This window comes from Cupressus sempervirens, chromosome 5 (assembly GCF_028749045.1).
Source record: "Cupressus sempervirens isolate cs-2001-9-10 chromosome 5, ASM2874904v1, whole genome shotgun sequence".
Lineage (NCBI taxonomy): Eukaryota > Viridiplantae > Streptophyta > Pinopsida > Cupressales > Cupressaceae > Cupressus > Cupressus sempervirens.
In genome coordinates, this window is record NC_143122.1 from 322,173,441 (window position 1) to 322,245,529 (window position 72,089).

Consider the following 72,089-nt stretch of genomic DNA (forward strand, 5'->3'; position numbering starts at 1 on the left):
CTATCACCTTCATAGCCAAGATCCGTCAAGTTTTCTTGGTCTTCTTCTAAGCCTTGAGTTGCTCGTCTATCTTTTTTGAGCTATCATTAGACTTTTTTAGCTTCTCATTTCTTTCATTAGTACTCCTTAGTTCCTCACTCAGCTTTTAAATCCACTCATCCTTTTGTCCCATATTCCCTTCATCCATTTTTTCTTCTTCTAGTGCTTCCCTCAGTGTATTTTTATCTTTCTCTAATGCATGTGCATTATTTCCTTTCTTGTTCTATGCTTGACTTAGTTTTTCTAATGTATCTTCTAATTCTTTCTTCATTTGTAAGATAATTTTCCTCAACTTCTCGTTGTTAGTCATGAGGTCAAAGATTGTTTCTTTAGATTTGTATGTATGACTATGCTCTTCCATTTTCTCAATGAAGTCATGACTCTCACTAAGTTTCTTCATGATTTTCTTTCTTTTTGACAATGACTCTTAACTTTTTTGTCAAATCTTCAATAGTGTCAAGGGATTCCTTAAGTTTCTTCTTGTACTTCATGGATGCCACCTAATCTTCCCTCAAGCTATCAAGATTTTTTTTGCAAGGTTCTAGACTTTGATACCAATTTTTGGTCCCAACCAATATTGAGAGAGGGAGTGAATTAGTAAAGACTCTAAAAATGGTTACTCTCTTAACTGTTCTAAACAAATTGAACAATAACCACTTAATAGTTAAAGCAATGATAAAACAATAAAGTATAAGCATATAAAATTGCATAAAAAAGTATTCATAAAATGACACATATTTGTATGTCAAAACCCTCAATGAAAGAATCAAGACCACAGTAGGGATAATACACTAACTAGCATTTTACTGCAGATAAAATTTTTCCAAGTTAAAAGCTACAACTTGTTCCTTCTGAGAACACATCTGGATAAGAATGTCTGCAACCTATTAGGATTACAATCAACTTATTAAGGCTATCTTGTTAAAGTGTTTTTGCACTCCTTTTGAGAGGCACCTTGTTAGAGGATTTAAAATATGCTTTCTATTGAAGCATGTCTAGTTAAGAGCTTACAAAAAGATTACAATGGTTATAAAGAAATCAAATATGATCTAGACTATATGGTGCACCTTGCCTGATAGATCACAAGTGTATATCCAGAAGATATCATGATCTACTCTTCTCACTTAGGTAATCTCAAAGATAGCTTATGTATTACTACATTCTTTCTCTGCTTGGCCCTGTTTGTAGTGCACCAATAAAAACTGTGTTGGCTTAATATTCCTTTTCATTCTTTCTCTATTTAACAACACTTTCTATGTTTGATATGCTCTTCTCATCTTCTCCTAACTTTTTTTTTTGTTCATACACTATTCTTCACCCACATTTTGATTATATGTATCCTTGCATTTCTAGGTGTCAAACCCCTAAAACATCTCACCCAAAAATAATAAATTCAAATTTTGAATTGCATATCTAAGTAGTTCATAAAAAACCCATGATACCTATGTCATAGGGCCTAGACTAGTAGCACTTCCAATCTATGCTAGGTATAACCTTAACCTCTTTATCCTTTCTTCTTTTTGTCATTTTGTCAGAACACTAATACCATTGCAACACATAATATGTCTTCTCTTGTTGTGTTACATTGATGACTCATCATGCTGACTGTAACTATCTTGAATTATCTTCATCTCCATGTAGACCAATGTGGATGTGTACTGGTGATCATGAGATGGTATAATTCATACTCAATCGGTTGCCAATCAATAGCAACAATTTGGTTCATAAGATATTACCAACACCAACTACCCTTCATAATAACAATTAGACTTGTAGGGTCAAGAGAAGGTTCCTTTCACAACAATTGAAGAAGAATCACCTTCATCGAAGAGAAGATGTATGCAATCAATACTATCATCTAGATTTGAAATAAGGGATCCCACAAACAAAAAATGATATGCCTAATAGAAATTGATCCCAATGAACTAAATTCAGAAAACACAAATGATCATGCTACAAAGAACCGTTGGAATCTTTCAATGAAGAAACTTTAATCTTTGACGAAATAACATTAGCACTAGGGTTAGTAATAAACTGCCCATCTAATAAGGGTGTGTCCACACAAGGTAAGACAACACAAATCTTACTATCACCCATAGAGCCTAGTTATCTAAGGAATCATCACTTTCAAATGAAGAATCAATGTCTCCATATGATTGTTGAATGATGGTCCAAGTAATGAAAGGGCACTCTATGTGCTCTATATGATATAAGATATCCTTAGAAATATTAATGCATATTAATCCATAGACAATGTTTTTATTATTCAACCACACAATTTCTTATTCAAAATTTGCTCTGCTCATAAATGTGTCAAAGGAGATAGGACAATAGGTCCTACTCAAGGTAGTGATTCTCTACCCCTTTTTTCCTAGAAAAATAATTTTCTAAGGTTAGCTTGACAACAAAAGGATGAAAATAAATACTCGACATCATTAATCTCTCAAAAAATGGAACTTTATCTTAGTTCATCATTACAAAATTAAATATATTAACAACTTCCAATCTAATAAAGCAAATTTCTAAAATAGCTCTAGTTTGCAATAGCTACAAACAAAATTATTATTTATTCTTCCAGCTTCCTAAGCTCCGATACCATGTATAATTTTGTAGTTAAATCTGTAAATTAAATTAGATCTCCTTGAAAGAAAAAAGATAAAAATATAGATAAAAATAGAGAAAACATAACTATAGAATAAATTATCTATTAATCATTGACTCTGCATTTACAATGTGTATAGTATGACATTCTTTATACAAAACAAAACTCATGTTTGAAAGAGTAAATTATGGTTAAGGTAGTCCAATTATCTCTAACGTAGGCATTGGACTAGCCTTAGACTCATGTTCATCGAAGGAAGAAACACAACCTCCATAAATTATAGAAAACATGTAGTTAGAAACATCTAATTGAAATTAATGCATGTGAGTTGGAAATAATCACCAACAATAGGTCATTATCCAAGTTCATGAGATATCTCTAAAATAAACCCTTCTTTCGATTCCTTATTATAAGAAATAGAACAATTGAGGAAGAAAAAGAAAAGGAGAATAACAACTACAAAAGAAAATATGATCAAAGATCAAAAAATCTTAGCAAAACTAAAGCCAAATGGATTTAATGTTTTAATTTAAACATTTTGAAAAGGGCTAATTGTAGGTGGAAAATAAATGCTTGCAAGTGAACACAAGCAAGCAACCTAATCACTAAAGATTGCCGCAAACAAAAAATGCAAATATTTATTTATAAAATGCATTACACTTGTTAGTAGATATGATTTCCAATGTGATGGTCAAACTAGATGAGGTATGAGAGAGTCCATCCTAAAAATGATGGAAATGGAGTGGCTGCAAAATGACTAAGGAAAAATGATCAAATCTCAATCATTGGAGACCTGTTAACGCCAATGAGACACACAAGAAAAAATTCATTTTGTGAATTGTAATTTGGAAAAACTAGTCTTGTGACAACAAATATCCAAGTGTATGCCCATATCCAACCAATTTTCCCTTACTACACTCAATATTATGTAGTTGGAGACAAGGAATGATTGCAAACTCAAATTGTAGGCAAAGCTAATTTCAACCCTAACGTTATTCTTTGTATGTATTTTTTCATCAAGGAAAAATAAATAAATAAAAGTAGAATTTGGTATTAAAATAATGGTATTTGAAAAATTAAGACCCCAATATGATGTTCCACACATAATTCTGCCTAGGACGGATTTTCTATTTGCACACTTATATAGCCAGTTGGCCCACACAAAAGAATGAAGCTTCCTTACATGCAAACATTATGAAATCATTATTACGATGCCACAATTGATTCATAATTATTGGTATTTTATTTATTCTTATGATATTTCTCTGCAATTAATGGGTTATGTTCGACAGATTTGGTACAGAAAATCGTGGACCATATATTGAGTGAACTTTAGTGGAATAAAGATAATGAAAAGGAGTTGTCCATCCATGATTGGAAAATCAAGTAGTCTGGATGTGAGACATAAAACTACTATATGAGATAATTTTTGAGTGTGAGATAATAAATGAGATTTATGATCGTGAGTTCACTAAGGAGGGAAAGCCTATCGACTTAATTATAGGAAGCCTCAACCAAAACTTGCCTCCTTTATTTAATGACTACTCTTAGACTATAATATCTTCCAAAACTACGATTTCCTCTCTAAGGACATATCTCAATACACAACAATCTTCTTTTAGGTTTGGTTGTAAATTTAGAGATTTCCTTTCTTATATGATAATTTTATCTCTCTATAAAAAAATGATTTTCTTATGTAGGTACTTCACAAAAATCACAGACTTCAATGAATTCATAGTTTCTTGGATCTATACCTTCAAAGATTCAACAAACCCCTAGCTAACAATGATCTAAATTATTTAAATCTTCATGTTAGATATTGTTCTGCAATACATCATCAAACTATTTTATCTCTCATGATATATATGCTCTGATACCAAACCTTAAGATCTACAATAAACAACTTACAAAACCCTATTATCTTTCCATGTCTTGCATTCTTCCATGCTTCCCATATATTCAAATCCTAATATCACCAAAACCATTACTCTAATACCACTTGTAAGGAAATTCACACCTGTCCCTATGCAATTTTCACATAATCCATATGATAAATCAACAAAATGAGTACTTGAAATCTACATGCAAGAGAATAAAAACCATACAGACAAAAACATGACACAATATATACCTTGGAAAAACTATCACAAGGGAAAATGCCAAAATCCAAAAGCATTCATTGTCCGTGTATAATTCAATAATGCAACATTATAATATGCCCATAAAAGCCTTCAAAACCCCACTCATTAAAAGGTACTCCATGTGAAAAACCATATAACCATGCATCCCATGTCATGCTGCAACCTTCAAAAATACTGAATTGACTTACTCCAACAACTAACCACACGATTACTTTTATAGAAATAACCTCCCACAAAACTACCAAGTGATATTACATAAACTATGTTCTACCTAACTCCTTGAACCCATATTGAATAGCATGTGATTTATTAATTTAATTTTTCTAATATAAAATAATTACAACAAAATGATATTATAATGTTATAATTCAACATCAAGTAGCCTCAATAGCACTCTAAAATAAATTTTACATGTTGCACCACCATCTAGGTACTCCTAGGTGCAACATACTTAATAAATAAAATATTACATCAATAAACTTTACTATGAAAGGTGTACAACACCTATTTTCCCTAGAATGGGTCAATATTTTGAGAATCTCATATCATTATAAGATTTATATTTCCCTGATGCCTGATCCTTGAAAGGGATAAAACACTAAAAATGGGGGTCAAGAATTCAAGAATCCCATATCATTATGAGATCCTTGACTCCTCAATGATTGATCCTCCAAAGGGATGAGACAAAGCCAGATAAAAGGATAAAATTTGGGTGTTAGGGAAGGGAAGTATCCAAACTAGATAGGTGATGTAAAACGTACGAAGCATAATTCCCAAAAGAAAGAGAAAAAAAACAAAGAAAGAAAAAGACAACATTCTGAAGTGATCAAGAAAAACCAAAACAAGAAAAAAGGAAAATCTAGACTAAAGGAAAAAGAAGAAGAAAATAAAAGAAGGGGGAAGGGGGTTCCCATCCACCCTAGAAGGAAAATTGGGCATGAGTTGTGAGGTACAACAACACCTCAATCCTAACATGTGTGTGTGCGTCTCCATTTCTTGTCTTGTCTAGTCTCTAGTTAAGATTTTGTAAGTTAACTATTATTAATTAAGTGATCAATGTCAAAGGTTTGATTTATAGTAATTGCATATTTTCATTATATTATCGAGTAATATTAACAAAAAAAATCTATCATTTAGACTCTTTTAGTATGCACCTCAAGAAGTTATCTCTAAGCACCCCACAACAATTTTTTTATTTGAGGGAAAACTTATACACCTACAAATCAACCTCAAATAAGTGTATGTAGCCTTACACTTCTCATTTATACAAGTTTGATTTCTCATTATGTTCTCTTTAATTTATTGATGCATGCTACATACTTTAATAATGTATTTTCCTACATTAAAATCCCACATAGTAGTTGTTATTTGACTCATTTCTTACACTTACCCCATGGGTTAGACCACCTTCACTTTTTCTTTCTTTTAATTTATCTTCAAATACATTACACAACCCAATGTCCTATTTATATTGTATATCCACTAAGAGAACCCTGCTAACTTTTCCCCATTTAGATGTCACAACTTCTCATTATATTCTATTTAATTTATTGATCAATTCTTCTTAGTTTATTACCATATTGCCCTATACTTATCTTGTAATTTAGTTGTTATTTAGCTCATTTAGTTGCATTTACCCCATGGATTAAATATTCTTCAATTTAGTTTCCTTTTAACCTATCTTCAAATACGTTGTACAACCCAATGTCCTACTTAGGTTGTCATTATTGTTTATCCACTAGGAGAGGACTTATACCTTTTCATCATTTAGATATCACCATTTTTAGAGACCTTGATCATAATTTATACATTTGTTTTTAACATGATATGAAATTTTGTCTTTTATTGTTTGGGTCCTTTATACCCCTCTAGATAAGTCATTTATTTTTTAGTGATTTTTTTCACTAGGTCATAACTTTCCTTAAAAGTAATATCTTCCTACTTCCATATTATGATTTACTTGATACATTTTCATGATTTTGATTTTCTTGCTTGAATTACTGTTTAACTATACTCACACCTTTATAAGTTCAATCTTCTACCCAAATGCAATAAATTTCTTGCCTCTGTCTCTTAAGAATTCTAATTTCATTATGCAATGTTTAAATTTAGAATATAATGCAGTTGTGTTCATTAATCCCAATTCTACCGTAAATACATGTTTAAAAAATATACACATCATTTAAGTGTCAATACAAAAAATTACTTTTCCAAATGAACATCTCAACAATCTATCAAATTCTCTATTTTTTTATTGATCCCACCTCTTAATCTAAAATACAAATTTAATAAATATACACATCACTTAAGTGGCAATACAAATTAGGAGTCACTTTTCTAGCATAACATCTTAATAGTTTATGGAACTCTCTATTTTTATAACAAATTTTGAATTTATTTTTTCTAATTGAATTTCCTTTTCATTCACATGAACTGATCACTTCATCATTTACCTAGATAAACTTCTCAAATCCATCAAAAAAGAATCCCTAATATTGCATTTAGACTTAAACATCACAACCTCTATCACAACCGTCAAGCTCACCATGATTTGATTTGTTCTATTTTCCTCCCCACCTCAAAGAAAAAATTGAAAAAAAAAAAAGTTTTTAATTTTACAATTAAAAAATGAAGCTATTATTCAGATAAGCAGCATAGACTACAGAGTATGATTGTTGATAATAAAAAGCCTAAAAGGAAAGAAAAGAAAGCCAAGACAAGAAAAGAACATAAGAAATTAAATAAGGAACAGAGAAAGTCTTCAGAAATCAGTATGGCAGACAATAAAAGTCTAACTATCCCACCTAGAAATATGGAGAACATGGATTATTCAGATCTATATGTCAAAGCTTCAGGGTTAGATAAAAATAAACATATTAATAGTAACGAGGAGGAACAAGGGCAGCAGGTGGAAGAATCCTCTTTGGCAATTTTATTACCTGAAAAGAAGACTACAAAGAGGTTAACTAAATTCTGGCAAACCCCTTCTCCAAAGAAAGAATCCTCCGATAATAGAAGCAACCAAAACATTTTAGAAGGAAACAGGTCTATAGATATCCCACTGCAAGTCTTCTAGGACTTCTTAAATAAGGAACTTACTGAGTATGAAGACAAGGAAGTAGAAGCTTTAAATGAGACAAAAAAGAAATATTTAGAGAAGCTTTCAGAGAATTGATCTGGGTTTTTGACTTTGAAAATGAAGACAACTCTAGTCTTTCACAAAAAGAAGAACTTATACAATAGGTATCATAGTTGGCAGGAGACAATTATACTTTTGAAGATCTCAGAAGGGATCTATTATCTTTTGAAGAAGAGAAAATGCCAAACTCAACCCCTAAAGATTTAGTAGTCAGAAGATCATGTGAGGATGAGGACAGAGTCTCCATGGGATATCAAATTATAACAGAATGAATACTACAAGAGCTAGGTAATGAAGATAAGGAGGTCAAAGAAAGCAATCAGTCCGGGGTAGTCAAAAGTGCACAAGAAAACTTGGAACAACTGGGCATAGCAATGAATCAGGAAGGAATCAAATCACCTAATTTTGGTCAGAAAAAATCCAGAAGAGGAAGGAAATCACTCAAGGAACTCAGAGAAGTAGATGGTTAGGCTTAAAAATAGCAGAAAATTAGCCAGCTTTTTGACATAGGGAAGGGGAAGAGCCTTCCCAAAGGATCATGAAGATCACCATGTGGAATACTAGGGGTTTAAATGCCCCTAACAAAAAAAGATTACTAAAACAAAATATTAAATTATTTGAATCTAAAATCATCTTATTGCAGGAAACTAAACTAAATAAGATAGAAGGAATTAAACTATGTAAGCATATAGGCAATTGGAGTATTGCTATTCAAGAATCAGTTGGTGCATCTAAAGGTTCAAGTGTCACTTGGAACCATAGGAAAGTAGTCTTGGAAATATTAAGAACAAACAATAATTGGGTCAGTAGTAAGGTTCAAAGTTTAAAATCTAACCTTATGTTTATTCTTATTAATGTTTATGGCCCTACTGGTAATCTAGAAAAGAAATCAGTTTGGGAAGAAATTAGTCAATTCATGATTGAGTATCAAGATAGCCTAATGATTCTAAGAGGAGATTTCAACACCATCCTAAACATGAATGAAAAAATAGGGGGCTCCCAACAGATCCCTCAATCTTCCAAAGATTTTAGAATATGGTGGTGACTATCACAATCTGATTGATATCCCACTTAAGAATGGGAAATATACATGGAATAATAAACGTAAGGATTTTGCGTATATAGCTGAAAGACTAGACAGATTCTTCATTAGAGGAGAATTAGATATAAATAATTTAAATATTCTATCTTCGATTCTTCCCATCGCAGGTTTTGATCACTTTCCAGTCAAGATTGAACTTTTTGAGCCACATAAACCTGTTAGGAATTCCTTTAAATGCGAAAAGATGTGGTTTTTAGATCCTAGTTTTTTAGAACATATCAAAGCCTGGTGGCCTCAAGGTAACTTTTAAGGTTCTAAAATGTTTATCTTCATATCCAAAATAAAGATGTTAAAAGAAAAGATTCTCAGATGGAATAAAGAACACTTCAATAACATTTTTAAAGAAAAACTGGAAATTGAAGATAAACTAAAGGAATTAAATCTAGAGATAATTAAGAATGGTATGAATAATGATAGTTACCTCTTAGAAAAATAATTGCTTGTTAAGTAGGAAGATTTATTGTCCAAGGAAGAAATTTTCTAGAGACAAAAGTCACGGGAAAGGTGGCTAGAGGAAGGAGATCAGAATACTAAATTTTTTCATAATTCTACCCTCTATAATAGAGTTAAAAGAAAATTTTCAAGTGTTAAAAATCACTTGGGTATTCTAACTGATAAGCCAAAAGAAATAGCAGATACTTTTGTTAATCATTTCTAGAAAACTCTAAATAATTATGAAGGGTCAAATAGAGTGGCTCAAGATAAATTGCTTGAAGTTATCCCTAAACTGATAACTGAAGAGGACAATAAAGCACTTAATAAACCCATAACATTAGAAGAAGTTAGAATAGTGGTGTTCAATATGAATTTAGATAAATCTCTAGGACCAGATGGATTTCAGGCATTTTTCTACTAGAATTGTTGGGACATTATTGGCTTTGAGCTTTGGGAAGCTATTGAAGCATCTAGGAAAGGTGGATCTTTGTTATCCGAAATCAATTATTCCTTTTTCACACTAATTCCTAAGAAGTCGAAGCCTAAGACTCCAAGTGATTTTGGACCCATTGCACCGTGGAATACCATTTATAAAATATTCTCCAAAGTTCTAGCAAATAGACTTAAGATAATCCTTCCTAAGATTATCTCTGAGGAACAAACAAGGTTTGTACCAGACAGATCCATTTTGGATGGCATTCTCATAATTCAAGAAACAATTCACTCATCTCAAAAGAATAAAGAGGCATGTATGTTCATGAAGCTTGACATCCAAAAAGCCTATGACACGGTGGATTGGCGGTTCCTCTATAAAACTCTTGAAGCTTTTGGTTTCTCTCATTAATGGATGAATCTCATTTTTAAATGTATCTCTACCACCAAAATTTCAGTTCTTATTAATGGCTCCCTTGAAGGTTTTTTTGAAATTTCTAGGGGCATTAGACAAGGAGATCCGTTATCCCCATTTTTATACATTATTATGGCTGAAGCATTTGGGAGATCACTTACAGAGGCTTATAACAAAAAGGACATTAAGGGCATCACTGTTACCAAAAATATTCCTAGCATAACTCATCAACAATATGCAGATGATACAATTTTGCCAGGAGAAAGTTCAGTAAAAAAGGCAACAACATTAAAATCAATCATAGATAGATACATGATTGTATCTGGTCAAAAAGTTAACGAATTAAAATAAAAAATATACTTTAGCAACACAGATGTTAAATTGGAAAATCAGATTTGTCATATTATGGGTTATAAAAAAGGATCGTTTCTGTGTAAGTATCTTGGCATTGAGTTAGAAAAGGGTATGAAGTCTAGTAAGGTTTGACATAATGTGTAGGAGAAATTGGAAACTAGAATTGGCTGCTGGAAAGGTAAATGGCTCACAAAAGCTAGAAATACTATCAAGATTAGTTCAGTTTTATCGACTATTCCCACTTTTCCACTTTCCTGTCTTCCCCTTCCAAGCATCTCCATCATAAAGTAGAATCAACGCTAAGAAATTTTCTCTAGAATGATTGTGAGGAATCCAAAAAACTGACACTCATTAAATGGGAGAATATCTGTAAACCCAAGGAGTGTGGAGGATTAGGTATCAAGAACCTTCAATGGCAAAATGAAGCTTTAGGGGCTAAGTTAATATGGTGCCTCTACACAAAAAGAGAACACAAATGGGCCAAGATTTTTTACAATAAATATCTAAATGCAAAAGACCCTATTTCTATTTTTAGAACTAAAACCCTCCCTAAAGGATTAAAGAGTTGGGATTTCATGGTCAAATGTCTCCATCTTGTTGGCAAATACCTAACTTGGGATGTAGGGAAGGGTGATGAAGCCCTCTTTTTGGGAAGATTCTTGGGATGGGCTTCCTCCTATAGACAGGAAACTAATTCCAAGGAACCTTAAAGAAAAACTCATCATTTTATGGGGTAGTAAGGTAAGTGATTATAAAACTAAGATCACTAGGGAAGACCATATTGAATGGATTTGGAAACCATTAAAAGATATAGAGGAAGATCCATCTGTCATTGAGGCATATGAAAAGATTATACAAGAGAGGAAGGTTAAGCAACTTGATAGGAATGACAAGCTCATTTGGGCAGCATCAAATGATGGTAAATATAGTGTGAAGAACGGGTACAAAGTGCTAATTAACTCTAAGAGATGGGAGAAAGTGGATATTCCACTTAAACTTTGTTGTGATCTTGCCTGCCTATCGAAGGTAGGACTATTCTTATGGTTGGCCTTTCAAAATAGGATTTTGATGGCTGATAGACTCCAAAAGATAGGTTTTGGAGGCCCATCTAGGTGTGCTCTATGTAAGTATGACTGTGAGACTGTAGACCACCTATTATATAGCTGCCCTTACTCGCATATATGCTGGGAGTGGCTTATTTAGAGGTTAGGTTGGTACTCCCCTCTCCCTAAATTATTAACTGATTTACTCAAAGGATGGCCTAATAACATATGTAAAGGTATCTATAGTATACTTTAGAACATTTGTCCCTCCATCCTTGTATGGAAAATTTGGAAGGAAAGGAATAGAAGAATCTTTAGTAACATAGAGTTGAAACTTGAAGAGCTTTTGTTAAAACTAGAAGCCTGCATAGTTGAGACTGCTAACTCTCATCTCAGGAAATCTAGATTTGAAGAAGGTTCCTTTTCCACTTGGGATGGTCAAATTAAAAAGATATGGTCTAATTTAATAAATCCTCCCCTTGTTTATCTTAAGCATAGTAAGAAGGCTAGGAGAATATGTAAATGGACCCCCCCCTCTGAAAGGATGGGCTAAACTCAATTTCGATGGAGCTGCTAGAGGTAATCCATGAACTACTGGAGCAGGAATCATCATTAACAATGACAAAGGTCAGTGGGTCACTAGGAAAGCCATATCCATTAATCCCAATTCCAATAACTTAGCAGAACTTCAGAGCTCTGGAAGAAGGGTTGAAGTTATGTATCCAATTAGGATTATCAAAAATCTACATTGAGGGTGATTCCCAAATAGTTCTAAATGCAATCAGGAATAGAACAACTCCTAATTGGGTGCTTAATTCCAAGGTTGAAGAAATTATTTATTTAATAGATAGGTTTGAGGATGTTAGGATTTTTCATATCTTTAGAGAAGGTAAATAGGTGGCAGATCTTTTGGCTAACAAAGGTGCGGATGGTGGCAATATACTGGAACTTAGAAATGGGTTTTGACTTATCAGAAAATCCTAATGATGTAGCAAAAGTTATTATGGTGTTTTGGAAGAAGTAAAAGAAGTCATAATCCATGGATAAAATTTTAGATCCTTTTTCTCAGTAATGGAGAATTTTGTAATAGATAATTTTAGTATGTTTTATGTCCTTAGCATCTCAGTTTTTGGGTCTTCTTTCTTAGATAGCATACTATTAGGGTTTTATAGTTTATTTTTAGCTTTAAAGTTTACTGTTGAACTTGAGTTGGGGACATGGAATACAGGGGCCATATGGTTTTCTTGATGCACAAATACTTTTAATTCTCTATATATGTACTTTGAACTTTATGAACTGAATGTCTTATCTTATAAATTTGATGGGTATTCCATAAGCATTGCTAATATTATGTTTCTTTTGGCAAGAGCTATGTATCTTGGTAGATTGTTGCGTAGTGGCTATGTTCTTTCTCATTGATTGTTAAGGTTTGCTCATATCACAAGCCAAGATCCAAATTGGGTTGAGTCACATATTAATTTCAATTTTCAGAAGGTCCCATTGTTATTTGAATGTAGATGGTTGAGTATTCAACTTCTCTTATAGTTTCAGTAGTTGGATTTTGGTAATGGGCTATGGAGACAATTTTTTTTATATAAAAAGTTGATTGTTAATCTATAGAATAACCCATTAAAATTTTTATAGCCCTATCATCAACATAATTTCAATTTAAGGAATTATGTGAGCCATTAGGGCCGATTGAGAATTTGTTTGATTCGTCTGTTTTAGGAGTGTAGCTCATATATGATGAAGATCAAGTTGATAACCTTAATTATTCAATGGTTATATCAAGCCTGTTGTTTGCTAATCTTTTAGTTTTGCAAGGAAGATCTTAGATTAGCACTGCATTTAGTGACACGTACAAAGGTAATCTATGGATTAACATTAAATTTCCTTAAATTTATTTATGGTATGAATTTGGCTAACTAGAAAAGGTTAAGAAGTGGTGTGTTTAAGCAGGATTCTCTCAGCTCAATATAGCTGAAGGCAGTAAGATCTATCCTAAGAGTAAGGAAGAGTCAATTCTTCCAAGGTATCCTTCTTTATATCTATACAGTATTATCATTTACAAAGCGGTTTGTCAAGACAACAAGGCTAAAGGTGGGCATCATTTTGCAATAAAAGTCTAGTTATTCAGACGCTGGAATCTTCTATAGGTCTTTCTCTCTTCAAGTATCTCTCAACCTTAATTTTCATTTGTAATTAAATTCTTTCATTGTAACTATTGTATTTGAGTTAATTTAACTAGGGTATGCCCTTTTTAAAATATAATAATATGCCAGATTAAAGGTTTTCTTCTCCGTTTTTTCCTACCAGTACCTGTTCGAACGAAGATACTCTATTGTAATCCATTTATTTTAATTAATATAATCAAGACCTTGACCATTTACCGATAAAAAAAAATAAAATTAAAAAAATGAACCTATCAATTAGGCTCCACAAAAAGAGAGCCTCGACCCATTTGTCCCCACCCAAAAAGGAATTTGACTTCATGAAAATATTAAAGTTGAAGCAAAGCACGATTTTTGATCCTAATTATTTATTGTTAAAGCACAGCATGATTCTTGGTGATAATGATTTAGCTCATGTATGAATAATGCCTGTGGTCAAGCATGATCCTTCATAGAACCGATTTAATCCTTTTCCGACCACATTCATTGAACATACAAAATCTGTAGTCTCTGAGTTTTAGGATGCACATTCCTCGGCTGTACAAAATTTAGTCTGTAAATTGCATCACTGAATTAATAATAATAACTTCTAATCCATATTCCAGTCCACTTCGCATCCAACCCCCTTGCAGAAATGAGTAGCAAAAAATTTGAAACCTTCTTCGCATTGGATGGAACAGGAAGGCTTATAGATTACATTAACAGCATACCTACTTTAGCTCAAAAGACAGGACACAAGAATGCCGAAGAGCTTGAAGTCAAAGAAGTGGGTGATGGCAATCTCAATTTTGTTTATATTATCAATGGACCTAAAGGATCTTTTGTTTTGAAACAGGTATTTTCATTTCATTTGCTCTTTTATTCCATTCAATTATTGTTATTTTCTGTCAGATTGAAGAAACATAAACTAGTACCCTGGCAGAAATCTTATCTATGTTTAGAATTCGTTTACTTGGTTTTAGGATTAACTCTCTTAGTGATCGGAGAACTTTTCCGTGTTCCGCTTTACCTTACGTCGCTTTGGGATTCGTTCTGTGAGTGATTAGAGCTCATATACAAATTGAGACGTGGGCCAAAAACAAATTTTTAATTTTTTTGGTTTAGCCTCTTATTGAAATTACGTAAATTGAAACACTCTTTTAGCATAGTGACTTATGCGCTGCTTTCATTTACTGTATCTCTGCAGATCCATTCTGCTATGTTTTGTTTATTATCCGAATAGAGCGTGCCAAAGTGTGTACGTGGGTGTGGGCAAGGATTTAGTCATTATCTATTGCTTCAATTATTATTGCAGATAATAGAGTAAATTTTTGGGTATTTGACTTTTGAAACTAAACACTCTTTAAAGAATTTTCTTCTCGTAGTCGTAGTAAACACTTCTTTCAGCGTCACGGATGACTTTTATAGAAAAAAGCAGCACAGCTCATGATCTTATCTTTTAGGGGTTAGGTTTCAAGGATTGAATTCTAGGGCTAATGGTTATGGATTCTACTCATTACCGAGTATATAAAATCCTAAATCAGGAGAATCAAGCTGCCTTTATGAAAGAGTGAGCAACAGTTGTTTGCTTTTTTCTCCCTAATGTTGTGGAAATAGGTCCGAAATGGAAAACAAAACCTAAAGTGGACTTCCTGTCATTCACAGAACTTGCATATTTTGCATGTGTATATTCCTGCGAAGAAAATTGTAATCTTTTAGTATTCTAGGCCATATTCTTCTGTTACCATATCCATCTCAAAACAATCTTTGTTGCTTTCCAACAGGTACCCGTAATTCCTGCAAAAAATTTAAAAACGCTTGCTGACAACATAGTTGATATTGGACCTCTTGTAGTTTTAGGTAAATGAGACTGTCAACTGGTGATTAATAGTACCATTTAACTGAAATGATGAATCATTTTGGGAAAGTTGCATTCCTATTTCCATGGGGTTTGGCATAGGCTTGTACTCTTCCATCTTGAATTTCTCAAACAACGCCTTGGGATATTTCATTGAAGAGACAAAAATTTGATTCTTTTATTGCAACACTCTAGGTCCAAGACAGTGATGCAGGAGTTGGGAGATTTGTCATATCAGTCGATTGTTTGAGATCATTCTTTATTGTTGCAGTTATTTGTGGAGAACTCCCTGTGATGATTGAATTGTTGACATATACAATCAAAATCATAGTCTGTCCCATTGCTCTTTGAGTTAAGAGATTAGGTTCTTATGGATTCTTTGTGAATCCATGTTGAAGGAGATGCTCATTGATCACGATGTACCAAGGTGGGGGAGCTTGAATTAGAATTTAGAAGGATATCACAAGTCCACTTACATTTTGCTACTAACTAGGTTTACTACACACCTCAAGTTTAAGTCATGTAGACCCTTCTTTGAGATCTCCCTTAAGAAAGGCACTCTTGACATCTGATGCAGGAGCATCTTGGGTTTTCCTTGTAATCCTGCACATTTTGTTCATTCTGTCAGTTGCTACCGAGTTCCAGTTGCTACCGAGCCTCAGTTGCTACCGAGTTCCAGTTGCTACCGAGTTCCAGTTGCTACCGAGCTTTAGTTGCTACTAAGTCTTAGTTGCTACCGAGTTCCAGTTGCTACCAAGTTCTAGTTGCTGCCAAGTGCCAATTGCTACTGAATTCCATTTGCTGCCAAGTGCCAGTTGCTACTGAGTTCCAGTGGCTACCGAATTTCCCTATGTTTGCCGAGTTGTCTGTGTCTGGTTCTAGCTTGGGCCGACTCTACTCACATTTAATTTTGGTATAGGTAGTTATGTTTGCTGAGAGCCGACTTGTGGCTTCTCTATGTTCTAGAATGTTCTGTAAGCCGTTTTGGCAAGTATAAATAGGGTGTTTAGGCTTAGAGTTAGGGGACGAAGGGAGAGAGTTTAGAAAGAACAGGATATGAGTCTGGAAATGCGAATTTGAAGGTGGATCGTGGATCTGGAAGTTGTATTTGTATTTGGTCGTAACCCAAAAGGCCTTCAGCTGGGCATGTATGAAGATATTTCGATGAATCAATAAAATTATTTCTTTCTTCTCCTCTTTTGGTTGCTGTCCCTTGTGTTTGCTTCCGTTGTGTTAACTCTTGCAGGGTGGTTTGGATAGTTGGGTGAGCCCTTGGCCCTAGTTATTCACCCTTTGCCTGCATCACATCTACTTGATGAAATTTCCAACCAGATTGTGTTGCCATTGTCAAAAGCGTTAAGACAGTCTTGATTTTTGTTGCGGTGGCAAAAGTTAAATCATATTGATTATCTTCCTTCTTAGCATAGCCCTTAGCCCCAATTTAGACTTTGTCCTTGTCAACGCTATTGTCTACTTGACATTTAATTTTGAAAACCCATTTATGTCAAATAGTTTTCTTCCTTGGTGGAAGATTAGCAAGCTCCCATGTGGGTGCTTGATTCAACAATTGCATAATTGTATAAATTGCGCAAACTCAAAATGTAGGAGCCAAATAAACAACTTTAACCTACATCGCACCATTTCAACAATAGTATGATTATCTCTATTTGCATTTTGTCGAGGCATTCAAGCAATAGCCAAATATCTTTTGATCCCATGTTCTTGTAGGCAGTGCGTGTTGTTTTTATGATCAGATTAATGAATAATGCAGATTTAAATTAATTCACACAAAATGTACAGTATATACCCTGGGGAAACCTTACAACTTGAAGGTGAAAAACCCCGAAACAGTATCTCTTGTATATATGCAAATAACTAATTATAATGTGACCAAGCTATAGGACCATTCATAAGGCCTGATCTGCAACAATAATAACCTTTGACTCTTCAGTACAATATTCAATCTGAATTGACTGTCATATATATGTAATTGCAGTGATCACTGTGAGTGTTTATAGATCTGTAGGTATGTATTGATCTGCAATATGTATTCTTGTCTTGTTATATGTCGATCGATATGTAGTAATGATCTGCTCTTAATATTTTTGTATATCTCTGTATAGATATCATGATCTGCACTCTTCTCTTCATGCGATTGGTATCCTCAGCAGTCTGATCTTCAATAGTTAATATGTAGATACCTCTGTATATACTGATCTCTCTTATGGATGCCACGAGAGAGAGAGAGAGAGAGAGTGTGTTTCTGTAACTATATATATATTTGTCTTTGTATGTATTCTGCTATATATATTATTGTCGCTGCATGTAGATTGTCTTTGGTGCTTTGAGAAGACAATCTTAATAGCATCTTATATTCGTGAGTCATGGGGTTCAGGAGGAGTCATATCCCTTCAATAATAATTATTGTATAACTATTAACTGCACCTGTTGTAAATAGTAATCATTGTCAGTCAGTAGATGTTACATATATAACTGGTTACTTAGTGAAGTGAAGATAATTAATTATTATTGAACTCTTTCTCATTCTTGGTAAGTTGATAGATAATTGATTATCATCACTTGAGAGGATTTGATATGTTTTGGTTAGTCCTCCCAAAGCTAACGTCAACACTTCCTCTTAGCTAGGGAGGCATCTTCTCAGATATTTGAGTTATAATGTCCACTATGGCTACTCCTAAAGGGTGGCTCTATTATGGCTTCTCCCATGAACGAAAATGCAAACGAACATGAGTGCTCATCATGGAATCACTCAACATGATGTCGTCACCTCATCATGACATTCACTATGACTACTCCCAGAGGGTGAATCAACACAAGGGCTAAGTCATGGAGTCTCTCACATGACCTCCACCATGACTACTCCCAAAGGGTGTGTCCGTCATGGCTACTCCCATGAATGAAAATGCAAATGAACACGAGTACTCATCACGTAATCACTCAATGTGATTTCGTCATCTCATTATGATGTTCACCATGGCTACTCCCAGAGGGTGAATAGACACAAGTGCTCATCATGTACTCACAGCTACTCCTAAAGGGTGGCTCTATTATGGCTTTTCCCATGAATGGAAATGCAAATGAACATGAGTGCTCATCATTGAATCACTCAACATGATGTCGTCACCTCATCACGACATTCACCATGACTACTCCCAAAGGGTGAATCAACACAAGGGCTAAGTCATGGAGTCTCTCACATGACCTCCACCATGGCTACTTCCAAAGGGTGTGCCCGTCATGGCTACTCCCATGAATGAAAATGCAAATGAACACAAGTGCTCATCACATAATCACTCAATGTGATGTCGTCATCTCATCATGACGTTCACCATGGCTACTCCTAGAGGGTGAATAGACACAAGTGCTAAGTCATGGTTTTTCTCACATGACATCCATCATGGCTACTCACAGAGGGTGGATCCACCATGGCTACTCACAGAGGGTGGATCCACCATGGCTACTCATAGAGGGTGGAACAAGGGCTTTCACCTCAAACTTCACTTTTATAGAGAAGAATGTATTAACAAAGGCTTGCACCTCAAACTTCTCCCTGACAGAGAAGAATACTGTTGATTTCCAGGATTTGCTGCAAATGTACTAAGCACTGCCATTAGATTTGGTATGTATTTTCCAAATGCATCGATCTCTTTGAATTTGTATGAGGAATAAACCGAGAAGAGACATATAATTAATATAATGACAAACTTAATCATATATATATAAATTATTGTGATTTTATCAATTTCATATATATATTATTGTGATTTTATCAATTTCTCTTTGATCTCATAGGTTTATCCTACTAAAGCTACCAAAACATCAACACTCCCTCTTATCTAGGAAGGATAAACACATGACACGTATTACACCATTGGTAATGTTAGATATGGCAAATTTTAAAGATATCTTTGATTAGAATATATCCACCATTTTGATATCATGAGTATTGGTCTCCCAGAATATCGACATTTGATATTCATCAAGTACCCAAATAAGTTTTAGATATCACATCTGATACCATGAGTATTAGTCTCCCAGAATATCAACATTCAATATTCACCAAGTACTCAAAAGTTTTGATATCACATTTGATATCATGAGCATTGATCTCCCAAAATACATGATATTCACCAATTACTCAAAAATGTTTGATATCGCATCTGATATCATGAGTATTGGTCTCCCAGAATATCAATGATATTCACCAAATACTCTGAGTAATGGCCTTCTAGAATGTTGAGATGTAGGATATTCACCAAGTACTGTGAGGAATGGCCTTCTAGAACATCAAGTCGCGTGATATTCACCAAGTACTTTATGAGTAATGGCCTTCCAGAACATCAAGTCGCGTGATATTAACCAAGTACTTTGTGTAATGGCCTTCCAGAATATCAATTCGCATAACATTCACCATGTACTCAAAAAATGTTTATAAGGTATGTGCACACGCATTCTCATAATGCTTACCATATAAACATCCGACATGAAGTATAATCTATCATGATCTGCACATATATCGTAAGATATCCATCATAATAGTAAATTAAGTTATTGTAAGATCGTCATCTTTCAATAACTTCTACAAATACAAGTGACATCATTTGGAAGTCATCACTTCCTCATGATGTACACAGAGGGTAGGCACATAAAAATCAGTCACTAGGTATATTCATGAATCACAGTCCTCTTGACTGCTACAATTTATTGATCACTTGAGAATCCATTTCAACATGGTTTGCTCCCTCTGAATCAATATGACCAAGATCACTGAAGGTTGACTGAATCATGTCCTCCATTTGCTCACTCTCTTTTAAGATTGCCTCTAGTGAAAAGTTAGGCTTCCTCTAAATCTCAATCTTATTCTTCCTATAACATTCTTGACGGAAAAGATCAAGGCACATGGCTCTTATATTATATACAAAAATACAAATAAGAGAGAGACTAAATTGATTAGTTAAATAAAATAATCAAGGATAATAAATAATTCTGCATAATAATATAAGATCATTCCAATGCAATATAGAGAAATATCTAATTTAAAGATATACTTAAATCTATATTCACTTATATTCATAAGAGATTATATTACTATCTTGTTGCACATCCACTAATCCTCTCACATTTAATAATGTCAAATTATTAAATTAAAGGATATTTCTACATATATATGCATTTTATATTTGTTAGATATTTAATCATTTTGCCAAATTTAAATATTTATTAAACATCGTCGAAATAATTGAATATAATTAATGTATATATATATTCGAGAATAATATCTAATAAATATTGAATGTATAGAAATCAATATTTATGAAATGAACTCATGCCTTTGTACTTGCCTTTCTCTACCCACATGTACCTTGGTGGTCATCTTATTATATTATATCAGCGTTATTTCCTACCCACTTTCATATAATATAAAAATCTTTCACCCTATTATGCTGCCACCGTGGAAGTAGTTCAAGGCAACGCCACCGGGATAGTTCAATCCTTACGCTATGTTGGTTTGATTTATTTTTGTCTTATATTTCTCTTAGTTAAACATAAATACCCAAATTGTAGTGGTGGCCTGCGTATGATCCAGCATGATTGGCCCTATTTCCCCATCCATGGAGTCCGTGTGGGAGCATCTGTGTAGACATAACAGTTGGTGTGAGAACAATTAATCAACTTTCACCTTCGATGGCAAGTGTCATGTGTGAATGGATTAAAACAATGGGTCAAATGTGGGGAATTTGCCCTTTTCAAAATTTATTTTTCAAAATTGTTCTCCTCATCCCGCGTGGAAATTCTTGCCGCTCTACCTCAAACTGAAGTTTATGTACCTCAAACTGTACCTTAAAAATTCATCGCAGACATCAGATGGAAAAATATATATGGGCGAGTTGTGACGCATCATCTCCATTTGAACTCTGTGATAAAGTGTCTACCATAACATGGTGTGGTAGAGATTGGACACACGTATACAGACATATGGCTCTATGGATGAATTGCCAGTAGGTTTTATTGATCGAACAGAGCATTCAAAAGGAGAAAATCAATATCATGACCATTAATAGCTGAATGCAGTAATGCAATATTTAACCCAACATCCTTGTAGAAACATTTAGTAAAGCCATTTCAGCTTGCGATAAATATTGATCACCAGATTAAAATGGAGCTCTCAAATCCATTATCTTTGGCTTATGTTTGGTTTTCAATTCAAAGAATTTGAGAGTTCTCTTGCAACTAGATGTATCTGTCTTGGTTCACATATTAACTGACTAAGTGCACTCACTCTATAGCAAATATCTAGTTTAGTGTTAACTAGAGACATCAAGAATCCAATCAACTCTCTGCACATAGTAGGATCCACAAGGTCTGAACTAGCTGTGGATTCACTCGAATCTTTAAGTTAGTTTCCATCGGTGTAGACACAGATTTGCAATCTAACATCCCAAATCTGTTTAAGATGTCAATGTTGTATTTTCCTTGCCTTAGGATGATCCCATCAGAGCTCTGCCATATTTTCAAACCTAGAAAGAAATGCATGGGTCGTAGGCCCTTGATCTCAAATTTTGAAGTCAAGTCCTTGCATCTAGAGATGAGATGTTCTTGCCCAATAAGAAATTTCATCAATATATAGAACCAAGGTTAAGTCTTCACCATTGACTACTTTGAAATAAAGATTCGGATCTGCATCAATTCTTGTAGAATCCCAGACTCATCAAGTATCAATCTGTTCTTTCATACCATACTTGAGGAGTTTGTTTAAGACCATATAAAGGTTTCTTTAATTTGTATACATGAGACTCTTTTTCATGAATCACAAAGCCTTTATGTTGCTCAATGTAGACCTCGTCTTCAATAACACTATTGAGAAATGTTGTCTTCACATCCATCTCATGTAGCTTCGATCCCTTTGTTGCTGCAATGGCAATGATGGTCTTGATAGAAGTACACTTAGCAATTGGAGAAAATGTTTCTTCATAGTCTATTCCTTCTTTCTGAGGGAAACCACATGCTACTAATCTAGCTTTGTATTTGTCAATGCTCCCATCAACTGCATGCTTAATCTTGAATAGCCGCTTGGAAGATAGAATTGATTTCTCTTTAGGTCTAGGTACAATATCCCAAACATCATTTTGAATAATGGATTGATATTCTTCATCCTTGGCATCTTTCTATGCTTGCTGATTTGAGGCTTCCTCAACACCAGAAGGTTCAGTCTCAATAATATTACACATTAATGTAACATAACTAGAGAGTTTATGTGGTCTTTTACTTTCTTTAAATGTGTTTCTAGGAGCTCCAAACTTTTCTACCTCCTGCATAGTTTTCCTTGCCCAAAGTGCTCTCTTTCTATTCACAACAATATCTCTAGTCTCATTAGTAGGATCTAAAGGCTCAATTGGATCATTATTCTCTTCAGATTTTGCGGACTCCCTTTGAAACTTAGAGCTGTGGCCTGTTACAAGCTAGGGTTTTCATTGCACTAAAAGCTTGACCTGTCAATGCTCGATACAACCACTGGACTTATAGAACATAGGAGGCGGTTTAGCCATGTTACAAATCCCGAAGGGGAACGTTGGTGATTAGTCCAACAATCCCCCCCTCAACGTTAGCGAAGGATATTTGAACTTGTGACCAAGCTCTGATACCACTCATTACAAGCTAGGTTTTTTGTTGCACCAAAAGATTGACCAGTCAATGCTCGATACAACTACTAAACTTATAGAACACACGAGGCGGTTAAGCCATGTCATGAATCCTGAAGGGGAACATTGGCGATTAGTTTAACATGGTCAATGTCCATGTCTTTAGAAGTTTCTTGGTCATCATCTATCTCAATGCATGAACCTTTAGATTTTCTGGAAGCAATATCTTCCTCAAATGTAATGTAACTACTTACGTCTATCTGTTTTTGGCCAGGAATGTAAATTTTGTAGGCTTTTCACCGTAACCCACAAATATTCCTTTCTTGCCAGAAGGTTCCAGCTTGATTCTTTTGTCTTTAGGTACATGGACATGTTGTGATGTGAATATCAGGATTTAACTGTGTGATTTTGAGTCAAACTCGATGACCCATGTTTCATGAGTAGTGATTCAACATGAATCCATCTCTCATGAGAATAAATGGAACACTTAGCACTCATTGGATCTAGGTGATGCTCACAGGGGTGAAGCACCGGGACTTCCCGGGAGGTCACCCATCCCAGTACTACTCCAGCCTGAGCGCGCTTAACTACGGAGTTTCCTCCACAGTTAAACCCAAAGCTTGCAACCCCATTTGCAAAACCTTCACCAAGTGTTGTGCCTTATGAACCATTCATTAGAAAGCCCCTTAAGCTCATCAATTGATAAGTAGGACATGATTTCCACAACTAGTCAAATTGTGATGTGAATATCAGGATTTAACTGTGTGATTTTGAGTCAAACTCGATGACCCATGTTTCATGAGTAGTGATTCAACATGAATCCATCTCTCATGAGAATAAATGGAACACTTAGCACTCATTGGATCTAGGTGATGCTCACAGGGGTGAAGCACCGGGACTTCCCGGGAGGTCACCCATCCCAGTACTACTCCAGCCTGAGCGCGCTTAACTACGGAGTTTCCTCCACAGTTAAACCCAAAGCTTGCAACCCCATTTGCAAAACCTTCACCAAGTGTTGTGCCTTATGAACCATTCATTAGAAAGCCCCTTAAGCTCATCAATTGATAAGTAGGACATGATTTCCACAGCTAGTCAAATTGTGATGTGAATATCAGGATTTAACTGTGTGATTTTGAGTCAAACTCGATGGACATGTACTGGACAACCAATAATCCTTAAATGATTAACATTAGGCTTAACTCTTGAAAAGGCTTCTTCTGGAGTCATAGTCTACAATATTCGATGGGGACATCTATTCTGAACATATACTGCAATTCTGGAGGCTTCTGCCCATAGGAAAGTTTAAAGGTCTTGATTATGGATCATGACTTTTGCAGCTTCAATAATGGATCTGTTCTTTCTTTTTACAACCCCATTTTGATGTGGGTTGTAAGCGGCACAAAGCTCCCTCTTGGTTTCTACCTCAATACATAAATCGTGAAAGCTATTAGAAGTGTATTCACTTCCATTATCAGACCTTAAAATTGTGATTCTCTTTGTAGACAAGTTCTCTGCTTGTGCCTTACACTCTTTAAATCTACGTAGGACTTCATTTGACTCTTTAGACCTTAACAAATATCCAAGTCTTCCTAGAGTAATCATCTATAAAAGTCACATAATACAAAATCCACATAGTGATGCCATTGACATTGGACCACATAAATCAAAATGTACAAGTTCTAATATTTCTTTTGACCTACTTTCAGTACTATGAAATAGACACTTGGTATTTTTCTCCATAGCACACCCTTTGCAATTACTATCATGTATATGACTAAGTTTAGGAATTCCTTACCATCTTCTCTAATGATGGAAAAGCTTTGTAATGTAGATGCCCAAGTCTTCTATGCCATAGTTCGCTGGAACTAGAAGAGTCATGTAGAAGAGCTTGAACTAGACATATGGAAAACTTTTACAAACTCTTGTGTCGATTCCCAATCACACGTGTAGACTTGATGTTGGACTTCTTTGGCCATACAAGAACTGTCTCTTCTGAAAATGCTACTTGATAACCATCATCTATTAAAGCTAAAATAGATATGAGATTTGTCTTGATTCCTGGTACGAGTAAGACATTACTTAGATGAAGAGAAATCCAAGATTCTAGGTGGAGTAATGTAGCACCAAATCCTCTCATGGAATAGCATGCATTATCTCCATTGATCACTTGAAGGCTAGACTCTCTTTCCACCAAATCCAAGAGATGTTCTCAACAACCTGAGATGTGTCGAGAAGCTCCAGGCATGGAAACACTACTTGATAGAGAAGATATGAAGAGGAATTCATTTGAGCTGTCTTCTTTTTCCCTTGAGACTCCATTAATGTTTGCCACTTGTTGCTTAGGTCTTGAAAAACAATCTCTTTTGTAGTGACCAAACTTGTCACATCTCAAGCACTGAAGATCTTTCTTCATCTTCTTGAAATTAGGTGCAGAGTCTGATATTTGATCTCTATTCTTCTTGAAGTTACATTTTCTCCAATTTCTCGCTTTCTTCTTAGTAGTTTGAGTGGTAAGAATATGAGAATCTTTATTTTGAGAGCCTTTGACAATTCCCCTTGCAGCCAACCTAGACTCTTCTTTAATGCACTCAGCCCTAAGACGGTCAATCTCAGGTAGTTTAGATCTTGCACTGGTACCTTGGATTACCTTGGATAAAAGGTTCCCATGTTTAAGGGAGACCATTAAGTGCTAGCATGACAAGGTCTTTATTTATAACTTGATCTCCAATGGCGCTCTGTTGATCCATTAGCTCTGAGATCTTCATGAAGAAAGATATGACTTATTCTCTTTTCGCCATTTTAACTTGATGAAGTTGTTTCCTCAATACAAGAGTCCTACTTGTGTTGTTGATCTCATATAGACTTTCCAAAATTTTGAACATGTCCCATGCATTTGTCATTTTGAAAATGATAGGCACTAAGTGATCCTTACGGAGTCAATCAAGAGTTTCTTTGCTTTAATGGAATTCTTCTTGAATTGAAGTTTCTCCATTTGATCATCGACTCAGATAAACTTTCCTCCACAAACTGAAGATCATTTTCTTCAAGTGCAATAAAAACTCTGAACTTCTATGAAGTTTGAAGCACCTTCAAGTCTATCTTCGACTTTGAGACTGAACAGCATTTGAAGTCTTGATATTGCACCTTGAAGATGAGAGAACTTTGCTTTTAAAGGAGAAAATCTGATTACCATTTTTTTCGGAGCCTGCTCTGATAGCATGTTATTTTTATGATCAGATTAATGAATAACGCAGATTAAAATTAATTCACACAAAATTCACAGTATATACCCTGGGAAAACCTTCCAACTTGAAGGTGAAAACCCTGGCAACAATATCTCTTGTATATATGCAAATAATTAATTACAATGTGACCAAGTTATATGACCATTCACAAGGCCCAATCTGCAACTGTAATAACCTTCGACTCCTTAATACAATCTTCAGTCTGAATAGACTGTAATATATATGTAATCGTAGTGGTTGCTGTGAGTGTGTATAGATCTGGAGTTATGTATTGATCTGCAATATGTATTCTTGTCTTCTTATATGTCGATCGATATGTAGTAATGATCTGCTCTTAATATTTTTGTATATCTCCATATAGATATCATGATCTGCACTCTTCTCATGATGTGATTGATATCCTCAGCGATCTGATCTTGATTGGATAATATATAAACACCTTTGTATATACTGATCTGTCTTCTGGTTGCTGATTTACACCCACCCACACATACACACATCGATTATTTCTATAAGTGTATATGTCAATTTCCAGTAAGTGTATATATCAATTTCCAATATGTATTGATGTTTTCGTATGTATTCTGCAATATATATTGTTGTTGCTGTATGTATATTGTCTTCGGTGCTTTGAGAAGAAAATCTTAATATCATCTTATATCCGTGAGTCATGTGGTTTGGAAGGAGTCACATCCCTTCAATAATAATTATCACATAACTATTAATTGCACCCTTTGAAAATAGTAGTCATCATTAGTAGTAGATGTTACATATATAACTGGGTACTTAATGAAGTGAAGATAATTAATTGTTATCAAACACTTTCTCATTCTTCGTAAGCCTATAGATAATTGGTCATCGTCTCAAGTGATGTGATGCATTATTTGAAATGATTTGATATCTTTTGGTTTGTCCTCCCGACACTAACTTCAACAATGTGAAAAGTCCTTGCTAGTGAGTTGTGCCTCTCAACTTTAGGAGGGGGGGTAGTGGGGCTCTAAGAGAGGGACTAGAAGAACTTTATGCAATGGGTTTGAAATGCTTTGAATTTTTCAAAAGCTTGATCTTTGTGAGTCAAATTTAGCTCCACTATTTTTTTTAAAGTAGTTATTTAGGAAAAGTAGAAAATACTAGGCACTATTATGAGTGGGTGCTGTAGGTTTGCATAAATTATTGTACACCAACTCCAACGGACTAGAGGCTTGTGTTTGTATAACAAGGAAAAGAGCCCAATATTGCTTCTTGGCAAGAGAATTGGAGAAAAGATTTTTTTTTTCCCAAATGGGGAAAGTCCTTGCACCATATCTCTTTTACTCAATGCAAGAAGATAGCCATAATTAAGATGGCCAATTTTTTTAATTTACCATGTCAAAGAGTTGTGGATGAAGTAGTCTAGATTGTAGAGGCCTTGTCTTCATGAATGACAATCAACAATGTTAAACATTTTTTTAACTCTTAAAGCACAAGCAACAACTTCACTGTTACAAGTCTTGTCTCAAATGCTACATTACCAAGTTCATACCCATAGGCCCTATACCAAGTTCGAGTATGCATTGGGTATGAGTATGTCTATGGTACTTGTCGGGTACATATATGTCTATTTGAATATTTTTCTACTATCAATTGACATTTAATATATATTTTTGGCATTTGGCATTGATTAATGATTAAGTATCATACTATCAAATGGTTGAGTTTTATAATTTTGTATATTTCTCTCTTTATATATATATATATATATATATATATATATATATATATATATATAGACACACACAGACACACCCATATGTACCCAAATCCCTATTTTTATAAACATACCCATGTATTGGGTTCTCATACCCACACCTGTCCTTGAACCCATACTGATAACTTAGGTCGAGTGAGAGAAAGTTTCTCATCATTGTGATGGTGTTTATTGCGACATGATAGATGAATACATGAAGTAATAATAAAGATGATTGTGTGTACTGGATATAGGAGTACAATATGTCTTTATTTGCTCATGTAATTATCATAGAGAAGAAGACTAGAGATGGTCGACCAAGGATTAGAGTTGACCCCACTACTTCATACCACTTGACGATACACAACATAATTGAAGGAATTGACAGGGAGCACACGTGTCAACCAGTTAATGCTTATAACTACCTGAGAATGGAAAAATGCAACTGACTAATACATTGTAAGATAAAACAATATTAACAAACATAACTACAAACATTGTATGCTAAATAAAAAGTCATTTTCTAAGCAACAAGTAAACATCAAGCAATATTCGGGAAGACTAATGACAAGAATGTAGACAATGACTGGACTTGTGTAAACTCAAACTTTTAGTGTACTTGAAAAATCAAAAGGGGGTCTGGGGGTAATGCCTCTAGTGGAGTCATGGGACAATGGCTCAGGTGGGTGTAAAAAAATGTCCCCTTTTTGCCTAGCACACAAATAAATAACTAAAGACTAATGCTAGCCTATTATCTATTCTCCCTACAGGCTAAAGCATTAAGTTCATAAAGGGAGTTAAGTAATTAATCAAATAAAAGGAGGTAAACTCAAACTTTTAGTGTACTTGAAAAATCAAAAGGGGATTTGAGGGTAACGCCTCCAGTGGAGTCATGGGACAATGGCTCAGGTGGGTGTAAAAGAATGTCCCCTTTTTACCTAGCACACAAATAAATAACTGAAGACTAATGCTAGCCTATTATCTATTCTCCCCACAGGCTAAAGCATTAAGTTAATAAAGGGAGTTAAGTAATTAATCAAATAAAAGGAGGAAAAGCTATAGTTATTTCTACTATGAATTTAATTATTCATTGGTAATTATTAATAGGGGCCAGCTTAAGTGATGACTTAAGTCTTTCCTAGGCCATGGGGGTGAGTTATGAAATGTGAGTCAAATATTATTATTTAGGTAAGTTGCTAAATAAAAGAATTAGAAGGAAATCGATAGCTTTTTGGCTGGGGATTTTTATAAAAGTTTCAACTAGGGTTTTGGGTCTCAATTCTATTATGATATGTTGATCTAATACTTGATAATTTCTTTGTTGTTGCTGGCTTGACAGTAGCATCTGTATCTAAGGACAAAAATCCTTGGATATTCATAGGTTGGACAGAAAACCAACACTAATTGAGAGTTGGGTTCGCTTAGGGTTCATCATTAAGCAGATTTGCATCATTCAAATAGGTTTTGGAGGAAAATTAATGCAAGTTCTAGTATTGAAACACCAATATATTTAATGTAACAGCCATGCATGTTTTATAAAAGAATCATAATCTATATATTCATGTTTGTAATTGCTTATTTCCTTGGAAATATATATCATTTCCTTTGCTTGTTCGCACGTTATTGTGCAATGAATTGAAACAAAACATGACAATTTAAAAAAAAATGAAAACTCAAATAAGATTTGAGTCAATATTCTAGTTCTCGATATTTCAATGTTATTAGAGCTACTAATCTTGCCAGCCCACGAGGTTGCATGTCAGATTTTTCAATTGCATGTCAGCTTTTTAATTTGCGTATCAGCTTTTTCAGTTGCATGTCAGATTTCTCAGTTGCATGTCATTTTAGAAGTAGTTTATGAAGAGGGTTACTGTTGCATGTTATTTCTGAGCACTCCTAGTTAGTGGATTTGTGTTGCAAGTCAATTTGATGGATACCTAGATGGTTGCATTTTACTTTTAAATCAGTTTAATGAAGTTGGTTTCTTTTTCATACCATTTTCAAGCAATATCAATTTTTGAATTTGACTGCATGACAATTCTGATCAGTTCTAGAAGGTGGGTTTACTTTGCATGTTAGTATTTTAACCCATGTTTGATAATGAATGAACTCAGTTTTATATTGTTTGGAACAGAGGAAACAAATTCAGTGTTTATTTTAGACGTCTACAACAGGGTCATGAAAGCTTACGTCAATGACTAAAATTAAACATGGGAGATTGTTACCTACTATTGAGCGTTGTTGTTACATGATGACAATGACATAAGTCCTATAAATTTCTCTCTTGAAAAGCTGATAGAATGACCAACTCCAAGGTTCCAGGAGGCTGTTTTTCAACTGCTTGGATAACTCAGTTGAAGACTAATGTTTTTGTTCACGGGGAGGCCTTTGCTGGTTCTGTAAGATCAATCTATAATTCTACAAAAACTAGGAAAACATTTGTAGAAAAACAATATTCCTGTATTTTCTGTTTTTTTTTAATGAATGCAAATTCTAACGTGCAACTAATATGAATTACTAATTTAACCAGATTTGTAAATAAATTTAAAAAGAGGTAAGCTAACGAGAATTGTAAGCAAATCGCTGAAAATGAAATCCTAAACAGACATAAGCCACAACGACAACACGTCTGTGAATTAAACCTTCAAAGGGAATGGTAGAAAACCAACGAAATTCAGAGCAGCACAATCCTAACTTCACTAATGCAATTGTCGATGGAACTTTTAAATTTTATATGATATTTCACAATTCATCAAATCATGCAACCACCAATGATGTGCGTGCATAGGAGACAAATTGCTATGAACGTACTGTAGAATTTACCTTCCCCGATTTGTCACTATAGAGGTACTATGCAGCTATTCGTGACAAACTCCAATAAACTAAGATCGCTCAACTATTAAACACAATAAGACAATTGGCTCCATCACTATTCATGAACATAAATTCATAAAGAAAACACACATTCCAGCAAGAAACACTACACACAGAATGAGAGCACCAATTGCATATACTTTATTGCACAAAAAACAGGCATGCATTATATATTACAATGCTGTATATATAAGGAACCCTCTGCATAGATGCAATTTTCGGAGCTATTGTTTCTCCCTTGCAAAAAGTATGCAAAAATTATTAAATCTATGGTAATTATGTACAAACTACCTCCTATCATGGCGCTAAGTAGGCTTCCACTTTTAATTTTGATTATACTATGGGGCATGGACCTTTACATAGCTTTAAAACTCTAAACTAAGAAGATAAGAAAAGAAGAGAACTCTAGCAAGCTGAGATCAAAACTCGAACTCCAAGGGCTTCTAAAAAGGCATCATTCAGTAAACTGACGACGAACTCAAAAAATGCAGAATCAGAGCAAGAAGGCTGCTAAATTAAGCACTGACAATATAAAACATGCAAACTTGTGTCATAGCCCAGAATTGTAGAATTTCGCTGGAGCTGCAGATTGAAAATTTGCTGACCACCAGGATGACTTCAAAATGCGGATCTGTGGAGTTAAAACTTCAAAATTGCTTCTTCGTCAAAATTCTCAAAATCAGAGTCATGGGTTTTGCTCCTTATCTTTTACATTGACTATGGGGTATGCTTTCTTAAACCTCTCCACAATATTAGTCACTTCAGAGAAATCTGTCACGTTGAACTCTTTTAGCTTAGCCCTTGTCTTTAGGTGGAATTCTCGGATATCTGTTCGCAATTGTTCAAAACTCTTTGTCTTCTTCTCCAATTTTCTCAATGCATTCTCTGCCTTAAATGACTTTCTTAGATCATCTTCAGTAGACACCAACTCAAACGAAGCACAAAATTGCTGCACTACCATCATGGTTGGGCATAGGTAACTTCTGGAGTCATCAGTAAAAATCTCCAAACTTGCTCTATTGAAGAACTTGTTGGCCTCAACAATCTTATTTGCAGTTCTTTCCTTGATATCCTGAATTTCTTCAAACATCTTAATCATTATTTTGGCCTCGGATCCAATCTTTGTGAGTAATTCATCAAATTTGTTTAACTCTGTTCCATCAAAAACTGCACGCATCATCAGAAATTTCTGCGTCTTCATCTGCCTTAGTGCAGACTTCAATTGCATCCATTGTTCCAATTGGTATACAATTCTATGATCTAAGTCACAAGGTTTGAGTTTGAGTTTGAATTCGACGATCATGAAGTATAGATGAAGTTCGACAAGGTCCAAAAAATTTAAAAAAATTTGACATAAAATTCACCTTAGATAATTTTTAAATAAATAAATTATATAAATAATTATAATAAGTAAATTAATAATAATAGATAAACATTCAAAACATTAATATTTTATTAATAATATACATAAATAAAATATACATTAAACATTAATAATTTTTTAATAAAAAAATATATAAATATTTTACTACTGATTAAGAAATAAAAATTACATCCATTATAATAATATTATAAACCACATTATAAACATAATAAACCACCGAAACCTAAAAGTGAAATAAACAATTTAGAAATGTCCATTGGGGCTTGTTAACTACCACTTGGAGATCGTCGCAAAGCTGCACAAAATATTCATGGAAGCGCAATGAAGACTAACTGCAAATGAAGACGACTTCAAATTAGACGGAAATGAAGAATGAGTCATCAAAGTCAATGTCGTTCTGTTGCTAAATGAATAGAAGCTACCATTCATTAATTGAGCAGATTGCCGTGAACCCTCTTTCTTGTTCGCGCATCGCCTTAAACCCTATTTCCCGTCACGTACCAGACAAAGCGGCCAACATAAAGGGAAAAAAATATACATTTGTTTTAATATGAATTTGTTAGCGAATTTGATCGAACTTTTTTTAACCCTTGAATATACGACGAATTTCGAATTTCATCTTTGAAGTTCACCAAACCTTGTGACATAGGCTATGATTACCTTCAACCATATTTGCTAACCTTATTGCATTATCCAACATAATATGTAATAGCCACAACACTTCTTCTATACACTCTATCCCCATCTCTTCAAAACTGTGATGCCATCTATAGCAAGCATCCAAAAAAGAATCTCTCTATGGAGGGGCTAAAGCTCGTTGATTGAGGGTATCCTTAAGAGCAATCTCCGGATTGGTAGGGTCAATGGGTCCCACCATCTCTTTTACATACTCCTTTAAAAGCTCATTTTGCTTCTTCAATACTTGTATCTCAGCCTCACTTTTTTCTAACTCGTGGAATACATAGCGTAACCCAAGTGTTGTTAGTTCCTTTCCTCCTTCACAAGTAGGTCTTTCCAGAACAATCTGTTGCAACTGATAACCATCCGGGGCAACATTGGATGGGTCCCCTTGCATAGGAGGTATAGCTATTTGAGCCATCCAATTATCCTATTTATCCCGTGTCATAAATGCTAATTGTTGAGGCTTTAGTGGCAGGACAAGTGCTTGGAATGTTTCTTGAATCTTTAACACATTAATGTCCTCCATGAAGGTATAGGTTCTCTTCCTTGGGTGTAGCCCGCGCTGTTGATGAGGATGCCATTGTATTATTTGCATAAAGACAACTTGGTAGTACCAAGTTACAAGCCCATACATGAAAAAAGTTAAAAAGGACAAGAACAAATTGATTAATGAGTCGAAAAGGCTCTGAAACTGGAAAAAGGGGATCTCGGGGGCTGCACACCTTGCGCAAGTGTGCAAAAATGCATTGCAAGGAAGCAAAAATCGCATCTACGCACCTGTGCAGGTACATGATGAGCAAAGCCTAAGATTAGGAAGTCTCCTGAGATGCAGAAGACAATTAGAAGGACATACATGGCATGCGGAGGCTATGGACCTGCAGGGGTCTGCAGGTGCGTAGGAGGAAATAATGGAGTTCAACAAAAACAAATGGAAAAGTGGGTGGAGGAAGCTAAGTGCACACCTGTGCACGAAGACCAAACACCAAGTACATGAAGGTCCAAAGACTACAGAGGATCGTAGCTCAGAAGTGTGCAAACTCGGAAGTGGAGAGTAGTAGTGCACAAATGAGGGGGGTTGACACCCTCTTATAGGTCCCTGGGTTGTTGATGTCAGCATCGAGGAAGGTGATCCCCAAGTAAGCGTCAGAGTTACGCACTTGTGCAACTTCCTAGAGGCATCTTGTGCAACTTTGTAGAGGCATCCATGCTTTAACCAGTTCCCTAACTCTTCAACGACCAGACTTTGCGGACTTTGTGCAGTTGGAGAGCTCCACAAATGCGCAACATGTGCGAGGGTTATAAACAAAGCAAAAACACTAAGGGAAACTTCACACTCTGCGCAAATACACACTTGCGCAGGGTTCACAAGTGTGAAGAGCACTAAGGCTAGCCAAAAGACTAATCTAGAAACCTACTAGATGTAACCCAGGACCTTCTCGACTGCTGAGGTCCCTTAGAAGAGACTGTAATATGACAAACCTAGAGGAAGGAGGATGCAAGACCAAGGTAAAAAGAAAAACGGGGCCCCCCTTTTGCAAAATCACAAAAGGGGTGTGCGTTGTAGAACCACAACACCTACTTTCCTTTTTGCCTCACCAGCTAAAGAAAGGGATAGAAAAAACTACAAAGAAATGATCAACATATGGAAAAACTTATGAATGGTATGAATGACCTCATTCAAGCTTTTTAAAAAATATCAATCGGATATGTCATTATTTTTAGAGAAATTACTTTTGGAAGAAGCTAAAAAGATGGATAAGAGGCATAATAACAATAAATGTATTGAAGTCATTGACAGCGAGCATGCAAGTCATCACAATGGGGAGAATCCATTTGAAGATGCAACTAATTTTTCACTTTAGCCATACGAGGGTTTAAGCAAAGATGATCCTAGAAGAGAGATGAACATGACTTCTCTTAATGTTAAGCTTGAGATTGATATGGATAATAATGGTATAAATCCTTTGAGTGATCACAATGCATCTTCTAGTGTGTTAGTTGATTCCTATAATGACACAACTCCTACACATGAGGAAAAATCAAAACATGGCTTTCTAGGATACTTGAGAAACTTGGTGCACAAGCCCTCGAAATGGGAAGATGATATATTTGAGATACTACCACCTTTAATTATTTGGGAAGAAAATGGCTCGAACCAAAATCTGGTGGTGATTGACAACTCCAAAGAAAGTAAAGAGGAGGTCAAAATTTCTGATTTGGGATGACAATAGTTTACTTTCTCATTCACATGCATTTGCAGCACTTACACATGAAATAACTAATGTAGAGTTGTCTAGAAGTATTGAGTTTGAAGTTTTCAATGAAGAAGTGCTTGTCTGATTGTTATAACAAAAGTGATATATCCCATCCTCAAGATAATGCAGACCATAATTATAGAATTTATCCTCAAGATAATACAGCCCATAATGATAGAAAAGACAATGTTATGGGGTCACCTAATGTTGACATTTAAGTTTTGGCAGATAAGTCATGAGACATGGGTTGATGATGCAACTAGTAAGGGGCAAATTTTGTGCATCATAGCATAGAAGATGTAAAAAGGATTCAAAGCATGTTGCTTCACAACTTCGGGTATAATGTTGTAACTTGTTATTATTGTTAATTCTGTGTAACTCTGATAATCGTAACTGGTCTGAACTACAGATCGTCAGATCTAGTAAAGTATGGAGATCCTTTCTCTTAAATACCCTACATGCATAACCTAATCGGTGTCTTCAATGGGAGAACTTATTATGTTCTATTTGCATAGTATAGTTAGTATATTTACTAACTAATTATAATCTCCTTGAGATGCCAATCTTGGCAAGATAATCACTAATTTATATTGGGCTGACCTGGAAAGGGTCATGTCCTTTCTAAGGACATGCCTCTTGGTTGCCATATAAATAAAGGGTAAGGATGTGGATAAAGGACACACGAAAAACATAAGGTCTGCTCCTTTAGCATTATCGGCATCGCTCTATACATTTCATTGCAAGTATAAAACATTTGCAGAATAATTATTATACTCCAAATAACACTTCGTAGACAGGTCTGATATATTCAAGATCATCTTCTTCAAGTAGAGAAAGGCATTGTAAAGTTTGGTTGTTCAGGATTTGCAGAAACTTTACAATTATCAGAGTTGTACAACAGATTGGTAGAGTTGTGTACCTAAAGTTGATATGGGATGCATGCATTTGGTTTCAGCATGCAGGTGCAGATTGCTTGAGGACAAACAATCTCTGAGAAGGGAGGATTTTAATGCCCCCTTTTTGCCTAGCACGTCAATAAATAAATAAAGACTAATGCTGGCATATTATCTATTCTCCCCATAGGCTTAAATGTTAAGTTAATAAAGGGGGTTAAGCGTTTAATTAAATAAAAGGAAAAAATTGGGGTGAATTATCAAATTCGAGACAAATATTATTATTTACATAAGTTGCTGAGTAAAAAAAGTAGAAGAAGGAAATCAATAGCTTTTTGGCTGCGGATATATATAAAAGGTTAGATTGGGGTTGTCAGTCTGAACTCTATTATGATATGTTGATTTGATACTTGATAATATCTCCATTGTTGCTGTTTTGTCAGTAGCAGCCATATTTGAGGATGGAAACCCTTCGATATTTGTAGGTTGGACGGAAATCCAACACTACTTGAGAGTTGGGCTCACTCAGGGTTCATCATTAAGCAGATTTACATCGTTTTAGACAGGTTTTGGAGGAAAACTTATGTATGTTCTATCATTGTAACAATAATATATTTGATGTAACAGCCATACAAATTTTATATCATAATCATTAGCATTAGATTTGTGTTTGTAATCACTTATATTTTTGGAAATCTATATTGTTTCCTTTGCATGTTTGTAAGTTATTATTTTGTGATGAAATGAAGCAAAACCTGAAAAAAATTGAAAGTTCAAATCAGATTTGATTTATCCTAGTTCGGAATATTTTAGTGGGTTCATGGGGCAGTGTCCCTAGTGAGGTTGAGGGGCAGTGCCCTTGTGGGGGTCTGCGGGTAGCACCTCTATTGGAGTCGAGGGGAAGGGCCCCTCTTGGTTGGGGGGAAGCACGGAGCACACTTTTAATCACAATATAGGGTGGGGTGGAGGGATGTAGCCCACATTGCCAATACCAAACTAAGACCTTTAGAAACACTAGAATTCCATTGCACACATCATTTTATTGATTACTTAAGATGCCATAAACAATTTTGATAAAGCTTGAAAATGGAGACTTTGGAAAGTTTAGCTTGTTGGTTTCCAAATCCACAGATTGAAATCCTTTAAGCCTTGCCAATGTCAATGCTGGGATATACAATCGGTTATGGCCAACTTGACAGGATTGATCAACTTGATCCAAATCCTCTGCACTTCTGGTTCTACAGGACCAAGGCGGGAAAACCTATTCCTAAGCTCACTCCTTCAGCTTTAGGCTTTTTATAGCAGATTGTTTAATTTTTGATGCAATAAAGTTATCCCAATGGCAAGGATATGAAGAGCCTTTAGTCTGCACCACTTAGAACAAATATGTGAAAGTATTGGAAATATGGTTACTTCAAAACTCTTAATGATAATTTCAAAATATAGATGCTTTAGATAAAATTGCTTTAAATATCAATGTTCAGAAATTAGAATGCTTATGTTTATGAGAGAACTGGATTTATGCATGTAACAAAGAAATGCAGAAATGAGTCACTAATTCCAAGCACAAAACAGATAACAATCTTTTAATGACCTTAAAGATCAGTGCCTTGTTTCCTTGGGTTACAAAGAACACAGTTAAAATTTTTAAATGCAACTTTGTAGGATGATATATTTATTCAGATATCATCAATTGCTCCAAATTTAACATGTAGAAGATTAAATCACATATTCAATTCAATGTTAGTCTAAATGGAGTTTAACTTCTTTGAAAGGAAGACCAATCAGACAATGATGAAGAAAAGTATATATCTTTCACAGAATCCTTGATTGTCAAACAATGAATGCTATGAAAAATCTTACTGTACAAATTAAATCAGAGATAATTCACCAATTGTTTTGACGACTACAGAGGACCAGCTTTGCCTGCAAATAATCTCTATGCCTCGGCCCTCCCATGAACAAAAGACACAATAATTTAATTTTTCAAGAAATGGATGCATTAGCTGCGCTGCAAATCGTGACTCTTTTCCACAGTCCACGTTACAATGAAGAATGTCCCAATAGTGCTCTCTCCGAATATCATATGATGTGTTTGTTTTTACATCTCTTATTTGTATATGTATGAAGAGGTGCATATTAACCTCCCAACTGACATACCCCTTCATAACAAGTAACTAATTGTTTTATATTGCAAGCTTTCATAGAGTGGAAGTAAATCATACTTGTAAGGCTCTAAATACACACAACCGCTGTGTCAGCCAATAATTAGATTTTTGTTATTTCCAAATCAAGTAGTGCCAATCCATAAACTAAGGTATTGATCAACTGATGACATGAATGAACAGGCAGCTTGAGGATTCATTTCAGTACACTCCGGGTCTTTTATGGAGACTGGGAAACTATCCCTATGCATTTGTGACTCCTTCCTTGTTCTTGATAGTAGTAGGTGATGTGGTGTATGGGCTCTCATTTATTAATGATGTCTCGGCCATTTGTCTGTTGATGAACTGTGTGTCCTATCAGAAGGAATCAGTGGTTGGCAGTAAATTGATATAAACATAGTCTATAGACATGTATTGCTGTTATTATATTCTGATGATTAGAATTTCCTCTCAGGTGATATGATCGCAGGCTCTGTCCGCTTATTCATTGTAACCAATGAGTGTATGTGCTGCTGTGTATGTATTTGCTTGTCGAGCTCCAAGAAAGCAATGATGGTGCTGTGAATAGAAAGCCCACACACAGAGTAGGATGATAAGATCCTAACCAAATTGTCTGAAATGACAATATTTCTAGATCACATATATGTTATGATGCCACACTTCAACATTTGATAGTTATGTTGATTTCTTTGGTCGATAATATCATTGAAACTCATGTCAATGGGACCAATCCTTTGATATAGATACCAATGAATTGTATGAGTAGGGCCGCACACAAGTGGTATGATGGAGCCAAGAATTGATGATGCTAGATGACCATGAGTATCGCTTTTGAGTGATCCATTGATAAATCAAATATAATTTCAGACTCTGCTAAATATCGCCGAATAGGTGATGGTCTGGTTTTGAACTGGGTTCACTGATTTTGGATTGTTCATGCCAAGGTGCAATCACTGGTGGAGAGTCTTCCGGATTGAATCCCAAATCCTTCAGTGATGTCAATGTTCAACATATTGCTCATGATCTATCTACAAAACACAGATTACTGATGGGATTACAAAAGAAAAATTCAGAGAGGACACTCAAATGGAGGCCCTAATTTGCAAAAATTAGGCCTCCATCATAGCCAATGTTTGCAACATGGAAAAAATAATATTTCAAGAAGAATCCTCTTCATCAAACTATGTAATGATGGAATGGTTGTCAAATGCCTCTAAGAATCTATTGTATGCTGGATAAGAAGGGCATAGGCTGTACAAATTGAAAGTTGATATCAGATTGATGTTGTACACAAGCTTGAAGCTGTACTTTGTATTTCTGTACATGGTGTACAATGTAAAACCAATGCCAGGGCCAAGGGACATGGAGGTGCTGAAGTTGTATGGCCGCAAGTTGAAGTTGCCATATGTGGTAATTTAGGCATACAAAATGACAAGGGGGGCCATACAGAAAGAACAGGAAACTCCCTTGACAATGATGTTGTTGTGCAAGGAAGAACCTGTTGTACACAATGTGCAGGATGAAATTGTTGTACTGATGCAATGTGAAGTTGTTGTATACTACGTTGCTATCTAGTGAGTTGGTGTACACAATGAAATTGTTGATGGGGCCATATGTTGCAAATAGAAAAATGTCATGTGATGTAAAGTGAAGTTGGTCGTACTATTAAAACTGTAGTAGTTTGTACAAGATAAGTTACTCCATGTCGTCGTACGATGCAGAGTGGGGTCCCTTTGAAAGTAGTCCATACATTGAATAAGTAGATCATACATTGGAAAATGGCTTCACAAAGATGAAATATGATGCCTTTGCCATCTACTCTTTCTTTTCCTATTTATTTCTAGTGAAGTTGATTTCCCTTGACAATTATTTATATGCTCCACATTACATATTCCTCTATGCATAACATTAGATGTATTGTCCATAACTTTACATGCTTCCATTGGTTGCTCTATGATGACCTCGATTAGGAGGGTCGACTCCCTTCTATTTGCTATTGTCTATTTTGTAAATAACCAAATAAATATAACTAGTAATAAAGTTTACTATTAAATAATTTCGTTTATAGGTCAGCTGGTGATGCTGACATAAGTTTATGTGGTTTTGTTTAGTTGGTTTTTTTGAGCTGACTTGCTTGAGGGGAGCCTATATAAGTAGGCATAAGCTGATGGTTAAACATGACTGACGAAGAATTTTAAATCTTTGTATGGGTACAAATTAACCTGAGACACAAATCTCAGTGCTGATTAGTATAGGTACTTTAACGGCGCCGTTAGAGTCTTTACCACAGCTTGAGCAGAATTAGCACAGGTTTGAGCATACCCAATAGCCGATAAAGGATAAAATCCAGTAGATCCAGGAGTTCAAGATCAAACATCTTCAGGAAATGTAGAGGCAAGTTTCACAAATTTCTTTGCTTGGAATGAACAAAATTTTACTTTACACGAATCTCAATTGAGTGCTTTAAATAATTTAGCCTCTACCAGTAGTTTAGATTATGGTGAAAGATTTGCTGATAAAGAATTTGGAGTTCCTAAAATTAAGCCTTATGAGATTTGTAGGGATATATCTAAGGGGCTAAGAGAGGTCTTTTCTTATAAGCGTGTTAGTAAATGCAAGGTTGCTGAGTTACAAAACATTGTAACAAATGGTTAAGAAGGGGTTTTGAAAGTTATCCAAATTGAAATAAGGGAATTAAAAAGACAAGCAAGAGTGGATCCCAAAAACTTTCAGTTAATGCACATGTCGTATGTGTGTATAGGGATCCTAGGTAATCATAGGAAGGATTTGCCCATAATAATTACGATGCTCCTTAAAGATGCTCGTATAACTAAGACATCTCATGACCTATTAGGAGTCTGCGATTCAATGGAAAATGGCCAATTTATATTGATTGTTCATTAGACTATTACGTAAGTCTGAAAGATGCAAACCTAAATGATGTTCTGACCTATGAGTTTCATGTTCATGAAGAATCAGTCAGTATATCATACATTGACTTTCCTTATTCACTATTGCTTGTACAAAAAATCTCTCTTTTTGATGATAAACCCATAGAGAGCAATGTTTTCTGAAGAAGCTTTGTCCATCATTTGGAAATCCACAAGTCCTACTATTCAGTTAAGAGCCCCAAACATAGTCAGATACAAAGACATTAAAATGCCTACTCAATGGGCATTGGAATTATGGAGTAAGGATTCTCAACCTGGGAAAGCTCCACAGTTGCAAGGGATAAGTATTGAAGAAATAGATGATCAAGTAGTATTAAAATCGTGCAACTCTTGGTGTGAGTTGAACCCAGTTTATGAGATATGCTTCTTCCAGTAGTCACTCTGGCCCAGTCATCTGATCCAGATTTACTGTAGCTTCTCAACAACTAGTTATAGTTAAACCTGGTATGGGATGGGAGTCTTTATTTTCTTTTCCTAGTATGCGTTTTAATCTTTCTAAAGAGCCAATATTTGGTCTCAATCCTACTTGTTGACATGTACATTTTTCTGAATTTGAGGATGGACAATTGAAATGTGGAATATGTAGCTTCTTTTTGTTAAAGAATTAAAGATCTTTGCAAACGTAATGATACTATATGTTTTTATGTGTTTTCCAACTGCAGATACGAATGCATATATATAGGAGTAGAAGAGACATCTCTCTATGTTTTATTGTAAGTTAATTTCCATTAGACATTATTAACAACAATATCTAAAATATATATATATATATATATATATATATATATATCTAATTGATGATTAATCAAATGCAGTAATGTTTAACCAATAACTATAGGTGATTAACTCTAGATCAATTCAATCTGACTGAAGCTACAACATTAACAATCCCTAGTAGCTAGGGAGGATTGTTATGGAACACATTATGCTCTCAAGCATAAAGAGAGATATCATCTCAAAATGATATTCTTGGAAATGACATATTTAAGGATATCAAATCATACCCACAAAATTAGATTTTATCTTTGGATATTATCAAAAGTATGATCCAACAAGGAATATCAACCATATGATATTCATCATACTTGTATTTTCTTGGTATGTGCACTGGCTTCAAGTCCATGATATCTACCAAGAGAATATCTGCATATAGTGTAAACACCAAGTCATATCCAAGTGGAATACGTGTTATTTGATCTCCGGGACAGCAACTGAATGCAGTCCATTAGAATAACAGGTAAGTTATTATGCTCTCCGGACAACAACTTAATCTAGTCCATCATAATAACAAGTAAGCTATCATGATCTCCAGGACAACAACTTAATGTAGGCCATCATGATCTCGGGGACAACAACTTAATGTAGTCCATCATGACAATAGGTCACACCATTGTCAAGATCGTCACCTTACAATAACGACCATAAACAAACATCGATGAAATATCATCACCTCTCATGATGTTTTCCAACATAATCATGTCGCAACTCAAATGATATCCAGCATGAACCATGTTAGAGGGTGGATCCACCATAGCTGCTCCTAGACGGTGGAACAAGGGTCTTCACCTCAAACTTCTCCCTCTCAATCTGTTGGCTTTTTCCATTCAAGGTTGCTTCCGATGGAATGTTAGACTCCCCCTAAAACTGATAACAGACTCCCTCTTGGTATAGAAGGATACTCATAATCTCAATCATCAAAGATATTCGCTTTAAGAGCCTCACTTTATCCAGCCCGATCATCAATTGACTAATGAATTCTAGATCAAAACTTCTTTGGAACTACTGTCATAAGATTGAGTTTGCACAATATTTGGTAGCATGTGTAAAGTACCAACCTTCTTTTCCTGCAAGACCATTGTCAGACATAAAGGAAAAGACCAAGACAAATAACTCTTATAGTATTCATAGAATTACAAATAAGAAAGAGACTTCAATAAGTAGATAAATATAATACTCAAGGATAAGAATACTTATCTGCACACGAGGGTCCATAGACATTTAAGAATGGAACATCTCCTCTCTAAAGATGGTTTAAGTGGGAATGGAACATTGTTTATTATTTTCCCCCCACAATGTAAAATTCCCTCTCTTATATTTTTGAATTTTTTTTCATCGCATAAAATATGGCAAACTTCTTCTTTTCACCATGTCTCACAATCACCAAAAAGTTGATTATACCCAGCTGCTTGAGTCTTGGAGAACATGTCATCGAGTAGTTGATGACTGTACTATGTTGAAGTGAAAACCTCAATGAAACTTTCTGCAGGACAATCACATAAACTGATAATCCAATCACAGACATATGCAGGTAGAATACGAAGCATCAATTCATAAGCTGCACCAACAGGAGAAACCATCTTATCTATATCATAATGCCTCCTCGACAAAAATATAATATGCTTGTAGCAACAGAGCCTTTTGCTGCAGATGTGGAGCCATTGGCCTCAATTTCCACTGCATTATATTTCTTTGAGTTTGCATTCTCTTGCTGCTGATAACAAAGGTACAACATGAAGATGAGTCGGGAATAATGAATATGCCAATAGTTATTTTTCCTGAATAATTGTAGTGAAATTACTGCCAAGAAGATCAGTCGAAGATGTCTGGAAAAAACAAGAAAGCTCTTCCATAATAACAGACTACTTATCTGATGTTGAATTATGTGTATGTTTCACTAGCCTCCTCATTGATGGTGTCTTCTACTGCTGAACGTTTCCTTTGAGAACAGTCTTTGGCTACTTACTCTGTCTGCATCCAGTCTATCTTCTGCAATCATCTATAACAGCAGATCCATTGGCTTTCACATTCAATTCTCTAAATTAGTGGATTTGACATTCAAACTTTTATGAACACCCAAATATGCGAGAATGAAGGCAGTTACTAATACAAGTCCAGAAAAAACTTCTTCGATCAATCTGGAAGTGAATCCTTAGGCAATCTTATGTAAGACTTGGATTTCACTCTTTAATAGGGAATAATGATCAGCAGGTGAATATTGACATTCAAAAAAATAGCTATCTTTATTGAATCGATGAATTATAATCTCTAATGGAATAGCCAAACTATTGATTCCTTGAGACTAGTTCTTATGATATTCTAGTGTTTGTATCTCTTCCATATGTTTCTCACTAAGTTTCGAAAATAAATGATTATCGAGTTTGGAAAATAATATACTTCCCCTCCCATCATCGCGGATTAGTCTGTATATCTCCCCTTAGTATGTTGTTACTCAAATTTCTATCGATGACTTGCTCTTCCATTCCACTTAGCAGCTCATTGTAGGATTCAAAGCATTAATTTGATTGGTGTAGTGGATTATCTTTTCCTTATCTCCACTGACTTCTCCATCTCTTTTTGTCTGATGATCCTCCCTCTGCACATGCTGAGGTAAATCTTGTGCAATCCTCCCTGTTTATGTGATGTCTAATTGGATGCTGACCAGGCTGAAACTATTCCATATTCTTTTCCCATGGTAATGATCCCTTAGGATTCACCCTTATTTGATTCTCGTTCCAACTTAATGTTTGAAATATTGTGAGTAACTTATAAATATATTTTGAAAAATCCTTCCTCCTTATGTCCTTGATGGTACCCTTATCTATATATTTCTCTATTCTTACTCAGCTAATACATTTCATATACTATTCATTTCTTCCAATACTCATTTTCTTATTACACGTTTGTTGTTTAATTATTAAACTCTCAAACTCTTATTTGAATCTATTAAATATAATAATATTAGATGGTGAAAAAAATATTATTCCCTATATCTGTCGGCTGCTCCTTATAACTTTATTGTCTTTACAATTCTCTTCACAATAATGATATATTTTTGTAGGGAGGCGGCAACCGGCTATATGGCTTGCCTTAGATTTTACCGACTTCTATTTTAGTTGCCCTCTTCAATGCATAGATTTCATCAACACGTTAATACTCCAGCTCCCAATCCGACAAAGAGGTATTATGCGACAAATATCTAAGTGTCTTTGATCCGGTCTAATGAATTCAGTGATAGATATTAGTTCAAAGGTGCTGCCTAATATTTCGTGTTAACTGTTTTGCCTTTTATGTCTCTGCTATTAAAAATATGCTTAAGGACTGTGTTTGACATGGATGTCTCTGCCACGCAGTGTATAGCTGGCCCATCCATATTCTGCACCTAAATACTATGCGCGGGACTCATAGAATGACTTGGTGTTTGATCCTTGTGAATATGTTAAATTCTAAGTTTGCCAAACACTTTGGCGATCTTGTCTTCAATGTGTTCTACCACAGGATCTGGCCCCACCCACCATAACTTGACTGCAGACACCTTGTCTTGCTTGGACATCTTATGTCTTGGATGGTTGGATTGATATGCACGCCGCACAGTGATTGGGGGTCTATGTCTTTTGGGGTTCGCAGATTGTGACATAACTATAACTATAGACCCCTTACGCAAATGTGGGTTGACACACTCTGTTTGTATGCTGACTGTGCTCCTCGTTCTCTCCTTGTCCTATTTGACGGTGGACTAGCCTGGTTTTACCAAAAATATACTCAACCAAACAATACAAAACCTTCTGGTTGCCCATATCGAAAGTCTCACATACACTACGACACAACCTTCATCGGCACTCAAGTGATGTCCAAGAGACACCACTCAAGTTTCAACATTCCCTCAATAATGAAGGCATCTGAAAATTTCCCAAGTTGGTACTCCCAAACGGCAATTCAAGAGGTAATTATTTGACAGGGAAATCCCAATTCTGGTCATTTTCTACATACATCTACTCTGACATACTTTGAAAATGATTCTGAATCTGACTGGAGTTCTTGTCTCTAGAATTATATTTGCCTTCAATATTTGACTCAAAATTAATACTTATTCATGTCATCCAACAATAGTTCTGCCAAATATTTGCAGCCTGCTCTGATACCATGTTAAAGAATTGAAGATCTCTGCAAATGTAATGGTACAATATGTTTTCCAAGTGCAAATACGAATGCATACATATAGCAGTAGAAAAGACATGTCTCATGAAGAAACATGTCTCTGTGTTAATCAATATTGGTTATTGTAAGTTAATTTCCATTAGACATTATTAACAACAATATATATATGTGTGTGTGTGTGTGTGTGTATTTATACGTATATATAGTTGAGGATCAATCAAATGCAATAATGTTTAACCAATAAACATAGGGGATTGACTCTTGATCAATTCAATTTGACTGAAGCTACAACATTAACACTTTTTCCCTACTCACAAAGTCCGGACAATGTCCAATAAACCAATTTCTTTTCCCATTCCTAATAATACCAATACTGGGGAGACTCTAATTGATACTCCTGTTGGTAAGTCTATCATTTCAGGCCTAATTCCTCAATTCAAAGATTTTATGCAATATGACATGATAGGAAAATTCCCAATAGATTCATGACTTCAACATGGGTCTCCAGTATGTGAAAACTAACTTTCCAGACAAAGTAAACTTCTAAACTAGTCTAACCAATGTATGCACAGACATATGTTGCATACCAAGGATATTCGCTATCAACAGCAAGCCGATACCCTTGCCAAAGATAAGCATTATGCTAGCTATCAAACCAATAACCATTCTATTCTTTCTCATTTGCAAATTCTTGAGTCTTGCCTTGCTGAGGAATGGCGAAAAGCTATGTTGAAAGAAGTTGCCCAGCTCTGCGTTGAGTGAGTACATTCAAGCAGCAAGAAGAGGCCTGTTGGATAGCCCAACAAACAACACAACACACCTATGAACAACATCTCAAAATTCGGAGATTTGAAGTCTGTACTATTGTTAAAATAGTAAAACAAATAGATACTCTGTCTCAACACATTAGCTAAACAACACTGCACTTAGAAAACTGTCATAAGAGAATCCACTAATATTAAAACTTAAGTTGAGAACATCAAGAATCAAGTAGTAAATGTTGGATCTCAAGTTTCCAATATAAATGTCCAACTAGCTCAATTTGTTAAAAGATTGAATTTTCCTGCTAGTTCAGCTGGTTATCTAAAAGCCCAACATGAAGGAAAAAGCCTCAATCCTAATTTACCTGAACAAACTATAGAAAAAGTCTACGATACAACTACTGGAACAATGAGAGATGCCACACCTGAGGAAAAACAAAGGGGTTTAATACATATGGCCTGAGGTGATGGCAATGACAATGGATCTGGTTCACCTTATAGAAATCTTCCAAAGTATAAGGCTCAGACACCACTGCTTGTAAATTTTGCAAGTTTGATGAAATAAAAAATATGAGAAGCATAGATGTTATAAGGGCATGGAATACAAATTATATTGCTACTAATACAGGGGTGAATGAAGAAGATGTCATAAGACAAACCCTGAATTCAATTTTTGGGACAACAAAAAGAGTCTGGGATTGTCTAGATGACACCTATAAGAATGAACTTATTTAATAGAGGAATAGATCAAGTGTGTTCCCTGCTGATAAGAATGTTTGTAGGCAGAATAAATTCAATTGAAAGAATGACCCACAATAGATTGATGTATACTATTGTTGTGACCTGAAAGTTTGATCGGTTTTGTGCTGAACAATTTCAAAAAATTAATCAGTCAAGGTAAGAACAAAATCATGAAATCATGTACACAACCTTCATCAAAAGTTTTGAAGGTCTAGGAGAATATTATCATAAAAGAGTATTGAACATTTGACTCTAGGAGAAATTACATTTCCTCAGCTGATTCAGTTTTTAACCGAGATCAATGAACAAGTGTGTAAAGAAGTCAAACAACACAAGGAAATAAAAAGGGTAAAACTTGTAATTTCTCCTACTGTGTAAGACATTAACTCCAAGTTTTGGTTGTGGAAAGTGCTAACAAAAGCACAAATTTAGATATACGCAATGTATTTAGTGTTCTCATAGAAAGGAAAATTTTCAAAGAGAAAGAAGTTCTTTAGGCGAAAGGGTATTTTTGCAAAAAAGACAAATTCAAGGGGAAAAAAGGTGGAAACCAACTTGCTATATTTGCAAAGCTGATAATTTTGCCAATAAGTGCCTTGGAAAGACTAAAGACAAACACAAAGGTAAGCATGGATGGTAAAGTAAGCTGGATTAGAAAATCTAGAAGAATTTGTATGTATTGATGGATATACTTCAGATTCTGAGGGTATTGTTTTTTCTGATAAAGATGAAGATGAATTTGAAGAACAATTTGAAGGTACTTTGGAACAATAACCACAATCAGAATCTGATTCTGATCTCTCAGAAGCATCATTCTTTTGTAGAATGGTGAAAGGAAGGACTTCTTCTAGTCAACAGCCTCTTGAAAAGATTATTTAGGAAATTCGTAACTTGGAAAGAATTCAGGATGAAATGAATATTGGTCTAGAAACATGGAAAAGAAATAAATTCGAACTGGCCAATCTAGAAGAACAAAATCATCATCTCCGAAGACAGTAACAATAGGCATCCTCCTCCACTACATGTGGATCTAGATATTCCGAGATCCCACTTCCTACTGGGCAGTAAAGAGGAAGCCCCTGCCACTGGCAGTATGGCTAGACATCTATGGTGTCATTACATAATAGAGTTTCTTCAGAAAGTTATCATTCAAGCAAATGAAGAAATACAAGAATTGGAAGATGAAGAAAATGAATATCTTACTGAAGAACTCAGTAAGGGAAAAGAGATGGAATAATTGATCTCAAGAAAGAATTGAGGATTTCAACAAATTCACTTTAAATTAATCCAGTAACTATTTCTCTTTTTTGTCAAGAAAAGTCTTACAGCTCTCAAATGAAGCAGCCATTCAAGCAGAGGGAATTGGTTCAGACACTGGAGAACCACTCTCTTGACAATGTATCAAACCTTATCTATTAACATTCTTATGGGATATTTTTGCAGAATTGAATATTGCAAGATGTAACTCTTTTCTTGCTAACCAATAGATAGAAGCAAACACAAAGATTACATTTGGTAATGGTAAACATGCGTCTCACCTTGTGTACAAAGCTCCAATTGAATTTTCTAATGGTCATATTGATGAAATCATATTTGTCCATTATGAGATTGATGGATATGATGGAGTGATAGGTAGCAAATCCATGCAGAATTGGGAACCAATTCTGATTACTAGAAATACTATCAGCTTAAATAAGCGTGAACTTTGAAGTACCCAGGTTACTAACAAAACAAGCAAAAGTCTGCCTTTGCACGCTAAAAAGAGAAATACTATCTGGATGACAAAGCAAGCACTTGCAATTGAACCTGACATTAGGGAAATCAGAAAACAATTTGCAGACACGGTAATGACAATGGATTTGAAAAGGACATGGTAAAGCCAAAGCTAACTATTTTTTGACGACTTCTCAAGAATCGGAATCGTGTAAGAAGGAAATTGAAGAAATTCTTACCCTAGGACTGATTTTACCTTCTTCCTCACCATTTGCCTGTCATGCCATGTACATTCACAATTTTGATGAAAATGGAAACGAATTGCAAGAAAATAAGTTAGTAGTTAACTATAAACCTCTTAATAGTTGTCTCTTAGAAAATCAACATCCTTTGCCAGGAAAAGACATTTATGGAAAATTATTGAAGGGAGCAATGTTTACTCCAAATTTGACTTAAACAAGGAATTCTGGCAAATTGCGTTCCATTCAGCCAACCATTATAAAATTGCTCTCTGTTCCTCAAGGTTTGTATGAAAGGAATATTTTGACATTTGGTATTAAAACAACTACTATATTCCTACAACACATGGACGTAATTTTTCGTCAGTACTCCAAATTCATTTTACCTTACTTTGATGACATCCTTGTGTTTGGTCAAAGTTCATCTAGTCATCCGAAGCACCTATGTCAGCTCCTTCAACTTGGTCAACATGGTCTAGTTGTTAATCCTACTAAAAGCCACTTTGCTCAGGATTCCATTATTTTCATTGGCATTCGTCTTCTTCCTGGGAGGAGAATGGAAGCACAACAACATATTTTACCATGAATTGTCAATTTACCTGTTACAAATCTAAAAGAACTCCAGTGATTCTTAGGTCTTGTCAATTATATTTCTGGTTTCTACTCTAATATTGCTCAAGACAGGACCAAGATGAATAATTTATTAAAGAAGAATCCTCCAACTTGGAAAGCCAAGCATGATGCAATAATAGGGAGAATTAAAACAAAATGTGCAGATCTGCCAGCTCTTTGGCTACCAGGATCCAGCCCCAGAGTAGAGACAGAGGCCAGTGAACACAAATGGGCAGGTATCCTAAAGGAATTAGCCACTCAAGGCCAAGAAGAAATTGTCAAGTATACCTCTGGCAGTTTCAAGGGAAGTGAAGTCAACGATGACAGTACTCATAAATAAATTCTAGCTGTATAAAACTCTTTAAAAGCTTTTCACATGTTTTAGCTGATAAGAAATTTCTGATAAGAAGTGATTTGCAAAACCTTAAGGGATTTTTCAAGAAAGAATCAAAAGATAAAGTAATTTGTGGTTGTCTGTTGTGATGGGCTCAATTCTTAAATACTTTTGATTTTGACATAGAACATCTCCTAGAAAAAATATTTTTGCTGATTTTATTTCTAGATAAGGCACTGTATTTGCCACTAATAATGTTCATGTCATAAAAATATGTGAAGAAAGATGTTATGAGGAAACCTATCTAGAATTCTATAATAACCCATTCCAACGAAGTGACAAAAGAAGTTTTGATCTGACTAATGACTATCTCTTTGATCGCCATAAAGTGTTGCAGACAAAGCAAATCCTAACAACCCCAGGAATCTGGCACCAAAGAGGATTTTTCCACATACCGACACAAGATGACCCAGTTGATGAAACAATCAAAGAGGCAATCTTGTCCCTAGAAATTCAATTTCAAATCCCTATCAAATTTTCGAACCCTCATATTGAGAGACCTGAAAAATGGACGAATCAAGAAAGGGAATGTAGTATATAAGGGATTTACTCCAAGGACCATATCCACGAGATCTCCAATTTTATTTCTTAGGATATAAAGGAGGCCTTTTGTCTTGGATCATTTCATGCTAACTTATTCAACTGGTATGTTTACCATTAGTATGGACCACTTGGATCAGAACCAATGTTCCAAAATTGGACTAATTGAGCCATATATTTCCATCTTCACAATTCACAGCAGCCAATCTGGATTTACACTGTGGGAATCTACAGCAGCTGCAAAACCAAAACCGTGAAGATTATGTGGAAAGAACCTGATTCTTCAGCACATACATGATGACTATGTTTGTCCAAGATGTATTGAAGGAATAGTTGATAGTGATGGCTAATGAGTGGGTCTGTCACTCATCTGAGCCATCAATCTCTTGGTTAGCAAAAGGTTGACGTAGACCACACCACAGATTAAAAGGTAAGGTTACCACCTCATTGTAACCACGGGATAGACTTCCTGTGATCAAAGAGTTTTTGCCCTATCTACTTTCGGATGTAGAGCAACGCACCACGTGTTGCAGTCCCACATGGTTGTCTATTTGTCAATTGTGCTTGTCTTGCATGCAGCCATGATCACCACTTATAATAAATGATCAACGAGGGCAAATATAGAGTTTGACTGATTCTTTTTAATTAGCAAGCTAGGCAAGAAATCCATGCTGATAGATTTGCATATCATATGGTCAGAACTGGAAGAGGTGTATGTAAGTTTGATATATTCCTTGTTAGCTTATTTTAGGTGTTGTACTTGCTTCATCTATTGACCATTAATGTAAATCTCCTTGTAGATAGGGAACCTTAATAGTATTTTCCTAAATGTTTCTGAATGAGTTTAAATTTAATGTATGCTTTTGGGACATTTTTATATACATTGTACCAATGCATTTCTATGACTTTATAGAGTAAAAAAATGTATGATGGCATGGTTTACAACTTTATTGTGTTCGGTAGGCTGTACCTTATATTCGCTGCCTGGGGGAGTCATGGTCGATGACAAAGGATCGTGCATATTTTGAGGCTTCTATTCTGAAAGAGCATGGTCAGATGTGCCCAAAACATGTCCCAGAAGTGTATCATTTTGATTCTACAATGGCTATAATTGCTATGCGCTATGTGGAGCCCCCACACATCATTCTGCGCAAAGGTCTGATTGCTGGCATCGAGTACCCATATTTGGCAGAGCATATATCAGATTATATTTCCAAAACTCTTTTCCACACCTCTCTTCTGTATCTTTCTACTACAGACCACAAGGCTGCAGGTAAATAATTTTTCCTTATTAGTGCTGTGGTCAATTAGTTTCATCTGTGCATAGATTCAACTTATAATACTTTGTGTATGATTGGATGGATGTTTATAAATAAAAATCCTTCAGAGCATATGTATGGAGTTAGGTATAGTGAATTTCATTCTATGTTTAGTTTAGCTTATTCCTAATTTTTTGTATTTGCGTTTTCTGTACAGTTGCTCGATTCTGCAACAATGTGGAGATGTGCAGGCTTACAGAGCAGGTTGTATTTTCAGATCCCTATATGATATCTCCAATCAGTCGTTGGACTACTCCTTATCTTGATGAAGATGTTAAAGCTGTGCGGGAAGATAATCAGTTGAAGCTGGAAATTGCTGAATTAAAATCAAAGTATTGTTTCACTTCACTATTCTAGAAAAAAATGTGTGTTCTACTTGGGTTTGAGTAGTATATACAGTTTGAAATATAACTTAGCTTTCTTTAGCTCTTTATGATCCCTTTCTCAAATGTTGGCTATATCTCTAAGCATCTATTCCATCTTTTACGTAGGTTTTGTGAAAGGACACAAGCACTTATTCATGGAGACTTACACACTGGATCAATAATGGTAACAAGCGACTCAACTCAAGTTATAGATCCAGAGTTTGGCTTCTATGGGCCTATGGGTTTTGATATAGGTGCCTTTCTTGGGAACTTAATTTTAGCTTATTTTGCACAAGATGGACACAGCAGATATGCAAATGAGCGTGAGGCAAGTATAAAATTCAATATATTGTGTTGCTTTCTTCTATTCTTGAGTGCAGCTGCTTATGAACTGAAAAAATCTCTGCTTTTTAAAATGTTGTAGCTGCCATTTGTCTAGCTTTTGATTTTTGGTTTTTAAATTGTTTGTATTTATTTTTATAGCTTTGTGAACATGTATAAATTAAATTATTTAGAAGTCTAATCCCTAAACAAAAAAGTACATGTTGGGTTTTGAGTCTCACCTGGTTTGGGGTTAGGACTCACAGTTAAAATTTGCATTCTGAAGGTTTCTCACAATGAACCCTAGATAAATCTTAGAAGAGAATTGTAGAATTTAAGGATTTCCCTGTACAAAACCTATATAGATGGTAAAAATCTAAAAAGGGAGAAAAGTAGAAATGCTAAGCTAACAATGAGGTGGTTCTGAAAGTGAGGAAATGTCTGCAGAAAATCAGTGAAGCTATTTTAGGGATGATTTAGCAATCACGAATATAGATATTGCTACATTGATTTTTCCTATTTTCATTGAATCTTTTTAAACCTTTTTGAAAACTTTTTGGCTCCCTTGATCCCGTCAATGTTGCCTTCTATGAATCTGGTTCTCTATTTCATACTTTCATTCTATCTTCTTCCCCTAATATATGTAAGTTATGTGCATATTTGACATAGCCCAACACCATGGAATCTAGGCATTGAAAAGTCAAAATTTAGCCTGCATGTAGACATGTTAGGTGCATAACCAGGCTTCTGTTCTATTGTTTTTGTTTTTAAATATTTAGGTGATCTACTGTTTTAAATATTTCTATAGCAAACTGATTACAATTCAGCTGATACTCACTTATGCTCCATATGATGCCTTTCATCCACATTATGGCTTATATTCGTTCAATGTATGCTATACTATATGCTGAGAAATTGGTTTCTTTGTGAAAATGATTTTTCGGGGCTATAAACATTGGATTCTCAGGTGTATACAAGAAACATGGAACCTTTTTGAATCAAAGTTTATTGCATTATGGAATAACAACACAGAACACTGTGGAGATGCTTATCTAGAAGCCGTATACAACACCCCTGAACTTAAATTGATTGTGCAGCAGAAGTACATGAAAGACCTATTCCATGACAGCCTTGGCTTTGGTGCTGCAAAAATGATCAGGTTATGATGGCAACTATGCATAATTTTACATTCTGGTACTATTTAACTTCGTAAGTTTTGTCTGTCTTAGGTGTAATAAAAAATGAAAGAATAAGCTTGTTATTTCCAGGTTTATTTCATGTTAGATGCATGATATGCATGTCAATACAGGTTTCTTTTGTAATATTGTCATCTACATGTATTCTTTTTTGCATCTCTTTGCAAGTATCTTTTTTTTCAGTTGTCAACATTGCTTATATCCTGACAGCAAGTTGTTGCTGCTCCATATGCTGATTTCAGCTAGTCCATATTGTAGCTCACTTTCTACATTCAGAAGCTCTGTACATGGTCAACCCATTTGAAGAAAAGAATCTGACAAATTGTGTTCTGGAGTGCAGGCGAATTGTGGGGGTGGCTCATGTAGAAGATTTTGAGTCAATACAAGATGCAAGCAAGAGAGCAGAATGTGAGCGCCAAGCTCTCATTCTTGCAAAGAAGATTATGAAGGAAAGACGTAACTTCGATACAATCAGCCAAGTTGCACAGGCTATTCAAGGAAAATGATTAAGCCTTCTATATATATATAGAGAGAGAGAGAGAGAGAGATCTCCTTCAGTGTTTGGACATAATACACTAGAAGATGACATTTCTGAAATAGGAATATAACAGGTTTGATGCTTTTTATGTGATGGTGAACATTTTTAAGCATTGCAAAAATCCAGTATTACATAATGGTATTTACTACTCCTGATGAAACAAAAAAAGTGTTATACTCATCCAGAAGCTTACCTGTTAATTACAACGGACTGTGGAAGCTTGAAGTCTCTGAAAGCAGATAGAACCAAACCTACTCGAGGGCTTTGCTAAGGTATGATTAGTGCTAAGGTATGATTAACGTTCCCTTAAAAATCAATCTGTCATTTTGTTTTTATTCAGAATGATCAATTGTCTCAGGATTTGCAACCAAAAAAGTAAGGAAGAATTAAATTTAAAGGAAGCCCTAAAACACAGATTTTGAGCAGTTCTGGTATATTTTATGGTCTAGGGCTGCTGCTTTGTCAATGGAACCTTATTCTTTCAATTGGGTTGTCTCATCTTTTTGCCACATCCCCTAAAGGCATCCTTTGCTTTACTAGTTGCAGCTTTCGTCTAATCATAGTAGATGCCTTACTAGTTGCAGCTTTTGTCTAATCATAGTTTTAACGTATAGATAAGTCTATGTTCTAGGAATTTAGATGGTAACTTCTGAGTTTAAATCTTCTACACTACCAAAAACAAAAAGTTCTGAAGTAAACACAATGAAATTGGAAGTTTGTTAATCATGCCTTTTTAATTTACTTTGTGATCTCATAATTTTGATGCATGTTTAAGGAGTGTTACAATGCCAATTTTAACACATACCATCAAGTTTGCTGATCGCACCCTTACAATTTGGCTTGTATCATACTTTTGATACATGTTCAACAAGTTATAATGCCAAATTTAACATGCACCATTTTAAGTTTGTCTTTTTAGTAATTGCTGATAGACATATACTATTGTAATCAGTCTGGTTAACTAGCTATTAATAAAATTTATTTTAACCAAGTAGAATCAAGTATTTTTATTTTTTTAGTGTTCTTAATTTTTTTTTTCCAAATTATTGTGTAAAATATTTAAATAACAAAATGATGAAAATTATTTTTCTTCATACTTGTTAGTTAATAAATTTGAGGTTTTAGATTTTACAGAAAGGCTATGTCTATTAGGACTTTTGAATCATTTTCTTTGGATCCACTACCTCATTAAAATCTCAATAATATGTTATATGTTATGAAAAAATATTGAAGTCATTTTATTTTCCACACTATTACAATAGTATTGCCTAATGACAAATACTAATAATGATTAAATAATTTTATTTTTTTATAAATAAAATTTTCATGTATTATTGTAATAGAAGTAATTATAAAATCTATACAATTTCATAATATTGATACAAAGTTATTTGTTAAGTTTTACTTATTATTTATGCATAATTTTTTTAATAAAGAGGGGTAACAAATTTATTAAGACAACAAGAGATATAAAAGGGAGAGCTTAGAGCTCTATCCTAATCAATAAGGTCATTGATTTCATGAGATAATTTGAGGGGTGATTGTCCCCTATCCATAACATTCCAATCTTGCACATGATCAGAAGCCCATTTAGCCAAACAATCTGCAACTCCATTCCACTTCTGAGGGATGTAAGTAAAATAAACAAATTCCAGAGTTCTACAAAAGAGAAGAGTTTGCTTAACAACTAAAGCCAGAGGGCAATAACATTTGCAAGGGCCTGCAAATTAAGCAAGTTCACCACCACTTGGGAATCAGATTCATATGCCATCCCCTCAAACAACACTGTTCCATAGCATGTAAAATGGCCAACACCTCAATAAGATTGTTAGTATGATAGCCCTTATGCATCAAAAAAAGAAATTGAACATCACTTGAACTAGGAAGAGCCACTCCCCTAATGCCAGTAGAACTTGGATTCCCCCGCGGAAGAACCATTAGTGTTGACTTCTAGAACTCCAGGAGGAGTCCAATGCCCCTCACAATTCACCTATCACTTCATCTACCACCTATGTTGTCTAGGCAAACCATGCAACCATTGACCATTAGCCCTCGGGACCCCTCCCTGAAGATGAAAATTGAGGCGATTGTAGATGGTAACGTCACTTGGATCCATACCCCGATCTAATACACATTTAGCCTGAATTGTCTCATGCAGAGAGTGAGAAATCTTCCAATAGAGTTGCATAACTCCAATTTGAACATTTTGAAAGATTCTCTTGTTCCTCTCCAACCAAATATGCCAAAGAATGAATGATCCACAACCCACACAACCTAAAGAGGAAAGGCTTTAGTGGGGGCACTCCCCAAGTGATCCCAGAAAGCAGACAAGGAAGAAGCATGCCTACAAGGACAACCCCAAGCATTCCACCGAAGGTGTCAAATCTGGGTAGAATAGGAACAATGGAAGAAAAGGTGGGAGATAGACTCCTCTTCGTTATCGCACAACACAGAATGAGGGGCCTTGAAATCCACATTTACAAAGATTATCCCATGTAAGACATCGGTTGTGAGCCATTGACTACACGAAGAAATTACATTTGGACCAAGAGAATTTATTCTAAACAAGTTTCCACCAAGGCACCATATCATCTCCAAATAATTATCTAGTAAGCTCTTGGTACCCAACAAAACCAAAGTATTTACTAGATGCAACACCACCCCAAGCCAAAACATCCGGCCCTAGCAAAGAGCAACACTCTTGAGAAGCTAAAATCTTAGAGAGTTCTAGGTAGTCATCTTCTGAGCTCCCAGGTGGCTAATCTTAAGAGTCCTTCCATCTATAGCCAACAACAAGGCCCAAGTGATAAGGGGCCTTATAATGAACCACCCTATCCCATCCAACAACGAGAAAAGAATCATAGAGAATATGAAGATGAGGGTACATAGATAAGATAGGAGGGTTACCATCCCAAGCATTAGACCAAAACAAAGCCTTATAGCCTCCTCTACATATCCAAAAAAGACCTCTCTTAAATTACTGAGTACCTTTCTTAAGAGTTTGCCATACCATAGAGCCACGACCTACCAAAGGAAGCGAGGAAATAGAATGCAGATCAACACCCCTGAAATACTTCTGAGTGATTATACGTGCCCAAAGTTGATTTTTTTTCAAAGCACCAATGGCAATAAAGTTTAGCAACCAAATCTTGGCTACTCAAGATAGCAGAGCGCAACCGAAGACCACCCTCCTTAGGTCAACAAACTATCTCCTAGTTGATTAAACTTCATTTAGAATTACACAAATTACCACTCCAAAGAAATTGCCAAGAAAAAGCATCAAACTCCTTGAGAAAGTACATAGGAGCAACATAAACAATGCTCCTATAAATAGGAATAACCTGAATAACAGATTGAAGAAGAATAACCTGAGCAGTAGTAGAAAACCATCTATGAGTCCAATTATTTACCTTCTCCCGAAGCTTGTTAAGAGATTTTGCCAGAAGAGACGTGGCTGCCTAGAAACAACGATAGGAATATTGAGATATGTCAAGGGTAGCGACCCAATATGAACCCATAGGATATTAGCAATCGTCCTTTGAATAGCTTTAGGAGTAGTAAAAAAATATAAAGAGGACTTATGTTCATTAATTTTCTAGCTTGATGTCACCAAATAAATGTCAAGAGTATGTCAAATAGCCTTCGCTTCCTAGATCCTAGCAACTTCCACAAGAGCAATGCCATCAACAAATTGAAGGTGATAAAGTGAGGGTAATCCATTATCCCAATGCCCACCATGAATAGAATTTTGAGATACTTGATACTTGAAAAATCTCCCTAGGCCTCCAACCATAATAATAAAGAGATAGGGGGAGAGTTTATCATGCAGTAGTGACATAGCTCATAGACCAACTTACCCACTCTAGGCTAAAGCTAAAGGCAAGAAGAATATTCTTGAGGAAACTCCATTTAACTCTATCATAGGCCTTGGCCATATCCAACTTAATAAACATAGATCGCTCCCTTGAACTAGCCATGGAGTGAATAAGTTAAAGTAGCAATATCAACCCCATCTAAGATTTGTCTTCCTACTACAAAAACTCCTTGTTCTTCTGAGATAATAATAGGGAGCCAACTTTTGAGTCTCTCAACAATCAACTAGTAGTAACTTTGTAGACCACATTACACAAAGCAATAGGCCTAAACAACTCTAATTGATTAGCCTCATCTTTTCTTGGAATAAGAGCCAAGAAGGTAGAATTCAAGGCTTGGAGCATTTACTTGCTAGAAAAATATTCCCTAACCACCTCCAACAAATTGTGATTAATAATTTCCCAAGATTCTTGAAAGAATTCAACAGGATAACCATAAGGACCATGACCTTTTCCTCTATGCATACCAAAGACCACCTCCAACTGAGCCAAAGAGAACAGATGCATGATAAAATCATTCATTTCTTGGGTAACAAGGGATGGATTATACAAAAAAAAAAGTCTCTTCTTTTACTATAGGGGAGAGTCCTTAGAAAAGAGGGCAGAAAAGTACCTGGTGGCCTCCTCGAACAAAGCAAGGAAGACAACTAAAGACCTTCAGAGTTAACCAAAGAAGAAATATAGCTCTGATTCTGATGGGGTTGCACCATTTTATGAAGAAAGGTAGTGTTCATATCACCCTCTTGGAGCCAATCGACTTTGGCTTTTTGCTTCCAGTTAATTTCCTCAAGAAGCTCCTATTCTAGATCTTTAGAGGCAAGGGATTCAACTTTAGCCAAAGCCTATGAGAAACCAAGATCCCTAATCTGCATGATAATGACATCAAGACGCTCCTAAGCTTTCCCTTTCATGGTGATGCAGGGGCATCCAGAGGTATAAGGGCAATCCTGTGTCACCCAAAAAAATACTTAGACTTAGTTTCTGTTTCATGTGTTTTCATTTTTGGATACCCATTTGGGTCAAATAAAGGTTCCAACTCTCACAGTTCCACCATCAATGTTTGTGTAAATCCCGAAAAAATAGGAGTATGTAATTGAGCCATCATTTTGGTGAACTAGGAGGTGTAAATTGGCTAGATGAATGTAATTGTAATTTAGAGCATTCCAGAAAAAGAATCAGGTCAAAAGGCCCCACAATTTGAGAGTTATTGCAGTTTTTGGAGTTGTGGAGACCTCCTAAGAATGCTTCAAAGTCAGGTTAGGGGCATTAAATGACCTCGAAAAGTGCCGAAAAATGGGGGATGAGCGAAGCTGGTCCATAGGGCTATAGAGCGCTTCAAGAGCTTTTCGAGAATGTAAACGGTTCGTCAATCGGAGCTACGGTTCAAAAGTTATGCCTCTTGAAAGTTCGGTTACCGTTTCTGGATTCTTCTAGATTTGCGCCGACTTCTAACGCAGCTTCTGGAACCTTCTATTTGGTCGGTGGATGCCTACTAGCACTTTCTAGAATGTATTCCTAGTCCTTAACCCTCCGGGGTCTATTTAAGGAGATTCCTGGCATTGTAGAAGGCAGTTCGGAGTGGAGTTTGAGAGGAGGTACTGAAAGGAGAAATTATCTCCACATTTATGCTATTGTAAGCCCTTAGGGCATGTTTTGAAGTTTATTTTCTCTGTACTGAATGTACTACCTTATTTTTCAGTTAATACAATTTCCCTTTTCTGTTGTGTCCATTCTGTTCTTGGGTTGTGTCCCCATCACATGGTATGAAGATTCCCAAAACATTCTTTATTCCATTTTTTAAGCTTCCTTTTGACATATTGAAGCTTTGTAGAGAAAGAATACATAGTAGTATCGTATGTAGGGGCACCATCTCTCCACTGGCCAACCATAAGATCATAAAGAGAGGAGTCTTGAAGCCACATCAACTGAAACTTGATGAAGGATTCTTAGGAATAATATCTCCAATAGAAAAAATAATAATTGGCCAATGATCGGAACCCTGCTAGTCCATAATTTTAGAAGAGAGAGTAATAGGGCCACTAACCCAGAATCAAGAAACCTAGAATCTATCCAAACGTTCAGAGATAGCTTCATCCCCAAATCTTCTATTATTCTAGGTAAATAGCCCATTAGCTGGCTTGATATCAGAAAGATGCGACATATCAATATATTGACGAAGAAGATTAGAGGAAGGCCCTAACTGAGCTAAACCACCCCTCTTCTCCCCAAGACTTAGAACTGAATTGAAATCTCCTATGAAAAGTCAAGAATGGTAAGGATGACAATTTCTTACATATCGAATGTGTGACCAAAGTCCCACCTTTCCCACATAGTCTGCAAACGCATAGACATTAGTAATTAGAACCACCTCACCACAATCTAAAGAAGAGGCCACCAAAGAAAGGGCAGAGTGAGAAGATATCCAACCAAGAGGAGACATTTTGCGTGGATCCCAAAAGACAGTCAAACCACCAACACTCTCCATGACACCAACACACTGACACTGCCCATGAGGCCAAATGCTAGGGGCAAACCGAACCAAAGACTCAACTAAAAGCTTAGTCTCCTAGACACAAAAGACTCCTAGACACAAAAGATATATGGATAATGATCAATCACCAACTTGTGAATAGCCTTTTGTCTAGGGATGTTTTTCAACCCCTGAACATTCCATGAGAGAATAAACATCACTGAGTAGAGTGGGGGAAATGAGCATCCAAGGGTTTCACAACCCCAAACTCTATCAACACATCTCCTGCTATTTTGATCTTCTCTTGATCCTTTTTATGCCCATTTTTTAAAGGAGGAGTAAAAGAAATTCGCTTAAAAGGCCTTTGTATTAAACTTAAAGCTAGAGGAGACCCTTACCCTTCCTAGATGCCAACACATCCTTTAACCAAGTTTGCCAAAACTATGTCATTATCCGAAGGCACAATTGAAGTCACCAAAGCTCCAGAGCCAGGAGTAGTAGGGACCTCACTATGTTGATGAACCACCATATGGGAAGCCACACAAGATGCATGACGTGGAACACCCCCATTTGAGCCAATCGGATTAGAAGAGAGGTTAGGATGCATACCCTCCTCTAAGGCCACACTATTAAGCACCTCGAATTGATTAAAACTAGAATCAATTTGCCGGTCTTTAAAATGTCTTTTCTATCCAAGTCCCTTAGCTCATGGGCGAACATAAATAAAGCCATCCTCTAGGCCTACCTCTGTCACTTGGGCTTTTCCTTTACCTGCATTACCCTCTTGAATTCTTCCCTTGGTTGAGTTATCCATTTGATCTTTTCCTTTTCTTACATTATTTGTTTGGCCACCACTATTACTAGCAACAAAATCATCAACCTCCTTAGAAGATGAAGCTTGAGGGCACTGCCGTTGCAAATGACCATACTCATGACATATCCGACATCGGAAGGGGAGGGATTCATAATCCAACTGTTGCACCCAGGAAGAAGACCCAAGCCAAATATCCAAAGAATCTGGTAATGGGTTACTCAAATCATTTTCAACACAAATTTGTGTTAAAGAAATAACCTTTTTATCCAAGGATTGATGCATTATCACAACTGGCTTTCCAAACAAAGTTGCAATTTGATGAAGAATGTCCTCTCGCCAGAATTCAAGAGGGAGACATGGCAAGCGAACCCAAATTGACACTCTTGAGGGGAGATCCTCTGTAGAATTAAATCCTGAATGCCAAGGTTTAACAAATAAATCCCACATGGTTGTAAATATAAGGGCCTCCTTCAAAAACATGATCTCGATTAAACATGCAAGAAAACACTACAAAGAAATAACTATTCCCAGCTACCATGATCTCCATATATCCGTCCACCTGCAACGACCATCAAATCCATGCCTCAAGAGCTGATAAGGATATCCACACTCCAAGATATTTACATATCAATGCATGCTTAGTCCAATACTCAATGTCCTCCCTCATAGCCTCCAGAGGAATAACTAGAACATGGCGATCCTGACTATCCTGACTTTGTGGAATACATCCATTAACTTTTTTTTAGCTTGGAGCTCTCTCCCACATTAAATGATTCAAATCTGCTTGTATGCGCTTGAGGAGAAGATCCATCTACCATTATTAACACAGAAGAATCCCCAAGCTCTGCCATGCCAACAACAACAACCCCAATCCAACAATGTCTGCAAATGCTCACCAAAATATGGAGCTCAAACTAACTCCGCCCAACAACTGTCAATCGAAAAAAAGAACAGTAAAAAAATTCAGCGAGAAAGACAAGCAACAAGCATAGGGGCTAGGGATCGAGCCCTAGCCCAACACACATCCATTGCTTCTCCTCATCGATCCTCCAATTTATGTTCATCAATGTTGTTACAATCACATAAATTTAGATATTAAATAAATATTATATTTAAATTATTAATTGATTGAAAAATATCATTAAACATTTCTTCTTATTTTTACATTACCATTGCTTGATTCTTTATTCATTTCTTCTATGCTTTTATAATCGATTTTATTTTCATACTATGTTTTAATAATCAATTTTCTAAATATTAAATTTTATCGACAAGTACTAGCCACTACGTGACACTTGTTTAGGTTTGAGGTTTTATCAAACAATGTTTACACCTATGTATTGGTGTAGGTTAGCAATGACCTTGTTTGGTTGGTAGGGGTAGGAAGTCCTATCATCCTATACAATTTGATCCCATAAGCTCTATTGTTGGATTGTAATTAAACTACAAATATCTAGATGGTGTGATTGAAGGAACACTTATTTGAAATGAAGGCACCAACAATAATATAGAAATATAAGTTTTACATTGCAAACCTAAAATTTATCCCATATGATCCAATAGAGGTTTATGGAAATGTGATTAGGAATAACAAAGAAATTAATAAATTTAAGATATTTATATAATATTAAATGGAGAAAGCTCAATTGAAAATGAAATAAGAAGACAAACAATCGCTCTAATTTTTGAGCATTCAAATTGTCAAAGTTTGTGAATTTGTGGAACTCTAGGCCCATCTACCTTTTTCAAGCACTTGTATAAAAATTATGAATTATATTCTTCTCAATCACCATTTATGATATTACAAATGTGGGTAAAAAATCATGTTTCAAAGTTTGGAGAAAAGTCTCTAATGCACTAAACCAAGACTCTTATAAAAGGTCACAGTTGACTTTATTTTGGTTTCATTGACTTTCTATTCTTAAAAAATAGGAGCACCTAGTTTAACCTTTATCATCATAAAATTATAAAAGTATGCTTGTAATCAGTAAATAATAAATGCTTGTCAATAGAACATCTTATAAATGTGTATAAATTGTCATCCAAAATAATTAAATGAAAAGATTTATAAGGTCGATAGCACCTTAGATCTAATTTTTTTCACTTGCCATTTATATTGTATACATATTTTTGAGAAAACAAAATCAACAATCTATAAGAAATAAGGTTTGTAGCTATTATGCACTAAATGAATATTTTTATGCTTATAGGTTTGGTAAGATTAACTACAACATTCTTTTAAGTAATAATTGTTTTAACTAAATTTGTTCATTTGTATCATTTTTTAAACAAAGTGCTACTAAACATACACATGCTTAATGTGACATGATGCATTAGATTTATTTGGTGGACAATTTGTACACTAGCTATCATAACCATTTTGAATTGTCCCATAATCAGAAACAATAGTTGACATAATCATTTTAACCATATTGCTTCAAAACAATTATAAGTTTGTTCTGGTAGTGGATAAAACAACTATGGGTTAAGTCTTTCACATTCAACTCATCTCCTCTAAACATGGCAAATACATACCCATTTTTTGACCTTTAACTATTTGAGTCATTCACTCAATCTACATCAACAAAATCATGTGCCAAATGTTTTATTTACATAGTATTCAAATAAAGCAAACAACAATCATAAGTACCACACAAATAAATTAACACCTTATCCACATAATTTCAATGCTCTCTAGTAGAGTTGAATACAAATATGTCTTGTTCTCTCACAGTTTGCACAAAATTTGATTTAATATAAAAGATATCATGCATTAAACTTTTTATAACACTAACACATGGTGCATTGTGTTGCTCCTCTCCTTGTTTCGTCCTTGATGCCTAAACACTAATTAGTTAAGCATGATGATTAATGGTATTGAATCAGTATCAAGTTTCATTTGATACATACTTCCTTGGTTACATGATAACTTGGCATTTGATTAAGCAATGATTAATTCCATTTTTTGATATTTGGTTGATTTTGATAACATTTAGTTTGAATTTGAACAATTCAGTTGGACTACATGATTAAATTCACTTACATTGCACAATGCAAGTCTTGGCTTTATAATACATGAATATACATTCAATTTTGATGCAAGAATAACACAGGTTGAATAAAAAACATCTGTTTACAGATTTCAATCTATGATCAACATAGTTTGAATTTGAAACACAATGACAATTGAAAGATAGTCAGATTATGAAATAAAAAATGTGCTCTACAAAGTTCCTCACTATGCTCTTGAAGTTGCATTATAAGTCAATGTAAGTGCTTAAGTTGAATTGCAAATTGGAATTTGTGTTGATTATTTTGAATGAGTTAATGTCATTAGAAAGGACAAGATACTTATGGTGGTAGGGGGGAGCCTTTGGGTGGGCTTTCTTAGGTGAACCATGGGACTAAAAGGTTGTGTCTGTCATTTCAATTTGATGTATTATTGAAATCAAAGACATGAAAAGAGATTCCATTAATGTTGACATGTACTTGGAATACATTGGATTCAAGGTGTAAAAATGTTTGTAATTATCATTTTTTGCTAACATAGAGCTTACATGAGGGATGACTCAACCTAAGCTAGGGTACGATTTTGGATTACTATGACAATTTGAAAGAAGTTTTTGAAAGTGATAGGAATATGGAATACTTTTGATAGAATGTCGGTTATTAGTTGAGAAAGATTTTGCTAAGCAATGAAGGAGATCTCTTTTTAGATCATGCAGGTTTTGAAGATTTTGTTCGCAATATTTTTTTTTTTGTAACATGTGTCTTATCTCTAGGTGTTCTCATTTTATGTCTTTTTGGAAAGTTTTGTTGAGCGTAGTTATTACATGGGACAACAACATGAATTTGAGATGCAAATTCCTATTCAGAAACAATAGTAGAATTATTCCCAAGGTTCATTTAGGTTCTTTGTCAACCACTTGAATAACTTGATTGAAGACCTATGTGATTTTTTCACAAGGAGACCTTTGTTAGTTTGAAGAAAATTGTAGGCTACAAGCAATAGTAGTAACGTCGTTTTTTTTCTTTAGTAATTTTTTTGGATTAAATTCAAATTTATCAATGCAAATTAATTGATCTCTACTTTGAATTCCAATCTTTCCAAAAAATCATAGAAGTGTGGGGCAATGAGGATTTAAACAAATTACTAAAATTAAATCCTAACAAACATAAATTCTCACCAAATCATCTTGCAAATTAAACTGCTAGGAAGATGAAGGAAACTCATAAAACATGAAATAAGATTATTCAAAGCCTAGGCTTTGTAGATGCAATCACTAGTGGAAACAACTAAGAAGATTTAAGATATATCAGAACTCATCAAATTGTGAAGCTACCACATATGTACACACCCATGAGATAAATTTGTCTTAAAGAACTGAATAGAAAATCTTCCCAATGATTAGTCACAACAAGATAATTGGAGCCATAATAAACTTCAAAACTAAATGATCGCAAACATTAATCACAAGCACAACTGGCTCTTTGAAATTTGAATAAATTAACAACACAAATTCACAAATTTTGCACGGATAGAAGAATTCTCACACCATGAATGAAACACCAATTGCATATAGCTTTATTGCAAAAATAATCAACCCTAATTGCATTGTTTTATTGTGTATTTAAAGTGCTCCACCTCTAGAAATAAGAAACCTGTAGCTAGGGTTTCAACTATGCACGAAATTGAAAATATAATAGAACTCTAGTTTTTCTATGTAAAACTAATTCTAAACTAGTTGCTAACTACTATGCATGGATTTATATCCATTTACAACATGTATTTATGTAGAACAACTACTCTGTCCAAATATGGAGGAAAATAGACTGCAACTCCATTGTTTTTCATCTCTAGTTGAACTTGACTCGTAAAATAGCTCCTTGAATCTTGCACATGGAAGCCCTTGCGTGTATGCAACTGATTGACAACTTTAAGGCATGCAAAGATGACCCCAAAGTCACATGCAAAATACCCAAAAATAGATTCAACATGCAAAAATGCAAAAATTTGCGACCGTCTATGGTAATTGGGCAGGATATAATGTAATTGATAAAATGTGCGATTGTCATGTATGATGGAGTAAACTATCAATAGAATGAACACCATTAATTATATTACATTTCTAATTAAATCTCAAATTGTATCTATTAGCCTGCATGTAATACTTGAGTATAGAAATTAGCAATATGAGTAATCTTGAGAATCTACAATTAAGAGAACTAATTGGTGATGATATGATATGAAGTTTGCATGTTTACAATAGGTTCATTTATATAATGTAAATATTACAACTTGATTATGAGGGTAAGGTCAAGATCAAATACTTAGTCATCACATTAGAAATATACATAAACTTCCTTTTTGATGTAAATGAAAGGTTAACCTTTCTATGCATTTAGACTAAGATTCACATGTCATGTTAAGATTAACTTAAATTAATTTAGATAAATAATTTAAGACTTTTTATTGATTTCTTCTAACAATGGTCTTGGTCAAGAGGAAAGTGTATGCAGGCAAAAAATGAACAATCAAATACGAAGACAAAGCAAAAAAAATGCAATTACTAAAAAGAAAATTACAGAGAGAAACATACAAAGGAAAGCTCAAATTGCCTGAACTGAGGAATAATCCTTATACACTTCATGAATTTTGTAAATAGGGGGATGCTCCTATATTAATTTTTGTATATTTAATAGACATAAGTCCTTGGGCAAGACTGGAGGCTTTCTTGACTCCTTTTTTTCCTACCAATGCCTGTTTGAATGGAGCAACCATGTATAAACTTTATAATTTAATAATAGTTTTTTTTGGCTTTGGCCTTTTATCGATTAAAAAAAAGTGTGACCATCCAAAATTTTTGGACCTAACTTCGACTCCAAACATTTGAAGTCCAAAAATTGGCTAAGTGTGGAATTGCATTTTGAACTTTCGTCCGTCATGAACTTCAAAATTTTTGAAGTATGGGGAAAATCAAACTTGTCTTTTGTTGTTACTTAACCTTAGTTGTTTGGCAAGATAGTTGGATGTTGTGCACAAAACTTGTCTATGATTTGTTTGACCTCTTCATAGTTTGACATGAACATGGATTTCAACTTTTTTGTTGGGCCTTTTTGAACTTCTTTATGGTGATGGTGAAGTTCTCCAAATCACTAACCCTCAACGCCATGATGTATTGGATATCTTCCTCGCACTTGAATAATTCTTGAATATTATCCTCTGTGTTTACTGCTTAAATGACGCCTTTGAACTATTAGAGAACTTACTTCACTAGACACATTTGGGTTTTATCCTCATTTTGATATATCTCAAGATTGAGTCCATCAAACAACTTATCTCCTTTAGCAACCCACATAATTGTATATTTCCTAATTCCTTCAATCTTTTCATAAATAGATGCAAGCTCTATAACACCAATGTAGGTCATTCTTAACCAATTACGAAACTTGTTTAGTTCAACACTTTCATATAACTTTATCAAAAATTGGAAGCTCTGCTTCCTTATCTTCTTTAAATGTGTTCTTGTAAACTCTCATGCTTCCATCATGTCTAGTAAATTATGGTCACCTTCAACCATGCATCCTAGTTGAACTTTTCTATTTACAATTGACTGGAAATACTGCAATATTATTCCCAAAGTCTACTATACTATATGACTCAAAATTGGTTTTCCAATCTATACAAGCCTTTACAAAAGAATGAGATGGATGAACTTCCAGATCAACACACTTTTTGAGCACAACCTGTAATGTGGCCTCTAGATTATCTGGGTCAATTGGACCAACCATCTTTCAAATGAATTCCTCAAGTGCTTAACTTTGTTTCTTCAACTCTTGTATTTGACTCTCATCTTGATCAATATATTTGAATAATTGTTTTGATCCCAAAGAAACCAATGCCTTTCCACCCCCTCTTGTGGGCCTTCCAAATCTACTTCCTCCATGACATAGTCATTCGATGTTACATCTGCAATGTTTTTGTTGGAAGTGGCATTGCTACATGTGCTTTCCATCACCTAACACTTTCTTGAGTGACATATTGTAACACCCCACTAAGGAGCCCAGGAGGATTAATCTATTATGTAACAATGCTTAGTGAACACTTTTTTTTCTTAAAAGTTTATGTAATATCAATATAACAATGTGGAAGCAATATAACACACACATCTTGTACACAACAACTACATTATTACAGTTTTCAATTCTCAAAGGTTCCTCCACATTGAATCATATTTATATAAATACTATTAATTAGATTTTATCTTAAGTACAACGTCGACAACTATAAGGAAATATTAGACACATGGTTTCATAATAAATACATAGGTACAACTAATACAACGAAGTACATCCAAATACACTACATCCACTACACATGTTAGGGAATGTAACGATAAAACAAATAGAATACATCATCCCATAAGGACCTCAAGATATAAATACATAATACTGTTAGAAATAAGAAATAGTGAAAGGCGTGGGGTGAATTAGTAATTCACATACTTTTGCCCAACTATGGATATCTTTAACAATCTTTAAACATGCATATGTAATCAAATTGAAAACTAAACATAATATCAACACACTGCAACACATAACACCATTTTTTGTTAACTTGGTAAACCTTGGCCAAGGGAAAACCTCAGTGTGGATGGTACCCATAAACTTATCCACTATTCAAAAGAATTTTGTGAAAGATATTGACCCTATTAGGAGTTTTTTACATCCGTATAGTGTATCTATTCTTGTTAGATGACTAGGCCTTGATAGAAGCCACAACCTTGTTAGGAGTTGGTATTACAATCACAAAGTAGCAAGATGAGCCTACCGCTCAAACATGCTTATAGAATGATATATTTTGTATACAAAAGGTATAGATACAAAACCTCTTGACAATGTTAATATATTCAATATTTGATTTTTCCTTAGTAGCTCTCTTCCAAAAACTTGACATATACTTCCTTTGCTTTGCTCTAATACAAAGTTTGCATCTACAACAATTATATTTCATTGTCAAAAACATCACAACTTCACATGCAAAATTGTTTCCTTTTTACCGAACTATTTTGTTCCGTTGGCCTTCAAGTCTTTACATGCGTCCCAAAATTTAAAATTGCTTTTGCTAATTGAGGGTTAACATATAGGATGTCATCCCTACCTTGTTAATTCATTGTTTTGGTAAACCAAAACAATCCCTTAACCAAAATGCCTTTACTCTGTTAACTTCTATGTTCTGCCTTGTTGGTTAACAATTTTTCTTCCTTATTTTGGTCTTATACCTCGACTCTTAAATGTGCCCAATGCAGTGGAAGACTCACCTGAAACCAACAAAATGGGTCAATGTAGGTGTTCTATCAGAGATCCCTGAATTGAAAGGTACAACTCCCTTAAGTGCACATATTTGCAATGAATAATGTCTTTAGTAGATCAGAGAGTTTAGGGGTATGCTTTTAACTAGAGAGCATAAGAGGATATAATCACGTTGCCCAACACTTCAAGAAACCCAAGTGGATTTATAATGATAACTCACAACCTTCATGAGCATGAATGCGTGTGAGCTATCTTGAAGCTCTTTTAACTCCTAATATGCAATCTAATCTAACTATTGAATGCCCGATGCAACAATTTAAGATTAAACTAATGATGCACACTGCATAGGAAGAGAAATTTGATCAACTAAGACTTCAACAACAATAGATTGTCTCCAACTCAATATCTTATATTAATCAGATTCCCAACTTCTTACACAACAATGAAAATGCAAATGAAACTATTTTGCATAGGACAATGCAAATGAAGTTATGCTATGAATGACGGTTATATTTCATAAAACCATTGTAAAGAAAGAAATAACAAAAGGTTTATTTTCAATCCCACAATTTTCATTTACAACACAACTCACTCCCAAGCACCATACAAGATCTAAACTAAGATAACAAAATCAAAGTGCAAACACAGATTCTCATATAGTAGTCAAGGCTATAGGGCTTTGTCCACACCAATTTTTTTTTGATCTTTAATTAGTCTTGAAAGTTTATATTTATAAGCCCTTTAGATTTGGCTAGTTGCATCATATGATTAATTTGCAGAGCATTTTTGAGTATGCTTAGCTAAAAACAAGATTGACTGGGCATCTATCCATTACAAAATTTATACATGTGAGGAGAATGCCAATTTTGGCTACAAAATTAGAAAGGGAAAGAGAGAAAGAGGGGGTTGACTCTTGTCACATCTTGCAGTAGCTATATCATAGGAGGAATGTAATGCCTGTAGCTCAACATCAATTCTTCTTTGGGGTCACAATTTTGGCTTTGTGCGCCCTCATAGCATCCTTTGCATTCTTTAGTTCCTTGACACTTGGGATGATAATATTATTAGCTCTAATTACCCTATAATCGTGCCTCTCCATCAGTTGTTCAACTCTAGAGACCCTTAATTGGAGGTTTTCCTCTGCAAGCCTTAGAATGAAATCTATTACTGTAAGGTTAGAAATCATTGCTACTTGGAACTTAGCTAGATTAATAGTTTCTTCATTGAATTCAAGAAACTTAGTTTTCATCCGGTCTATGTCCACCAATTGGCTATTGTTAGTGATATATGATTCAATATGTAAATCCTTCAAATGTTCAAATATTTTATGCATCACTTTCTTCACTGAATCATAGACACCTTTTAGTTCATGCTTAGACTTCACTAAGTTTTCAATTTTGA

At 35.0% G+C, this 72,089-nt stretch overlaps 1 protein-coding gene across 1 annotated transcript; it reads left to right on the forward strand.

Annotated features, from left to right (window-relative positions):
- The first annotated feature begins 14,235 nt into the window (after window positions 1-14,235).
- On the forward strand, window positions 14,236-55,399 carry LOC149555965 (methylthioribose kinase-like). The gene is made up of 6 exons (XM_089830086.1): window positions 14,236-14,708; window positions 52,444-52,753; window positions 52,957-53,131; window positions 53,291-53,491; window positions 54,429-54,644; window positions 55,022-55,399. The coding sequence occupies exons 1-6, from the start codon at window positions 14,508-14,510 to the stop codon at window positions 55,185-55,187; spliced, it is 1,269 nt and encodes a 422-aa protein (XP_089686212.1). The 5' UTR covers window positions 14,236-14,507; the 3' UTR covers window positions 55,188-55,399.
- The last annotated feature ends 16,690 nt before the right edge of the window (window positions 55,400-72,089 follow it).

Bases quoted from the DNA above. Each gene is read 5' to 3' on its own strand.
- LOC149555965 (XM_089830086.1), top strand. From the start codon at position 14,508: ATGAGTAGCAAAAAATTTGAAACCTTCTTCGCATTGGATGGAACAGGA. The intron at 52,754-52,956 runs GTAAATAATTTT...TTTTCTGTACAG, and splicing joins TACAGACCACAAGGCTGCAG to TTGCTCGATTCTGCAACAAT. The intron at 53,132-53,290 runs GTATTGTTTCAC...TCTTTTACGTAG, and splicing joins ATTGCTGAATTAAAATCAAA to GTTTTGTGAAAGGACACAAG.